The sequence below is a fragment of the Felis catus genome, chromosome B3 (genome assembly GCF_018350175.1).
Source record: "Felis catus isolate Fca126 chromosome B3, F.catus_Fca126_mat1.0, whole genome shotgun sequence".
Classification (NCBI taxonomy): domain Eukaryota; kingdom Metazoa; phylum Chordata; class Mammalia; order Carnivora; family Felidae; genus Felis; species Felis catus.
The window spans coordinates 75,775,610-75,837,978 of NC_058373.1; the positions used below are offsets into that span (position 1 = coordinate 75,775,610).

The window sequence follows — 62,369 nt, forward strand, 5'->3', positions numbered from 1 at the left end:
CTCCTGCCTCTTTACTTAAGACTACATCAAGGACAACTGCCCCTCCCCCCACCCTGCCAGTAGTCCTCGAACTTAGAGACAAGTGATTATCAAGGCTTTGCCATTCGTTGGTAAATCAACTGTTGAGTTTGCAGCATTGAGGGACCCTCGTTATTCCTCATGAATAATTATTGTCTGACCAAAAAGTCCAACAGAAACAAGAAGAAAATTTTGTTCTCCTGCACCATATGATCTGAACAATTTGATGTCTGCAACAATATGAGAGACAATTTTCAGTTGCCTTTTAGGCTTAAATTGCACGACACCAGAAAATAAAATGTTTCTTCTTAATCTTCCTATTTTGTAAGCCCTTAGTTGAAGTTTTTCTAAATATTGGACTCCAAGGCCTTAATTATTCAGAAAGAAAATTCAATTTCTTCAGGAAATTATCTCCCTCTTGCTTTTAGGAATCTGAGCTTTGCCAAACAGAAACAATAAATAGGAAATAGTGTGTCTTTTTGAAGCGATTGGAAAAACCAGAACGCCATCTTTCAACTTGCCGTGTACATTACCAAGTGGGGACTGTTTTCTACAAAACATTAAAGGATCTTTTCCATGTGTTAGTTGGCTTAATGCTTGGGGGGGAAATCATTGTATTTAGAGAAAAAGTGCATTAATTGAACTCCACAGCATGTCTAATTCAATCCTCAGGAAAATGCTCTATCTCTGCAACATGAGCTGGGGGTGCACCAGTTACATATAAGGTGAGTGCAAACAAATGAACATGCACCTTGAGAGACCATATATTGGTTGGTGCTGCGCCAATAACAAAATTCTCACATAAGCTTCAGGACAGATTCTCTAATAGGCAACTTCAAAAACTATTTTTTTGGTTAAAGCTGTTTTCAGAAAACTGGAGGCACAGAGTAAATGTTATTCCAAGGTTGATATGCTTGAGTTCTACTCCCAGTTTGGGTGCTGTTTCCTTTCTTTTAAAATTCTTTTCCTGAAATATGGTAATGTCTAGAGTGCAGTTGTCTCAAGACACAGACAAACCTGACACAACTACTCTGTTGCCTGAAGTCTGAACTGGGTAGCCCATGCTTATAGTGGGATTCCAGTCCAATATCCTCAAAAGATGTTTCATCCAAGCTGTCCGGATTCAAAGAAGTTATTTTATTACATATCCCTGAGTTTTGCCTAAAGCTGTCTACTCTAGTGGCTGTTACCTAAGCCTATTGTGTAACCATTGCCCTTGGTTTGTGGAAGGACATGTCTGTCTTTGCTCTTGATCCTACCATCTGCCACAGAAGGGAAATTTCCAGGCCAGTGATTACATTTTGCAACATCCACATTTTTACCATCCCCACTATGTAGCAGGCGGAGAGCTACTGTTATAGCACAGGGATTACTGTTTACAAATCTGTCCTGTCCATTGGGGATGGTTCTCTTGGCAGGTGGTGGCTATATCCAGAGGCTGACATTTGGGATTTCCCTATTTTCCCAGGCAGAAGCAGGTTCAGTAGGGCCAGGGGAGTTCCTGACTTAGAACCATGGTGACTGATCCTACCAGGGTGGACAACCCAGTAGTGCTACGCCAGCCACTGGTACAGAAATGCCCTTCTTATCTTTTACAACACTGCCCGCTGTGCTGAAGCACTGAACAGAGCTAAAGGCATTTCCAGATAGTGCTGCCTTAAAAGCAAAACTCCTTCAGAATGCCACCCCTGTGACTTAAAACCTAGCTCCAATAAATAGCTCCACTCCAATCAAGTCAGAGGAAGTCAGTCAACATCTCTCTCTCCACGACACGACACTGGGGGATTTTATAGTAAGTCATAATTCAATCCTTCATTAGAGGAAGAAAAAATGTAAATTAAAAATACCTCAGCCAAGCCATTCCCAGCAGCAATAACAGAAATCTCTGCTGGCTAAACAAGAGGCCACCAGACTGCTATCAGAACCTCTCTGTTTGCTATCATTTTAGACCACAATTAATTTAAAATTTTTACTTCCAAAGTAAAGGGAGGGAATACAATAATCCCAATTTACTTTTTAAATAAAAAAGCTTAAGTGGAAAGGGTCCATGGGGAAAGCTCAACCCAGGCCAAGGTAATTCTCATCATGAGGAGAGATACCTGTTTAAAATGCAGAGTCACAGGACAGCCTGGCCTCTCTTCCCATAATGCTTCCTGTGGGCTTAAGAGAATTCTTTTATTTTTTTTTTCCTTCCTTTTTGGTTTTTAAAAAAGTAAAGTTGGACTTGCAAACACTAGCAGTAACTGCCTTTAAAAAAGCAATTCTAAGGAACTGAGAGGCCCTGCTGAAGAAATGCTCTCCAAAAGCGATAGGGAGCAAAGGGATTAAGAAGCAGATCATAAAGCAAAATGTATCCAATATATAAAGCATCCAGAAAGGATCTGAGGCTTCCCTCCAGAAGCAATAGGCCAGATCATTCACAGAGGGGACAGGATTGGGGAATTCGCCGGACACAGAAATGGGGGAAGCATCTAAAGCATGTGGTCACAGTAGCGTTACTCAAGAGGGTGGTCTGGGTGAGAGAGAATCAACCCCAAGTCACAGGGGGTATCCCACAGGGAACTGGAACAGCACTTGGGGTTCTACTATCTGGAGTAACTCACGAGAGCAGAGCAGGGTCTTTCTCTGTAGTCCCAGAACCAGAACTAGAGTAGCAGGCAAATTAACAGGGTCATTCTTGGGCAGAGTGGGACAAAGGATGGGCAGAGCTAATAAAACTGGGTACAAGGTGAAGGCATTGTCAGAGGAACACATTCCCCGATTACATCTTAATGCCCAAATCAAATGAATAGAATACTTATTTGAATTTTTTGCGGATGATGACAATCACATCTCTTGTTTCTATGACAACATAGATTTCTGTTTCTCATCCCATCCGTCCACCACTTCTGTCTCTTTCACTCTATCTTTATGTATACCCTTGTCTCCGTGCTCCCCAGGGCTCCATCCATGGCCCCCTTCCCATCATACATGTTCCACTTCTATGTTTTTCAGCAATAAATAAATCCATATCAATCCCCCCACACTTTCGAAAACTCTACAGTTACATAACCAAGTGTCTGCCAGAAATCTTCACCTGCTCTTCCTAAGGCACTTGAAATTAAACACCATCCTATCTAAAATTAAGCTGATGCTCTTCCCCTTTCCCTTTACCCTACCCCTCCTAGACAAATTTGCCTTTCTTCTCTATTGCACTTCACAGTTATCACATTATCATCTGCTATGATATAAATTGTTTCCTCCAAAATCCACAGGGTGAAGCTCTAATCTCCAAAGTGATGGTATATGGAGGTGGGGACTTTGGGTGGTAATTAGGTTTAGGTGAGGTCATGAGGATGTGGCTCTTATGATGGGATTAGTGCCTTTAAAAGAAGAGACTTCTCAGGGCACCTGGGTGGCTCAGTCAGTTGGGCAACCAATTCTTGATCTCAGCTCAAGTCATGATCCCAGGGTTGTGGGATTGGGCCCTGCATCAGGCTCAACACTAAGAGTAGAGCCTGCTTGGGATTCTCTCTCTCTCTCTCTCTCTCTGCTCCTTTCCCCAGCTTGCTCGCATGCTATTTCTCTAAAAAGAACAAATACAAAAACAAAAACAAAAAAAGGAAGAGACTCCAGGAGCTTGCTCTTCTCACTCCCCCATATCCACAAAGAAGAGGTCATGTGAGCACATAGGAAGATGGTGACCACCTGCAAGTCAACAGAAGAAACCTCAGAATAAAACCTTCCTTGCTGACACCTTGATCTTGGACTTCTCAGCCTCTGAAGCTAGGCAAAATAAAGGTCTGTTTCTTCAGTCCCCCATCTCTGGTATTCTGTTGTGGCAGCCTGAGCTAGTCTTTACCCAGTCTTCTGAGATAGAAACCAGACATTAATTCCAGTCCCTTTCTTCTCACTTACCTTCCATATTTAATCACCTTTGATATTCTCATCTACTGTATTTCTCTCTGACTTTCAGATACATCCCTTCTCTAATCCTACTGCCTCTCCTCTAATGCAGGTCATACCATATCTTATCTGAACTACTTTAATAGCCTCCTTCATGATCTCTGTGCTTTTAGACTGTCTGCCCTCTTAATAGTCCCAACCCCATACCTCTCAGTTCTCAAGAGTGGTACCATAGCAATCCCTCCAAAATGCAAATTTGACCATGTTACTAACCCATATAAAACTCAAATGCTTACCAACAGCTTTAGGAGAAAATCTGAGTAATTCAGTACTGTTTTTCTCCTAAACCATACTGCTTGTCACGAATTATAGGTACTCTCATGGTATGAATATATATAATCCCTCTCTAGAATCAGGGATTTTCACTTGCTGTGGTTTAACTAGTTTGCCTCAACTAGTTTTGAGTTATGTTAAAAATTATATGCCTACAGCAAATGATATATCCCAAGTTTTCACATGATTTTCTTTTTCTATAAGAGCAAAGGGAGTAGATACAATATGTATCTCAGCAGAGATAAAACATGTATCTAAATGATCACTTTAGAATATGATATTTATTGTTGCCACTTTTCACTTGCTCCTTCTGCTTTTGTTTTTGTTTTTGTTTTTGTTTTTGTTTTGTTTTGTTTGAAGTATAGTTGACATACATATAGTTAATACATAACATTACATTGGCTTCAGTTGTACAACATAGTGATTGGACAACTCTATAGGTTATGCTGTGCTCACCACAAGGGTAGCTACCATCTGTCACCACACAGCACATTTTTTAAATATTTTTTTCCTTTTTTTTTTTTTTTTTTTTGTTTTCTTCAATGTTGGTTGTGATCTCTCCTCTTTCATTCCTGATTTTATTTATTTGGGTCCTTTCTTTTTTCTTTTTGATCAAACTGGCTAGGGGTTTATCAATTTTGTTAATTCTTTCAAAGAACCATCTCCTGGTTTCAATGACCTGTTCTACTGGATTTTTGTTTGTTTGTTTGTTTGTTTGTTTCAATATTCTGCTCTAATCTTTAATGTTTCCCATCTTCTGCTGTTCTGGGGTTTTATTTGCTGTTCTTTTTCCAGCTCTTTAAGGTGTAAGATTAGGTTATGTATCTGAGAACTTTCTTCCTTTGTTAGGAAGGCCTGGATTGCTAAATACTTCCCTCTTATGACTGACTTTGCTGCATCCCAGAGGTTTTGGGCTGTGGTGTTATCATTTCCATTGGCTTCCATGTACTTTTTAATTTTCTCATTCATTCTTTAGTAGGATGTTCTTTAATCTCCAAGTACTTGTTGTCTTTCCAAATTTTCTCTTGTGGTCGATTTCAAGTTTCATAGCATTGTGGTCTGAAAATATGCATGGTATGATCTCAATCTTTTTGAAATTGTTGAGGGCTGATTTGTGTCCCAGTATGTGGTCTATTCTGGAGAATGTTCCTTGTGCACTCGAGAAGAATGTGTTCTGCTGCTTTAGGATGAAATGTTCTGAATATATCTGTTAAGTCCCTCCAGTCCAGTGTGTCATTCAAAGCCATTGTTTCCTTGTTGATTTTCTGTTTATATGATCTTTCCATTGTTGTAAGTGGGGTGTTGAAGTCCCCTATTGTTATGGTATTATTGTCAATGAGTTTCTTTATGTTTGTAATTAATTGATTTGTATATTTGGGTGTTTCACCTAGGGGACATATATGTTTACAATTGTTAGATCTTCTTGGTGGATAGATCCCTTAATTATTATATAATGCCCCTCTTTAACCCTTCTTATAGTCTTTATTTTAAAATCTAGATTGTCTTATATAAGTATGGCTACTCTGGCTTTTTATACCCATTAGTATGATAGATAGTTTTCCATCCCCTTACTTTCAATCTGAAGGTGTCTTTAGGTCTAAAATGAGTCTCTTGTAAAGAGAATATAGACAGATCATGTTTTCTTATCCATTCTATTACCCTATATCTTTTTATTGGAGTAGTCTATTGACATTTAGACTGAGTACTGAAACTTATGAATTTATTGTCATTATGTTGCCTGTAGAGTTGGAGTTTCTGGTGATGTTCTCTAGTCCTTTCTAGTCTTTGTTGCTTTTGGCCTTTTTTGCTTTGTTCCTCTTTTCTCCCCTCAGAGAGTCCCCCTTAAAATTTCTTGCAGGGCTGGTTTAGTGGTCATGAATACCTTTAGTTTTTGTTTGTCTTAGAAAGTCTTTATCTGGAGCTTGTGGGCTGGTGTAAACGTGGAGATCTGGGGTGGCAGGAGCACCTGGAGAGACTCTGGAACGTCTGTGCCCTTTCCCCACATGGGTCCTGTGTATTTTCTCCATCTGGCTGTTCCTGATTTATCTCCTTCTGTAATAAGCCAGTGATCTAGTGAGAAACATGTTTCTCTGAGTTGTGTGAGTTGCTCTAGCCAACTGATGGAAACCAAGGAGGTGGGCATGGGATCCTCCCTCAGAAGCATAGTTTAAAGCCTTACATATTTGAGATTTCGATGGAAGATGGTGCTGTATGAGGACGCTGGGCTCACCTTGTCCTGATGATCACTTAGATTCCACCTACATCTGCCTAAATAACCCAGAAAACTGCCAGAAGAGTAGCATAATGGACTCTCCAGAGCCAAGTGTAGACAAGAGGCCTACGGAAGAGGGTAGGAAGGGCGGAGAGGTGGTGCATGCTACATGGACTGATGGGAGGGAGCCGGGGCAGTGAAGGGGCAGCCAGCCTGGCAAAGCAGAGCCCCTGAAGATGGGCTTGCAAAAGCAGAGGGGTCGGACTCTGGGAGTTCTGACAGCTAGTGAGACTTACCAACTGGAATGTTAAAATTCAACAGCTCTGCTCTTGGAGAGTGGGGAGGGTGAAAGGATGCCAGGAGGGAGAGCTGTTGAGCCCTGGAAGACAGAGCTCACCTTGACGGAGGAACAAAGGAGCTGGCAAGTACCATTTCCCTCTCCCATCCCCCAGCCGAAATTCCAAAGGGAACCAGTTCCCGTCACTGAACTTACTTGCACTGCACAAATTCCCAATGCTGTGCTTCTGTGGATCCATCCCTCTGATGGGCCTGCCTCTCTCCTGATGCTGCAGGGCCCCTCCTGCAGGGAACCACTGATGGCAAGGCAAACTAAGCCTTCCCACCCCCCACCCCCTGCCCAGACACCTTGTGGATGCACCCTGGCTTATATGCCCTTGGCCAGATCCCATGGAAGCAGCACCACTGGCCTGGCAGTGTGCAAGTAGCCCAGACAAGGGCCACACCACTCCACAGTGAGTCATTGGGTTTCACTGCTGCCCCGTCAACCAACACAAGTTACTCCGGACAGCACAGGGGAAGTGCGCTGCAGTTTGGAGCTACCGCAGGGACTACGCAAAAGGATGAGATGGAAGAATTCTCCTCAAAAGAAACTCCAGGAAGTAGCGACAGCGAACAAATTGATCAAAAACTAAGCAATATAACAGAACAAGAATTTAGAGTGATAGTCATACAATTAATCACTGGGCTTGAAAAAAGCATGGAGGACAGCAGAGAATCTATTGCTACAGAGATCAAGGGACTAATAAATAGTCATGAGGAGCTAAAAACTGCTATAAATGAGGTGCAAAATAAAATGGAGGTGGCCACGACATGGATTTAAGAGGCAGAGGAGAGAATAGGTGAATTAGAAGATAAAATTATGGAAAAAGAGAGAGCTGAGAAAAAGAGAGATAAAAAAATCCAGGACTATGAGGGGAGAAATAGAGAACTAAGTGATGCAATCAAACGGAACAATATCCGTATCATAGGAATTCCAGAAGAAGAAGAGAGAGAGAAAGGGGCTGAAGGTATACTTGAACAATCATAGCTGAGAACTTCACTGATCTGGGGAAGGAAAAAAGAATTGAAATCCAAGAGTCACAGAGAACGCCCTTCAGACGTAACTTGAATCGGTCTTCTGCATGACATAGCATAGTGAAACTGGCAAAATACAAGGATAATGAAAAAATTCTGCAAGCAGCTATGGATAAACAGGCCCTGACTTACAAAGGTAGACACATAAGGGTAGTAGTAGACCTATCTACTGAAACTTGGCAGGCCAGAAAGGAATGGCAGGAAATCTGCAATGTGATGAACAGAAAAAATATGCAGCCAAGAATCTTTTATCCAGAAAGTCTGTCATTCAGAATAGAAGGAGAAATAAAGGTTTTCCCAAACCAACAAAAACTGAAGGAATTCATTACCACTAAACCAGCCTTACAAGAGATCCTAAGACGAACTCTGTGACTGAAATGTTGCAGGGACCACAAAGTACCAGAGACATCACTACAAGCAGGAAACCTACAGACATCACAATGACTCTAAACCCATATCTGTCAATAATAACACTGAATGTAAATGGACTAAATGCTCCAACCAAAAGACATAGGGTATCAGAATGGATAAAAAAAAACCAAGCCCCATCTATTTGCTGTCTACAAGAGACTCATTTTAGACCTGAGGACATCTTCAGATTGAAAGGGGATTGAGAACTATCTCATGCTACTGGAAGTCAAAAGAAAGCTGGAGTAACCATACTTATATCAGATAAATTAGACTTTCAATTAAAGGCTGTAACAAGAGATGAAGAAGGGCATTATATAATAATTACAGGGTCTATCCATAAGGAAGTGCTAACAATTATAAATGTCTATGCGCCGAATACAGGAGCCCCCAAATATATAAAACAATCACAAACCTAAGCAACCTTATTGATAAGAATGTGGTAATTTCAGGGGACTTTAATACTCCACTTACAACAATGGATAGATCATCTTGACACAGAATCAATAAAGAAACAAGGGCCCTGAATGATACATTGGACCAGATGGACTTGACAGATATATTTAGAACTCTGCATCCCAAAGCAACAGAATATACTTTCTTCTCGAGTGCACATGGAACAGTCTCCAAGATAGACCACATATTGGGTCACAAAACAGCCCTCAATAAGTATAAAAGAATTGAGATCATACCATGCACACTTTCAGACCACAATGGTATGAAACTTGAAATAAACCACAGGAAAAAGTCTGGAAAACTTCCAAAAGCATGGAGGTTAAAGAACACCCTACTGAAGAATGAATGGGCCAACCAGACAATTAGAGAAGAAATTTAAAAATACATGGAAACAAATGGAAAATCAAAATACAATAATCCAAATGCTTTGGGATGCAGTGAAGGCAGTCCTGAAAGGAAAATACATTTCAATCCAAGCAAGTCTAAAGAAATAAGAAAAATCCCAAATACAAAATCTAACAGCACACCTAAAGGAAACAAAGCAGAACAGCAAAAAGACACCCCAAACCAAGCAGAAGAGAAATAATAAAAATCAGAGTGGAAACAAAAATCAGAGCAGAAATAATAAAAATCAGAGCAGTAGAGCATTTCTTTTTTTTTTAATTTTTTAAATGTTTTATTTATTTTTGAGACAAAGAGAAACGAGTGTGAGCAGGGGAGGGGCAGAGAGAGAGAGAGAGAGAGAGAGAGAGAGAGAAAGAATCTGAACCAGGCTCCAGGCTCTGAGCTGTCAGCACAGAGCCCGACGCAGAGCTTGAACCCACAAACCACGAGATCATGACCTGAGCTGAAGTCAGACGCTTAACTGACTGAGCCACCCAGGCACTCCATAGAAGTGTAGAGTATTTCGATGAAACCAAGAGTTGGCTTTTTGAAAAAATAAATAAAATTGATAAACCTCTCGCCAGGCTTCTCAAAAAGAAAAGAGATAGATAAAATCATGAATGAAACTGGAATTATTACAATCAATCCCTCAGAAATACAAGCAATTGTCAGGGAATACTATGAAAAACTATGTGCCAAAAAAATGGACAACCTGGAAGAAATGGACAAATTCCTAAGCATGCACACACTTCCAAAACTCAAACAGGAAGAAATAGAAAACTTGAAGTGACCCATAACCATCAAAGAAATTGAATCAGTTATCAAAAATCTCCCAACAAATAAGAGTCCTGGACCAGATGGCTTCCCTGGGGAATTCTACCAGACATTTAAAGCAGAGATAATACCTATCCTTCTCAAGCTGTTCCAAAAAATAGAAAGGGATGGAAAACTTCCAGACTCATTCTATGAAGTCAGTATTACTTTGATTCCCAAACTAGACAGACACCCAGCAAAAAAAAAAAAAAAAAAAAAAAAAAAAAAAAAAAAAGAGAGAGAGAACTAAAGGCCAATATCCCTGATGAATATAGATGCAAAAATTCTCAACAAGATACTGGCACATTGAATTCAACAACATATAAAAAGAATTATTCACCACGATCAAGTGGGATTCATTCCTGGGCTGCAGGGCTGGTTCAACATTTGCAAATCAATCAGTGTGATACATCACATTAATAAAAGTAAAGAAAAGAACCATATGATCCTGTCAATAGATGCAGAAAAAGTATTTGACAAAATTCAGCATCCTTTCCTAATAAAAACTCTCGAGAAAGTCGGGATAGAAGGAACATACTTAAGCCACTTCATAAAAGCCACTTATGGAAAGCCCACAGCTAATATCATCAATGGGGAAAAACTGAGAGCTTTCCTCCTGAGATCAGGAACACGACAGGGATGCCCACTCTCACTGCTGTTGTTTAACATAGTGTTGGAAGTTCTAGCATCAGCAATCAGAAAACAAAAGGAAATCAAAGGCATTAAAATTGGCAAAGATGAAGTCAAGCTTTCACTTTTTGCAGATGACATGATATTACACATGGAAAACCTGATAGATTCCACCAAAAGTCTGCTAGAACTGATGTGTGAATTCAGCAGGGTCGCAGGATACAAAATTAATGTACAGAAATAGGTTGCATTTTTATATACCAATAGTGAAGCAACAGAAAGAGAAATAAAGAAACTGATCCCATTCACAATTGCACCAAGAATCTTAAAATAGCTAGGAATAAACCAAACCAAAGATGTAAAAGATCTGTATGCTGAAAACTATAGAAAGCTTATGAAGGAAATTGAAGAAGATACAAAAACATGGAAAAACGTTCCATGCTCATGGATTGGAAGAATAAATATTGTTAAAGTGTCAATACTACCCAAACCTATCTACACAGTCAATGCAATCCCAGTCAAAATTGCACCAGCATTCTTCTCAAAGCCAGCGTGAGCAATCCTAAAATTTGTATGGAACCGCAAAAGACCCTGAATAGCCAAAGTAATAGTGTAGAAGAAAACCAAAGCAGGAGGCATCACAATCCCAGACTTTAGCCTCTACTACAAAGCTGTAATCATCAAGACAGCATGGTATTGGCACAAAAACAGACACATAGACCAATGGAATAGAATAGAAACCCCAGAATTGGACCCACAAATGTATGGCCAACTAATCTTTGACAAAGAAGCAAAGAGTATCCAATGGAAAAAAGACAGTCTCTTTTACAAATGGTGCTGGGAGAACTGGACAGCAACATGCAGAAGAATGAAACTAGACCACTTTCTTACACCATTCACAAAAACTCAAAAAGGATGAAGGGCCTGGATGTGAGACAGGAAACCATCAAAACCCTAGAGGAGAAATCAGGAAAAAACCCTCTGACCTCAGCCGTAGCATTTTCTTACTTGACACCTCTCCAAAGGCAAGGGAATTAAACGCAAAAATGAACTATTGGGACCTCATCAGGATAAAAAGCTTCTGCACTGCAAAGGAAACAACCAACAAAACTGAAAGGCAACCGACAGAATGGGAAAAGATATTTGTAAATGACATATTGGACAAAGGACTAGTATCCAAAATCTATAAAGAACTCACCAAACTCCACACCCAAAAAAACGAATAATCCAGTGAAGAAATGGGCAGAAGAAATGAATAGACACTTCTTTAAAGAAGACATCCGGATGGCCAACAGGCACATGAAAAGATGCTCAACGTCACTCCTCACCAGGGAAATACAAATCAAAACCACACTGAGATATCACCTCATGCCAGTCAGTGTGGCTAAAATGAACAAATCAGGAGACTATGGATGCTGGAGAGGATGTGGAGAAATGGGAACCCTCTTGCACTGTTGTGGTAATGCAAACTGGTGCAGCCACTCTGGAAAACAGTGTAGAGGTACCTCAAAAAATTAAAAATAGATCTACCCTATGACCCAGCAATAGCAGCTAGGAATTTACCCAGGGGATACAGGAGTTCTGATGCATAGGGGCACTTAAACCCCAATGTTTATAGCAGCACTTTCAACAATAGCCAAATTATGGAAAGAGCCTAAATGTCCATCAACTGATGAATGGATAAAGAAATTGTGGTTTATATATACAATGGAACACTACTTGGCATGAGAAAGAATGAAATATGGCCATTTGTAGCATTGTGGATGGAAATGGAGAGTGTTATGCTAAGTGAAATAAGTCATACAGAGAAAGACAGATACCATACGTTTTCACTCTTATGTGGATCCTGAGAAACTTAACAGAAGACCATGCAGAAGGGAAGGGAAGGGAAAAAAAAGTTAGAGAGGGAGGGAGGCAAGCCATAAGAAACTCTTAAAAACTGAGAATAAACTGAGGATTGATGGGGGGGTGGGAGGGAGGGGAAAGTGGGTGATGGGCACTGATGAGGGCATCCCTTTTGGGATGAGCATTGGGTGTTGTATGGAAACCAATTTGACAATAAATTTCATGTAAAAAATAAAAAAATAAAAAAATAAAGCGTTAAGAAATTCTTTATCTTACCTTCTATTTTGAATGACATTCTTGCTGGATAAAGAATTCTTGGTTGCATATTATTCTGATTCCTCACGTAGAATATATCCTGCCATTCCTTTCTGGCCTGCCCAGTTTCTGTAGATAGGTCTGCTGCAAACCTGATCCATTTTCCCTTATAGGTTAAGGATTTTTTTTTCCCTTGCTGCTTTCTTAATTCTTTCATTTTCAGTGTGTTTTGTGAATTTGACTATAACATGCCTTATTGATGGTCGGTTTTTGTTGAATCTAATGGGAGTTCTCTGTGCTTCCTGGATTTTGAGGTCTGTGTCTTTCCCCAGGTTAGGAAAGTTTTTTGCTAGGATTTGCATACCTAAACCTCCTACCCTTTTCTCTCTCTTAATCTTTTGGGACCCCTGTGATTCTGACATTATTCCTTTTTAATGAGTTACTGAGTTCTCTAATTCTTATATTATGCTCTTTTGCCTTAGTTTCCCTTTTTTTCTGCTTCATTATTCTCCATAATTTTGTCATCTTTATCACTGATTTGCTGCTTTGCTTCATCTATCCTTATTCCCATGGCATTCTTTTGAGATTTCATGTCATAACATTTTTAATTTTGTCCTGATTAGATTTTACTTCTTTTATTTCCACAGAAAGGGATTCTATGCTTTTCTCAACCCCAGCTAGTATTCTTATTATCGTGATTCTAAATTCTAGTTCAGACATCTTGTTTGTATTTGTGTTGATTAAGTTTCTGGCTGTCATTTCTTCCTGTTCTTTCTTTTGGGGTGAATTCCTTCTTTTTGTCATTTTGGAGGAAGAAAAATAATTAACAAAAACTAAAATTAAAAAATTAAAAACAAAAAAATCAAAAAAAGAAAGCTAGATACTAGATGTATTTTGGTCTTCTTGTTGAAAGAAGCTTGATAGATGGAATAAAGAAAAAGGGAAAGAAAAGAAAAAAAAGAAAGAAAAAAAGAAAAAAAGAAGAAAAAAGAAAATGTTTAAACATTAAAAAATATACAATAGAATAAAATTAAATAAATTAAAATAGAATAAAAAATTTACAAAAAAATAAAAATATAGTAAAAGAATTTTTTTAATTATGAAAATGGGAAATAGTATCCAAGAATAAGAAATGAAAAAGAGAAAAAAATGAATAGACCAGCCAACAGAATGAAATTTGAATGAAATTACATCCAATTTCCCCTAGAACTCAAACCAAGAAGCACTCTATTATTCATACACTAAGCAGGGGGAGAGACTTGTGATCGTCCTCTTGGGCTTGGTTGGCACAGTTGGACTACGTTTGGTGTAACAGCTCCATTCTCTACTAGGTGGTGCTGCTTAGCTTATTGGGGTGGATCTGTGTGGCATGCATGCAGGTGTATGCACAGGTGTGGGACAGGTGAAAATGGCATCACCCAGCTCCCCAGTCTCTAGCATGAGAACTCTGTGCTCTCACCGACTGGCCATCAGGTACCCCTCCTTTGTCTCCAGCTTCCGTCCACTCCCTGTTCCACAATGCCCATGACCAAGCTGTCAGACTTCCAGGTGGCACCTCTCTCCAGAATTTTAAATCAGATGGGGCTGTGTTTCCAAACCCCTCATTTCTCAGGGTCCTGTAACTTACACTGATCCTCTGGGGGAGGGTCTTGCCAAACAATGGTCAGGTGCTGGCTTGCCCCCAGGAATGCTTGTCAGACTGTGCCACTGCAAAGGCCCAGAGACTGTGTCTGGGTGCCAGCCTGTCACAGAAAAAGTTCACACAATCATGTAGCAGCAGCGGTTCAGGGGACTAGAGCAAATCACAGCATGCAATGGGCACCAGGCTTCAGCACACCCAAGGGTCCTTGTTCCAACAGCAGTAAATGTTGCTGTTCTCTGGGGTCCCTTGGGACCTTTTCCTGTGGGGAGGTTACACACCTCTACCAAATGTCCTTCCAGCAGGGGAACATCTTCTCCCTGTGTGACCCAATGACCCCTCAGACCTTAATGTCTGCTCCTGAGGATTAACCCATGTCACCAGAGCACCACCAGGTATCAAGCTGCGGAATTTCCAACTCTGTGCTCCCCTGCTTATAGAGCCCTAATTGTATTCAAACTCTCTCCTTTCTCCTTTCTCCCTTTCTTTTTCAAACCCTGTGGGTGCTTCCACTCTTTCTTCTTCTCTTCAGCTGCTTTCGGGGTGAGTACTTTTCCTGTACTCTCCCCCCATCTCTGTCCTCTCTCTGCAAACAAAAACAGTTCCCTATCCTCCACAGCTTTTCTATCCCCCAGTTCACCTCTCTGCTGTTGTGTACCTGCCAAGTTCTGTGGCTCAAGTTATGCAGATTGTTGTGTTAATCCTCAGATCAATTTTCTAGGTGTGCAAAATGGTTTGTTGCTGATCTAGTTATATTTCAGAGATGAGAGAAGCAGAAAATTTCCATGCTGCTCCACCATTCTGGCCTCTCCCTTCATTTTTTTAAATGTTTATTTATTTTGGAAGAGAGAGAGAGAGAGAGAGAGAGAGAGAGAGAGAGAGAGGAAGTGGGGGATGGGCAGAGAGAGAGGGAGACACAGAATCTGAAACAGGCTCCAGGCTCTGAGCTGTCAGCACAGAGCTTGATGCAGGGCTTGAACCCATAAACCATGAGACTGGACGCCTAACCAACTGAGCCACGCAGGTGCTACCTTTTTTCCCCCCATTTTTTATTGATTTGAGTGAGAGAGGGGGGGAGAGGGGAAGAGACGGAGACAGAGAGAATCCCAAGCAGGTTCTATGCTCAATGCATAGCCTGTTGTGTGTCTCGATCCCAAAATGGTGAGATCATGACCTGAGCTGAAACCAAGAATCAGATACTCAACTGACTGAGCCACCCAGGCACCCCACCATACAACACTATTACAATACTATTGGCTATATTTCCTATGCCACAACTTTCACCCTCATGACTTACTCATTCCATAACTATAGCCTGTACCTACCACTCCCCTAATTTAACATATTTTAAAAGGCTTACTTGTCTGATCACCACTTACTTTCCAATTTTATCTCTCACCGTATCACCTTGTAAGACTAGATTATTTGTGTTTCCCCAAACATATCACATTTCTTAATATTTTGCTGGCTACTTATGTTGCTCCCTTCACTTAAAATGATATCCTCCCCCAAATTATCCTGGCATTTTTCTATTTGTATTTCAAAATGCAGCTCAAACATTAACTTCTCTGTAAAGTATTTTTCTAATCCCTTTCTTTCGCTATACTTTTCCATGTTTATTAAACATCTTTTATTTTAAATCAGTATCCTACTACATTGTAATTATTTTGAATGAAGTTTTAATAGATGATGCCCATGACTTTTGATTTGTAGTTCTTTTATTGTTGTTAAATTTATTACAATTTCTTCTTGAATTCATTGCTTTTTAGAAGGGTACTACTTCTAATTTCTAAACATAAAAATGATCCCACTTCTTAGTTGTTGATTCCTAACTTAACTGCATTGTAATTAATATGTTTTGTATGTCATTGACTACTTGAAATATGCAAAGACTTCTTCTGATCTATCACTTGGTCCAATTTGTAAATATTTTATGTGAGCTTCAAAACATTGTATGTTCTCTATTAGCTTAAGAGTCCATAAATAACTACTAAACTCATTTATTTTTTTAAATGCTTTATCTGTAGGTTTCTGATAGAAATGTGTTCAAATCTCCTTTTAGTTTCCATGAGTTGGTTTTGTACGTTTTGACTGTGCTATTGGACACATACAAATTTGTGGTATTGATGTCCTGAGAGATACTGAGAATTGTTTCTTTTATTATGTAAAGTCCTATCTTTTCTACTAATGCATTTTACTTTGGTATATTTTGTAGTAAAATCTTGGATATTTTTTGGGAGATTTATATATACCTATGTCTTTTCCAAACTCTGTATGGGTGTGGTATGTCTTTTGGCTGTGTTTTTTTTTTCTGATCAGTATTTTAGAGTATATGTTATCTCTTAATTTTCAAATTATTTGTGTATTATGAAAAATTATTGGAAGAAAATACCTAGGTATATTTTCTGCCTTTGAATAGGTGAATTTTATCCATTTACAATTATTTTTGTTACGCTGTAATTTACTGTTGTATATTTAATGGTTGCAGGAACTTGCTTATACCAGTGCACAAGAAATGACTGTGCACATCTCTTCCTGACTGTTCTTTTAATGTCATCTCACAGTAGCAGCTTAAAATGGGTCATGGTAGGATTATTAACTCCACAGAAATAGGCAGATTATAAAAATTAGAACTTTTTTAGAAGAAAATAGTTGTTAAATATTTTCTATCACATTTTTGGATGTATTTGTTATGACTATCTTCATGTGCTGTATTCTTTATATACCAATCTTCTTTCCTGCTCCTTTTTACTCTCACCTTCTGTTCTCTTGAGAAAATTTTAATATTTCCTTTGAAGACATTTTGTTTTGTCTCTCTAAATTGAAGGTTTTTTTTAGTGTTCATTTTTAATAGAAGTTTTGGAGCATGCATGTGTGTTGTTATTGTTGATGCTGTGGTTTTGATATTTGGCTTTAGATTTCCTGCCTGCCTTTTTTTGTACCTGTTCACTTCCAGACATTCTGTGGTTGCCTTCAACCTGACCTGGCATGCCTACAGTTTATGCACAGGTCTCAAAGCAGTTTTTCAGAGTTCCTCACCTGCAGTGATATTTATGTTATCACAGGTGACATTATTTTCTCATTATTTCATTTCATAATCTTTTCCTATCCATAAATGAATACATGTGTATCACCCAAATTTAGGAACATATATAAGAAGAAAAAAAAACTGAAGTCCTACATATAGATGTAGCTATTTCTAACTATATTTTAATTAATATGTGATTATAGCCCACCATTTATAAAAGTTTGTATTTGATGTCTCAATTTATAAAAGTTTATAAAAATTTACAAAATTTGTATAATTTTAAAAATTTATAAAATTTTATATAAATTTATAAAAATAAGTTTAAGGCATGTATAACATTATAAGGTGGAAATACCATAATTTAAAGAGTCACTTTATTATTGGTAGATATTCAGGTCACTTCATTTTTTGTTTGGCTATTAAAAAGTATTGTCACAGTACATACTGTTTATCATATATCCTTAGAAATTATTTTTTAAGTGTAATAACTGTTTCAAAGATGTGAACTTTGTAAAAACTACTTTACCACATTGTCAAATTTCCCCATAGAAAGATTATATTAATATAGATTCCAATCAATACTATGGACATATGCCAGGGCCAATATATTTTATGATTTATCTCCAATACTATTATATTCAATATTGCTTATCCTCTTCTATTTTTCTTACTCTATGGTTTAGAAGAGGCACTGAAAAGAAATTAAATTATTTAGGAAATATTGAAATATTGGTATGATTACGTGGATATTCTTTGGATTTTATCTTAAAGAAAATTAATTCCTCTAACTCTGTCACTTTCTGTATTCTCTGATAAAATGGAAAGAAGCACATTAGTTGGCATTAGATGAGAGGCGAATTCATACTATTTCCTAAGAGCCAGGAACACTTGATACTACAGCTTGTTTATTGCTTCTCCCCTCCCTGACCAGGGGCTATATAGACCACTGTCTATTGAAACTAAGCATTTTCTAGACCTGTGGACATATCAATGTACCATGTCAAATATTGTAATAGGTATTTTTTATCTCTAAAGAATAATGGGAAGAATTGATAATACCAATAATAGTATTATCTGATTTTGATCAAGTATTTTAACAAACATAAGACATTCTTCCTTTTCCTTACAAATATTTGTTTTTCCTACTAATGAGGGGAAATCTTGAAAAATTGTCTAATGTAATCCCCCACACTATACAGGAAAGTTAGTCTTCCATTTTTTGTTCTCAGTATAAATAGTGATCTTATTTTATTTCATTGTTTTAAACCATTTTAAGATTATCTGTTTGTAGTTACTAGATGAACCATTTGTATTAACCCAATTCAATAACACAACTGATTTAGGGTCGCCTGGGTGGCTCAGTCGGTTAAGCATCTGACTCCAGCTCAGGTCACGATCTCACGGTTGGTGAGTCCAAACCTTGCATCAGGCTCTGTGCTGGCAGCTAAGAGCCTGGATCCTGATTCAGATTCTGTCTCCCTCTCTCTCTCTGCGCCTCCCCCACTCATATTCTGTCTCTCTCTCTCTCTGAAGAAAAAAGTAAACATTAAAAAAATAGGTAAATAACACAAGTGATTTAGATCAAGTGTATTCTATATAATGAACACATTTGGTCAGTTGTTTTAGAATAGTGAAAAGACAATTAAGTTCCCTTTACGTATTTATTTTCCAAATTAAAAGATGAATGTTACAGGGCTGAGTTGGAAAAGCAAGGGACCCTTGATTTTGGGGTTGTGAGTTTGAGCCCCATGTAGGGTGTAGAGATTACTAAAGAAAAAATAAATAAACATTAAAAACCCCTAAAAGATGCAGGTTATTCTATGTTTCTTTAAAATCTTATTAACATACTATATCTTCTGTTTATCTTTTAAATTATTTAAAAATCCTCACTGAAAATATTTAGCTATGAAAATTAAACTTGGCCACTATCTTCAAGGAGCCTTTGACTAGCTCTAAATATAAAGGAATTATCACTTTCTGTATCTACATGCAATTCGTGAAAGAAAAAATTAAAAATTTGCATTTCTCAGAAATTTGGATGGTCAGTAAAGAAAAAGTCATGCCATAGACCTCTGTAATCAATTTCCTACTATGTTAAAGATAAAAAACAAGATCAAGTTTAAAAAGTATGCTGCAATGATTCATTATGAAGAATGCAATGATATTAATATATATGTGCAGACTTTTACAATCTATTCAATATTTACAGCACACTCAGAATGAAGGTTATTCACGAGGCAGGGGCCTCACCACTGCCCTTTGGTGAGCAAAATGTGAAGAGATTGTTTTCCTTTTCTTCCAGGAAATTCCTCCTCTCTGCAACAAAACGAATAAACAGAAAGACAATTTGTTTCTTGATTATTTGTTTGGTTGTAAGAAGAGAAGGGCTCTAGGATGCTTAAGTATATCCTCAGTATACTGCTGTGGTATATACTGTGGTATATACTGCTTAAGTATATACTCAGGATACTGCTGTGGGATGAAAGGAGAGCCTATTTTATAAAAGTATTTGTAAAGGAAGATGATATAATTACTGAGAAGGAGGATTCACCTCCCCATAAAGACTTGTTTGTTTGCTTTTTATGACTCTTATTAGCATTGTGAGATATAACTCATGGTCTTATAAGACACCTCTTATTACTATGTTTCTATGAACATAGGACTTCCAGAGGCAATTTATTACTTCTTTCTTTGATTAACTTCAGACTTGTATCTGTTTTAAGATTTAGAGTACAATATGTTCGCTCATTTTCAAATTACAAAAAAGGTGAGAAAATAATATTTTATCTTTTTTTAAGGAAAGCCTACTTTTTATGTGCTAGTTTAGCACAAATGTTAACATTTTAAATATCACTTGTGACAAGACAGTCGTCTTTGGCAAAGCAGGAAGATGAACTTGGGTTTAGGGTTTAACTTCTTCGTGGGTTGTCAGAACCTCAGCAGGTACAGGACTCCTCTCTAACTTGGTCCAGGAAAAACGTGGCTGCGCCAAATGCCATCTGCTTTTCATCACCTTTTGTGTAAGACTCAGGAAAGGATATGGCTAAAGCATTGCTACTAACCAAAATCTTTACAGCCTCTTCCCATCTTGGGACCTATGCTGTGCATCAAGTTTTTGGGGTTCAGGAATAAAAGCAGACGAGAAAAATAAAGGGTGGTATATAGGCTTAATTGAATTCATTGTTTTCTACAAGGGTAAAGATTAGGATGAATGCATAGACCAAAGCATCATCATCTGGCAATTTTAGGTGGCTTCCATGGATACTCTCACATCTGCTGACATTCCAAAACGGGTGTGTAGAGTTAAGTGGAAACTTCCCACAACATTAGCCCTGTCCACATGCCAGGAAAGCAAATATTACCCTCTTTCCATGTCCCACACTCAGACTCTATTGTCAGCTCTCCTTTGTAATTCCATATTATCAGAAATCAGGAAAAAACAATGAATACACACACTTCTCCACTCAAACAGGTCAAAGGGTGCTTGTGCAGACAATGTAAACCATGCTCCATTTTATGTTAATGGCAACCTGTCAGACAGAGATGGCCTCAAATATAGCCCCCCCCCCCCGCCCCAGCTGACGGGCCTAATTAAAAGAAAGAGTTCAAATTTTACAATGTTCATGTTTATTTGCAGCAAGACTTTTTTTTTTTATTGTCATGAAATCCCTACTCAATTTGCAGTGCTTCTCTCAGCCTCTAGATTTCCTAAAAGGAACTCATTTTAATGTTCAAAATCACACTTAGACAGCAGGATTATTCTGCCTATAGCTCCAATTCCCCAAGGGAGACGAAATGGGTCTTCCGATTAATGTTTTGTTTGGGTGTATATCACTTACCCGAAGCAGAAAGGCTTGTTGCAGAATTGAAATGTCTTTGATGTAAGCTGTTTACTGTCATGTTCACACTTTCCCAGGAGACTCCACAGTGGTCTGCTGCTGATGGTTGCCTTGTTCACCAAAGAGAGACCTGTTAGTCAAGCGTCAGTATCAGCTGGATTGCTAACTTTCTGTTGGACCATAGTTTGGTAGGGCACTCGGCACTGACATGAATCAGTACAAATCTGTTGCCTGCTACCTCAAACCGAGTACTTTATTTGGTTAAGAAAAAAAAAGTGGACATTTTAAAGACACGGAGCACCAAGAAGCAGAGAACAGAAGCTCTCAAAATTAAACTTAGGAGAGAAGTTATTGCTGAAGGCGATAAAGATCAATTGAAATGATACAGGAAAACTAGCTGACAGAGAAGATGAATGTTTACTGAGAATCCCTGGTATTCAATGGAAATGTTCCATAATCAGCGAAAAACTGGAAACACACTAGTTTATGTAGCTCTGCTTCAATGGGACGGGATATGAGAAAGTTTGCAGCAGGAACGCTGAATGCCAACATTCCTTGCATTCAGAGACTTGATCTGAAATACTACATATGTTCTTATTTATTTCAAAAGGCTTTTCAAATGACTCAGTTTTGTTTTTTTTTTTAAATCATGAGCTGTGGGGATTTGTTTCTGACTTGGACTACATTGTATATGGGATAAGATGCAGCTCATGGTTAAAATATTTAGTAGTTTTAGGGTTTAATTTTAGTTTGGTTCAAAAAATCTTTCGGGTTGATCTGACTTGGAGTTCAAGGTTTTTCCAGTTGAAGTATTACTCCAATACACTGTGTTCAAGTTGGTGCATAGCAGAATCCAAGGGGATAGTTGAAAAGAGTATAAGCCTAACACATTATTTTTTTTTAATTTATTTTAATTTTTTTTATTTTTTTTATTTTTTTTAATTTTTTTTTCAACGTTTATTTATTTTTGGGACAGAGAGAGACAGAGCATGAATGGGGGAGGGGCAGAGAGAGAGGGAGACACAGAATCGGAAGTAGGCTCCAGGCTCTGAGCCATCAGCCCAGAGCCCGACGCGGGGCTCGAACTCACGGACCGCGAGATCGTGACCTGGCTGAAGTCCGACGCTTAACTGACTCTGCCACCCAGGCGCCCCCTAACACATTATTTTGAATGTGAAGAATTGAATCTTCTGGTTATATTCTATTAGATTAAGTTTGATAACTATTTAGTATCAAAATCAGGTAGAGTAATATTAAAATTAAAATGGGAATACGGGGCGCCTGGGTGGCTCAGTCAGTTAAGCGTCCAACTTTGCCTCAGGTCATGATCTCACAGTTCATGAGTCCATGCCCCGCATTGGGCTCTGTGCTGACAGCTCAGAGCCTGGAGCCTGCTTCACATTCTGAGTCGCCTTCTCTCTCTGCCCGTCCCCCACTCATGCTCTGTCTCTCTCCGTCTCTCAAAAATTAATAAACTTAAAAAAATTTTCTTAAATGGGAATGCTGTGTTCAAAGATACGTCACATTTATTAGGGTAGATACTACCACACACACACGCACACACACACACACACAGGAAATAACAAGTGTTGGAGAGGATGTGGAGAAACTGGAACCCTGGTGTGCTGATGATGGAATTATTGAAAGGTGCTGTTTTGGAAAACAATATGACGGTGCTTCAAAAAATTAGAATTTCCATATGAACCAGCAATTTCACTTCCGGGGGTATACCCAAAAGTATTGAAAGCAAGGACTCAAAGAAATATTTGTTCACCTATGGTAAATGGCAGTATTATTCATAATAGCCACAAGGTGGAAGCAACCCGGTGTCCACTGGCAGATGAATTGGATAGACATATGGTGTGGTATAGACATACCTTATTCATCCTTAAAATGAAGAAAATTCTGACTCGTGCTACAACATAGAGAAACCTTGAGGACATTATGCCAAGTTAAATAAGCCAGTCACAAGAAGACAAATATTGTATCATCCCACTTACATGCAGTGCCCTGTGTAATCAAATTCATAGAGGCAGAGAGTACAGCAGTGGTCACCAAGGGCTGGGGGAAGTAGGAAGAGAGAGCTTTTTAAAAAGACACAGGGATTCAGTTTTGTAAAATGAAAAAGTTCTTTGCACGGACTATGGTGATGATAGCATAATAATATGAATGCACTGGATGCCACTGAACTATACATGCAAAAAAGGTTAAGATGGAAAATTTTATGTTGGGTATATTTCACCACAATTAAAACTGAAAAAAATATTGCTATTCTGGTGAAATGATGGAAAGAATTTTAGTTCCACGTTTTATTCAGATGTATCATTACTTTACAATACTTCTAAGATAATGTGAACAAAAAATTTTTAAGAGAATATTAAGACTTTGCCTATCAGACTCAATGAACTTGCGTCACTTTATTTTTTAAAAAGTAATTCACTTTTAACATCACAGATGGTGATACCATGTAGAATAAATACCTGATTCATTGGCTTTACCCAGATATTTTTAATATTCAATCAACTATTTATTGTCAAAATAGGGGAAACATTATATCTGTTTTTTGTTCTTATGAGTTCACAGTTCCCGTTAGAGAGAAGGGAGTGAAAAAATAGATTTTTAACACGGCACCTCAAAGCAAAGCCTACCTAGGCCCTATACCTCTAGGGTGAATTAAAGTTGTATTTCAATTTTTTAAAATGTTTATTTATTTTTGAGAGAGAGAGAGAGAAAAAAAAACATGAGCGGGGGAGGGGCAGAGAGCGAGGGAAACAGAGACTGTGATGCAGGCTCCACACTGTCCATGCAGAGCCTGACATGGGGCTCGAACCCATGAACTGTGAGATCATGACCCTAGCCGAAGTCGGTCGCTTAGTGAACTGAGCCACTCAAGTGCCCCTAAAGTTGTATTGCAAATACTCTGAAGTTGAAGTGTTGCTCTGTTTTGAAAATGTCTTTGATTTTTAAAAACAGATTTATTGGGATATAATTTGTAGACCATAAATATGCAAGTATTGTCAGTGCATAATTTCATGTTTAGTACATGTAAACAGCTATGCAACCATCATTAGTATGCAGTTATAGAATATTTTCATCACATCATAATTTTCCTTTGTGCCTGTTTGCAGTTAATTTCTGCTCCTGCCCAGGCAACTACTGCCTTTTTCTATAGTTTTGCCTTTTCTGGAAATTTCATATAAACAGGATCGCACAATACATGGTCTTCTGTGTCTGGCTTCTTTTACTCAGCGTAATGATTTGAAGTTCATCCATGTTATAGCATGTGTCAGCAAATCATTCTTTTTTATTGCTGCATGGTATTCCATGATGTGAATATATCATAATATATTTATGAATTCACCACTTGATGGGTATTTTAAGTACTGGTAGTTTTTGGCTATTATGAAAAATGCAGTTGTAAATATTCACATTTAAGTCTTAGGTGGACAAAAGTTTCATTTTCGGTAGACACTGGAATCTAGAAGAGTGAAGTTTATGGGTCATATGACAAGTTTTTTTTAAGTTATTAAGAAACTGTCAAACTGTATTCTAAAATACCATTTTTACATTCCAATTGCAATATGTGGAACAATCCTAGAAGAGAGGACAGGCAGTTTCTCAGATATTGGGGATGTTGGCCACAGCAGCATCTTTCTAGATTATGTCTCCTGAGGCAAGGGAAATAAGAGAGAGAAAAAAAAAACAACTATTGGGACTACATCAAAACAAAAAGCTTCTGCACAGCAAAAGAAACAGCCAATAAAACCAAAAGATAATCTATGGGATGGGAGAAGATATTTGCAAACAATGTATCTGATAAAAGGTTAGTATCCAAAATATATAAAGAATTTATAATATTCAACACCCCAAAAATGAATAATCCAATTAAAAAATAGGCAGAAAACATGAACAGACATTTCTCAAAATGCATACAGATGAACAAAAGACACATGAAAAGATACTCAGCATCACACAGAGTCAGGGAAATGCAAACAAGAACCATAATGAGATATCACCTCATACCTCTCAGAATGGCTAAAATCAAAAGCACAAGAAACAACAAGGGTTGGTGAAGATGTGGAGAAAAAGGAACCCTTGTGCACTGTTGGTGGGAATGCAAATGGTGCAGCCACTCTGGAAAATGTATGAAGTTCCTAAAAAAAAAAAAAAAATAGAACTACCCTATGGATAGGGTACTACTGGGTATTCACTCAAAGAATACAAAAACACTAATTTAAAGAGACACATGTACCTCCTAGATTTATAGCAGCATTATTTACAATAGCCAAACTATGGCAGTAGCCCAAGTGTCCACTAATTGATGAATAAAGAAGAGGTAGTATATATGTAATGAAATATTATGCAGCCATAAACAAGAAGGAAATCTTGTCATTCGCTACTATATGGATGGATCTAGAGTATAATGCTAAGCAAACTAAGTCTGTAAGAGAAAGGCAAATACCATATGACTTCACTCATATGCACAATTTAAAAAAGAAAACAGCCAACAAAGGGTAAAAAGAGAGAGAGAGAAACCAAGAAACAGACTCTTAACTACAGAGAACAAACAGATGGTTACCCAAGGGGAGGAAGATGAGGGGGCGGGTGAAATAGGTGAAGGGGATTAAGAATACATTTATCTTGAGCACTGAGTAATATATGGAACTGTTAAATCACTACATTCGAAAAAAATAAGAATAAATAAAAGATCGATACCATTTTCCACTCCCATTGCAATGTGTGAGAGCAATTTCTCCACATCCTTATCAATACTTGGTATTGTCAGTCTTCTTGATTGTGGCCATTCTAATGGTTGTGTAGCAGCACCTCACTGAAATTTTAATTTGCATTTCCCTAATGACTAGTGGTGTTGAGCATATTTTCATTATTATTATTAGCTGTTGTATATTTGGTGAAATAGTTGGTCACTTTTTCAATTGAATTGCTTGTATTCTTATTAATGAGTTGTAAGCCTTGTATATGTACTTCAGATTAAGTCCTTCAGCAGGTATATTATTTGAAAATATTTTCTCCCAGTCTATGGCCATTTTATTTTTAACAGTGTCTTTTAAAGAGCAAAAAATTTCCATTTTTATGAAGTCTAATTTATGATGTGTTTTCTTTTATGAAATGTGCTTGTCATATCTAAGAAATCTTTGCCTAACCCAAGATCGCAAATAGTTTTCTTCTATTTTCCTCTGAAAGCTTTATAATTTTTGCTCTTAAATTTAGGTCTGTAATCCATTTTCTTTTGTTCTTGATTTGTATGTATGATAAGTGGTAAGGGTCTAAGTTCTCTTTTTTTGCATATGAATATTCAATTGTCTTTGTATCATTTATTGAAAATTCACCAATGAATTATTGCCTTGGCAACTTTGGTGAAAATCAACTAACCATAATTTAAGAATTTATTTCTGGACTTTCTGTTCTGTTTCATTAATCTATTTGCCTATCTTTATGCCAACCCACAGCTTTGATTGCTGAATCTTTACAGTAAGTTTTGAAACTGGATAGTATAAGTTCACCTATGTTGTTCTCCTTCTTAAAAAAATGTTCTGATGATTCTATACCTTTTTTGTGTTGAATTCTTTGAGAAATTTGGAAAGAATTACTATCCTAAGAATATTGAGTCTTCTGGAGTGCCTGGGTGGTTTAATGAGTTAAATGCCTGCCTTCTGATTTTGGCTCAGGTCATGATTTCATGGATTGTGAGTTCAAGCCCCACATTGGGCTTGCAATGATGGTGTGGAACTTGCCTGGGACTCTATCTCTCTCCCTCATTCTCTCTCTCTCTCTCAAAATAAATAAATAAACTTAAAAAAAAAAGCAAAACACCTGTAGTTAAAAAAAAATACTGAGTTTTTCAATCCATGAATCTGGAATGTCTCTCCATGGATCTTTAATTTCCCTTAGCAATGTTTTGTAGTTCAGAGTGCAGAGGTCTTACATTTCTTTTGCTAAATTGATTCTTAACTATTTTGTTTTTATATTATGAATAAATTATTTTCTTGATTTAATATTCAGATTGCTCATTGCAATATAAAGAAATAGAATTTACTTTTTATATTGATCTTAGAGCTTGCAATTTTTTTAAGAAAGAGAGAGAGAGAGAGAGAGAGAGAGAGAGAGAGAGAGAGAGAGAGAGAATCCCAAGCAGCCTCCATGCTCAGCAGAGAGCCAACACAGGGCTTGATCCCATGACCTTGGGATCATGACCTGAGCTGAAATTAAGAGTTGGATGCCCAGATACCCAACTGACTGAGCCACCCAGGCACCCCATAGCTTGTAACTTTTTAAAACTAATTTATTAGTTCAAGGGTTTGGGTTTTTAAGTACTTTTTGAAAGAATTTTCTACTTATCAGATTATGTTGGTCTTTGAATAAAGGCTGTTTACTATTTCTTTTGACTTTGCATCCTTCACGTTCCTTCCCTCAACTCCTTCAATTTGCCTTTTGCTCCAAGTATTCTTGGATTCCTCTCCTATTTCCTTCTTAGAGCTTTCTTTCTAAAAATTCTAAGCACCTTTCTATGGACTCGCAATTTTTCTTCGCGCTGTCATAAGAAAATGGAGAGAAATGTTGTCCTTTATACCCTATATATCCAAACATTTAGTCACTTCATTGGATTATCCAGTTCAGGCTGATATATTATCACTGGGGGACTTAGACAACAAACATTCATTTCTCACAGTTCAGGAGTACAGGAAGGCCAAGATCAAGATGCCACCACATTGGTTATCTAATGAGGGCCTTCTTCCTGGTCTGAAGATGGCCATTTCCTTGCCATCTTCAAATTACATGGCAGAGAGTGAACAAGTTTTGGTCTATTTTCTTATAAGGACACTAATATCATCATGGGGGGGGGGTACCACCTCATGACCTCATCCAAACCTAATTACCAGCCAAAGTCTCACATCCTAATACTATCCCACTGAGGGTTAGAGTTTCAGCGTATGAATTTTAGGGAGACATTCAGTCCAAAATAGTTATGTTGATGAGTTTATCTCTAACACCTTATCTTTTTAATCTCTGTTTCCACTACCCTGGCTGGATTCATATTCCCTTATGCTTGTATTATTATAGTAGGCTTTAATGCTCACCTGAGGTTGGTCGGAACATCTGGTATGATTTTAGATTCAAGGATAAGCAAGAATGAGCAGTTTAAGTTATTGATTTTGATTTACTCTTGAAGAAGCTATAAAACAAGGCAAAGTGTATAAAAAAGATGATGCAAATTAGGTGGTTGCAGTTACCAGCTTTCTTTTCCGTCTTTGGGAGGCATGTTCAAATGCAGTCAGAGTAAGCCTGTTAAAACTTAAAAAAATATCACATATGACTCTGTTTCAAACCCTTTAAGCAATCTGCATTTCATGTAAAGTGTAAATCAAAGTTCTTAGGGTTTTCTACAGGCCCTGTATGATATGGCCCCTTTACCTCTATGATCCTATGTCTTACTAGTGTTCCTGGCTCAGTCCGTCCCAGAGTACCTGGCTTTCTTGCTGTTCTCCTACAAGCTAGTGCACTTCTCTCATTGTAGGGGCATTAGGCTGATTGTTCTGCCTGAAACATTCATCTCCCAGACATTTGCAAATCTTTGTTCACACGCCATTTTACTAACGAGGTCTATCCTCCTTAACCATTTGACACTTACAACGCATTCTTTCCCTCATCCTCAGTCCTCCTTATTGAGCTCTAATATTTTCTTCATAGCTTTTGATACTTCTAAACTACTGTGTTGACTACTCATGTATTTACATGTTATATTTACTGACCATGACGCTATATTTCTCCCAGTTGGGAAATAAGTTCCAGAAGGTCAGACATCTTTGCCTAGTACTGTGCCTGTTACACAGTATGTGTAGGGTAAGTAATTATTGAATTAATGAATGTCTCAACCCTGGGGCATACTTCTTTTTATCCCTGCCTGTGCTTCGGGGCCCAAAAGTTTTCCCTTTAGGTTTACTGGGGCCTTTCAGGCTCTTAGAGACGTTCTCATCCAAGCTTACACAACCCAATTCATCTTCCACGTTATTTTTCTTCCCTGTGCTCAGGAGCCTTAATGCTCTTTGGGTAATACTTCTGTCTTCCATAAAAACCTTGGCCAAATGAAAATCTTTCCCATTTCTACCAAACTGCATTCTAACACCATGTGAAATATCCTATTATTCTGTTGTGTTATTTGTGCTATCTTTATATATTGTCTTTCCAATAAGTTTATAAGCTTGTTTGATGAGAACCATACAATGCTATTTTTTTTGTGATCTCCAAAGGTCATATAGAGAACGTTCAAAAGAGGTTTGTTGTTAAGTTACACTTAATTTGATTAACTTAAATTTAACTTGGAATGTCTTTCCTTAACAATGATTAATAAACCTTGGATCCATTCAGCCATATTCAAAATATTTTCTTCAAATATAAGATCAAATTTTGCCAAATGTATATGGTCTGTTAATATGAAACTGATAATGTGCTTTTCTAAGAAACGATTTCTCACAGTTTTACTCTCATTTTTTTTTAAATCAGCCAGACATTTTTTGAGGTTTGTACAGATTGTATACATTTCATTCAAATTCTGAAGGTTAAAGCCCTCAGAAAATATGTTGTGTGAATACTCTGGGTTCAATCTTATCATGGCAAACTACATAAAAATGCAGTATAATATCTAATAACTCTTGTCTTGAATAAATTACACGCTTATTAACATTCCAAAAATAATTTCACATATGTGTCTCGGGAAATGGAGTCACTTTTCCAATTTGTGTTTATTACCTAAAAGCGTTAATGTATTAATTCCACATGGGATTTGGGAAGTCTGGGATTTCATTGTAACGTGTAGTTTGCTTTAACAGATAATGTATCTTTCTTTAATGATAAAACATCAATTAATAATATTATTACATATATGAGTCTGATAGGCCATGGCAAGAGTCATCCAGATAAGTTAGCTCCAAGTTATTACATAATGTCCAAGAAATTAAGTTCTTCACCAGCTTTGTTTCTAAAGAAGAAAGAAATAGAAAGCACTGGGAGAGATGGAGGGACAGAATTACATTGGGTTATGTGGACCAGTGCTTCAGAGTGTATGTTTCCTTCTTATAATTACATTTATTGCTTTCAGTTGACATTTGTCCATCATTTCATTACCCCAGAACTGGTCACTTGGTTTTGCTGATTTCTTTCAGTTCTCATTTTAATGCTTAAGAACATTAGAGTGCCTTGATATCCTAAGAAAAATTAATGTGGTTGTATTAATTTTTAATAGTTTAATATTCATTCTAACCATCTGATAGCCAAGCAAAGATTTCCTATCTGTGTTGTTTTAAAACCAATTTTAAACTACGTTATTAATATCCATGTGATTTTCTTTACACTCCTTCCTCTGAGCGATATGTTCAGAATGATTTCTTCCCTCAGTGGCAAGTGCCCAGAGTCTCACTAAGGAAGACTCCTTCCTGGTCTCCAGCACCGCGCATGTCTTATCCCTGCCTTCCAAGCCCAGCCCCACCCACCACTTCTTGCCCCTTACTCTCCATCTCTACTCTTCCTCTGCCTCTCTTCCAGACCCTCTGTCCTTCTCCTTCCAGACTTCCTTCAGCTTCACATAAAAGAGGCACGCGGCTGAGGGAAGAACGTGTAAGTTCTCTCATACAAGACGAGGTAGAAATGCCAAAGGTATCTCTCTCGAGTTTAATTAGCAGCATAGCATAGCAATTAAAAGCACAGACTCCAAAGCTTGGGTTCATATACTGGATTTACTTCTTTCTAGTGTGTGATCCTGTTTCTTAATTTCTAAAATGCTCAGTTTTCCTCATTGTAAAATGGAGATGATAAAAGCCCCTCCTTCATGGGGCTGTATAAGGATTAAAGGTGTTAATATTCAAGTTAATATATAAAATCTTTGTTGTGATATATAATGTACCCAGAATAATCCCTGGCACATAACGCGTGCTAGTTATGCTCTTACTATGTAATTATTAGCATGCTATTATACTATCACTGCAGCTAAGCTATTGCTATATACATTGTAGCCAATGCTATTATTCAACTTGTTCACAAATAATGAAGAGAAGGGGATTTCATGGCAAATCATGCTAGAATGTCTTGTTCTCTGGTAAAGAAAGATTAAAAAAAAACATAAAGAGTGTCTCCTTGATCATTAAGCACATGTATAGATTCTACTAAGACAAAACAAACTATAATGTTAACTAGTAATTATAACCATTGCTTAAATTCACAACCTTTGCTTTTATCTTTGAGAAACATGCCAAAATCTCCAAATCTTTAATTTCAGCATTATCTATAGTTGTTAACTATGCAAACTCTGAAAAAAAAAAGTCAGATGCTTTGATGGAAGTATATTGAGATTACAGGAAATTCAGCCCTTCTGGAATGTTTACGTTTCCTCACATTTTGTTTTAGACCTACTAGAAAACCGGTGTCTTCCTTTCCCACCACATCCTCACTAGGCCCTTTTCATTACTTCATACCATTTTGCAAAATTAGGAATCCTTTGTCTCAATAAAATTAAACAAAGAAATAAAAACAGAAACCTGTATAAACTGCATACTTCACATTGGCATTTAAGAATTGAGATTCCAATAGCAATACTAGAGGCACAAGAATGGATAATTGTGATAATTTTACCATCTAAGAATTAACTGCCGTTTACTGTGTGCTGATAAAGGGTAGAGTCTGTGCTAGTGAATTCTCTGGTGGATAAAACACAAGGAATTGCTCATTTCATCATGATCTTAGGTGTTGTCCTAAGTGCTGGCAAGAACGATGAATGAGACGCAGCCTCAGTCCTCACGGCCCAGTGAGAAGCCCAGCTACCGCTGTCGAGGATCTTGAACTTGATTTTCAGAAAAATCCGTGGCTTGCAACAATCTCACAAGTTGAGTGACAGAAACCAGGCTCCAACTTTGCATTTGAACAAGGTTCAGAAAGAGGCGTTACCAATCTGTGGTATTAAAATTGAGGAAAGCGACCCCCCCAGGGGTGGGTAATTGGAAGGGAATACAAGCAGCCTTTTTGATATAGGGGTTGATTATATGGGTTGCTCACTTTGTGAAAATACACCTGTGATTTGTATGCTTTTTGGTATGAGTATCATACTTCACTTAAAAAAAGTCCCATGACTTATTAGAATTCCAAATGTATTGTCCTGATATTCTTCCAAATTTCTAAGGAGAGGTGTGATACCATTTTCTTCGTTTTCTCTTTCTCCAGGCCTCGCACCTTTCCTGAGTGCAGCCTTCATGCTCCCTCTGGACTGACTTAAACGCAACATTAGCCACTTCCTTGGGTTCTGCCAAATATCTATTAGCCTGCAGATTTCATTGGCTTCACAGTTTAATAGAGATTTTGGAAGGACACATTGAAGTGGGTTATACTACAGCAGTATATATGACTTTAAATGTAATAGGTATTGTTCATGACCATGTCCTCTGTTGACCCACCAATATGGAGCTCCAATGCATCTAGTTCTAGATTCACCCCTTATCTCTCATTTGGCATTTTCTCCTGTTTATTCTTCCTGCTCCCTCTGTATCAGCTATCCCTTGTGCACCACCTCCATCTTCTCCAATTTACCCGACTCTGGCTGAGGACGGAAGTTCTGCGTATGCTTTTGACTCACTTTATTCTGGCAGCATCTCCACTCAGTCTTGCACCAAGGGCTGCATCAGGCTCTTCCAGTGCTGTGGCATGGGGTGCAGGGGAAGCCCATGTGCGTGCAAACCCTGAAAGTGCAGGAAAGTTAATGCCTTCTGGCACTCTCCTCAACCCAATAGAGAGCTGATGGATAAATGCTACTCAATGGCACTTTTCAAGTGGCCAATTCTGCAAGGTATTCTCTATGCTCCCCAGAGAAGTTTCTGGAGTGCTGTGGTAGAGGCAGTGCCTAATTTAACAACACACATCCTTTTCTCCTTGCTCATTTTACTCCTGTTTGCTAACTCCTGCCCACTGTGACTACCTTCCAAATAAACTACCTGTGCAGAAGTCTCTGAAAACTTCTATGGGGGATGATGGCTAAACAGTTGGTACCTAGCAAGCATCCAGATCGCCGTAACTAAGTCTCTTACCTGCCATGGAATAGGCCAATTGGAAGGCTGGTGGAAGACCAAGTACTGGATAATCCAGGGGCTCTAACACATCAGTGGTAGGAGGGCAATGGTAATTTGAAGGATTATGAGATGGACTGGCTGCTGTTTATACCTTGGAAGACTTGAGCAAAGAAAATGACAGAGTTAGCTTAGCCAACTATCAAGTCAGGGCATGCTGTGAAGGAAGGATTTCCAGGACAGCATCTAGAAAGACCCTCATTTCCTGCAGATTTTACTCAAAACCAGACGCAGGAATTCCAAAGGAAAATAAGAGTCTAGCCTTCAAAGCTTTCCTAGGCTTTGCCTTGTGGATCCACCGCCTTTCTATCACTGTCGTGCTTACATGGGCCGTGAAAAGTAAGGCCAGTGTGGCAGAGTGTAGAACATGCATGGTTCCAGAAACATTAACTCTCTTCCCAAGGCTGACCTAGCTACTATACTTCTGAATATCTGCCCTGTCATCATCAAAAGTCAATGATGATTTCTCTATATGGTATCACCATCTACTCCAGATTTGCTCTTATCTTCCCTGACAGAAGTTCCTCTACCCTCACCATCACGTAAGAGCTTACACAATGCCTTATTCGTTGGCATGAGTTTTTCCATAGTATTATCTCCAAATAAGGGACCCATTTTGTAGCAATGGGTGTGCGACCATGGAATGGACTGGTCCCAGCACAAATACATGCACTTCATGGGAGCAGTCCATCTAATAGAATGAGAATAGCCTATTCAAATATCACCTGGATGCTAGCCTGGAAATAAAACTCTGTAGTGTTGGAATGATGAACCAACAGCCAATATATGGTACTGTGTCCTCAAAATCTAGAATATCTGAGTTGAAAAATACACATTAGATGTAAGGTTGGCCCCTCTCACCACCATTTCCAGTGTTCCACTTGCAGAATTGGGGTTTTCAACCTTAAGGTATGTCGATCTAGAGGTCCTTGTTCCCATAATCAGGGAACAAGAGAACTGACAAGGAGTAACATTTATCCACAGTTCCCTATTGATTGCAGATTGCCCAAGAAGTAGTTAACTTTGCTGAATTTACAGTCTTTGCATATGTGCAGGCCAAGCAGGCTTCCCCTGGAATCTCGTGCCACAGTTCCAGTTTTCTACTGGATTCAAGGTTTTCTACTGACCTTGAAACTATGACTATTTCCAGGTCACTTTTGGATCTTTATCCTAGTGGACTAGCAGACAAATAAAAGAGTTCCTTACTACCACTAGGAGCTAGGACTACCATTACATATGGGGACAGGAAGGGATTAACTAGAACATTTCTCAGTGTTTCTATACCTCGTAATAAAGGCAAATGGGCAGATTCAGTAATGGCCATTCAATAATGGCAGAGCTATTGAGGGCTCAGACACCTCAGGGGTAAAAGTTTATAACACCCTACAGGCAAGCAGTCAGATTAGCTGAATTTACGGTTTAGCCTGAGAAAATTCAAAATAGGTGATGAAGACAAAAGATGATGACTACCGGTTAAGGTCCTATGACCAATATAGCAGGAAAGGGGGACATTGGTGTCTTGTTTCACAAACGCTTCCCCTACTAAGTCTTTTTGAGGCCCAAACTCGAAGACCTATGGATCGGACTTCATGAAAGACAGGAACGCTGCAATGGGTAAACTGTGTCAGATGCCTCTTGTTCACTAACTCATATTTTCTTGGCCTCATCTCTGATTCCAGGCATGGCTACAGCAAATTAATTGTGCGTAGGCTTCAATTTCCCCGGAACTGACAGCGTCTTGTCTCAAGCATGCACCAAAATCTTTCACGTTTTCTTTGACATTGTGTTATCAGATGCTTGGTCAGAGCCCAGTCAGGCAGGGGAGATGTACACACAGCCTGAAATGTAAGGGAGTTGAGTTCACGCCCCGTGGGAAAACCTGCACCGATGGGGGATGCAAGATGATCAAGAAATGCTTTTTTTTTTTCCTTTCAATCCTCAGGTAGAAATTTAAGACACTGAAATATATTGTTTTTTTTTTTTTTCTCTTTCACAGTTTCCATTTCTGTGGTCATTTACCCTTGCTCCCTGAGACCACCTTTCAAAAAAACTACTTGTATCCAAGTCTTGGATGCAGATTCTGCATTCATTATTAAAAGCACACTTTCTTCCCCTTGTTTCATTCAAAGCAGCTTCCTCCCTCTTGTGATATGTTGACACCAGCTAAAATTACTGCCCAGAATATACTCATCTTCTGAAAGTATATTCTCCAAAGGGAGACACTCCTTTCCTCAAGCACAATCCAGATACCTCCTTTTCTTTCTTCACTAGCTGATTCTCTTTAGCCTATAGATGGCTAAATTTACTCCTATTGAAAACATCCATCTACACAAACACAACCATTCACCTAGATTCCAAGACAAAACAAAGTCGCCAAGGACACAAAAACTATGCACTTGATTTTTTGCCTTTCTTCTTCTCAAAATAATAGCTGACAGTTATCGAGTGCTTACCATATGCCGGGTGCCATTCTAGAAAATCACATGCAATATCTCGTTTTATTTTCACAAAACTCTGGGTGGTACTGTCATTGCCCCTAAACACACAGGGTACAAGGCTATATAGTTCTTTAATGTTGAATGGCTTGTTCAAGGCTGTATTTTCAATGTCCAAGAAGGGATTAAAACCCAGGCATCTCTGCCTCAGTGCCTCTGCCTCTGGTTACTGTTTTCAACTCCTTACCTCTTCTTCTTCTCAATTCATCACAACGGCTTCCCATCAAAACAGCACTTGCTAGGGCACCAGTTTTGTCCTAGCATGCTAAATCCAATGGCTAGTATTCATCCTTGTGTTACTCAGAAGAATGCAGGGCTTAGTAAAGTTGATTAGCCCCCTGTCTTCTGCGTCTCTCCTGACTGGTGACTCTTACCGTTAGTTCATCGTCTTTTACATAAGTTTTCTCTTTTTCCCCAAATGGAAGAACCATGATTGAGAGTTTTAGGCTCAACTTTTTTCAATTTTTAAAATTTCTTTCAGTAGCTGCAACCACTACTCATAAACAACACAATTCAACGGAGTATTGAAGATCTAATTGGCTTTATTAAACAATTCATGAAGCAGGAAGCATCCCATCTAGCAAATGGAAAGGAGCTTTGTCAAGGCATAGAAATGGAAAAGTTTTAAAGGTAGAGAGGGAATGGAAAAAAAAAGACAGTGTTAGCAAGGAACGTGTTATTTTAGGTGAGGTGGCCCTTCCACGGGGAATGGAAAGGGTCTAGCAGTAAGTTTCCTAGTGCCGGCCAGGAAATTCCAGGTCGCCTGGTGCAAGGTTACATTCCTGGGACAGGGGCTGAGACTACAGTCAGGTTAGGCATCAAGTCTTGGTTTGGTGACGTGGGGCTCTTAATATAAGCGGCTGACTTCATTTTTGGCCTGTGAGTTTCTTTCCAGCACTGCCTTACACTGACCTCCCGACCAGCGTTTACAAGAGACAAAATTTTCTGAATTTCCGACAAGGTGTATTCAAAATGTAATTAATCAGCGTCCCCTGAAGTCATTATTATCATGAATTTTTTAACTCGGTCACCTGCCTACCCAAAGGAGAAACTGGAAATCTTTACTAAAGTGTGTAGAGAGGTTCATTTCAGACTGTCCATTCTCCTAAATATGGTCAACATTAGGCATAAGGTATAGACTCCTCAGAGAAACCTCGGCTCAGGGTTTTAATTGCAAGAGTTGGAATGTTAAGTAAAGACTTTATGCTCAGTAAAAATAGGGATGGCTTCAAGGGGTATGACTAGATGTCTTAGACTTATTTGCAGGTGATTCTGAAAACAGTTGTTCTGGAGATTAAGGAAAAATCCATTTAGGGAGAAGAGGCTTTCTACTAGACAGTTTTTGATTGCTTGCTGCTATTATCATTCTTACTGAATAGGGGTGTTGTTTATTAAAATGTTTTCTCATGATCCATTTCCACCTAAAAGCTCTGAACTGTGGGTATTTATGAAATATCTGTTCTGACTTGCCTCAGCCCTGGGACTTGCCTTAATAGAATATGCAGCAGTATTTATTTGCAAGCTGATTATGAAACTTGTTTTCATTTTAACTCTTCTTGATTTATTAACCTCATTTAGAATTTTAGTTTTAGATCCTTCACAACTGATTAAAACAAAGTACTGTTGTCCTTCTAAGAATAGAAACTGTTCCTGCCTTCTGTTCCATGTGGAAGTCAGTTTTCTAAGATCAGGTTTGTTTTTGTTTTTGACACGCGTGTCTTGCGAACAGAGATGCTTTGCCAACTGCTAAAGTAATCGTCAGAAATAAAGACAATGGAGAAAGTCACAAGAGCTCTTGGGAGTTATCAAATGCATGTCCCTTTCTGTACTGTCTTTGTCAGCCATGTCTACTACTAATGGCACAGTTTTCAAAAAAAAAAAAACCCATCCTATTTAAGGAGAAAAACATATCTCTAGGTTCTTATGAGTCGAGTCAGATGAAGACAGTTATTTGGATGGCAGAATTGCTTTCCATATGCTGCAACTGACCTCTTCAGGGGGCACCTCAGATTATGGAGAGACACATGAACCCTATAATTAGGTCCTCTTTTGGGCCTGGGTGTTTGGGTCCCAGTATAGACCTTGTATAGATCTACACGTCTTTCATTTTAGGTCTACCTTAAAAGGAATTACACTTACCTGATTATTAATATTACCAGTATATAGTATTATTTTTCAAAGAATAAAACTGGGAATTTCGTTGACTAATGATATGCTAGCACTTGTTCATTCCATTGTTGTTTCTTTAAAAACAAATCAGATTATCAGACTGAGGGGATCTGAAATTGTTTTCAGATTTATAGGCTTAGTGTACCACTACTAAAAACTTTGGTAGTTTTATTTTCTGTACTCACTCCATATCACATTGCTGTTTTCAAATGTCTCTCTCCTAGACTAGTTACTGGCTTTTAAATATTTTCTTTGCTCGGAAAAGTAAAAAAAAAAAAAACAACAAAAAACAAATAGTTTAGATGGCCAATATATATATATATATATATATATATATATATATATATATATATATATATATATTTAGAAATAGAGACGAGAAATATCTTTAAGCAAAGATTATTTCATCTGACAAATTTTTTAAAAAGGATTTTAGTGATGAAATTTTCCTTTGGACTACCGGATCAACATGTTGTGCTTTAGTTGAGGGAGAAAAAAAAACTCACTTTATCTCTGTTTGGTAAATATTTTAAAATGCAGTGCCCATACACACAGTTTGGTTCTTCAATTACTTTTCCTCCACACTGACAAACCATCTAACGCTATTTAATGGCCTCTCCTAGAGCGCTTCATGATTCAGAGTCTTCCAGCTGTGACAAATCAAAAGGCACCTATGTATTCTTTGGGGTTTTTATTTTCAAAAATGTCAAAAATTCAATTTAGTTTTGATTTTGATGTACATTAATCTTCACAACCTTTTATGCATCAATTAACGGGTAAAAGTTATAAGGGTATCTCTTCACTGAATGTGTCATGAAGGCCTTTTAGTCTTTTTTTAGTACAGGGAGCTACACTTTTAAAGGGCCCTTTCTTGGGTTTTTCTTTTTGGAGGCCTGCTTTACATAACAGAAGTTTTGTTCACATTCCCTAAAAGTGCATAGTCTCTATCCAGAATAGTTCCGGTGAGCAGGGTGGGAGCCACGACCCCGACAGCTGAAATTAAAGGTACATATTTACATTTTACTATTTCTAATTTCAAAACATTTATTATCCGTATATTATAGAACTAGAGCAACTTTAGAAAACACTTAACCCAACTCTTTCATTTGACAGATGAGAAAGAAGGGGCGGGTTAAGCTGGATAGCTTGTGTAAACCAGCCAATTAATAACATATTCAAGACAAAACCTCAGCTCTTTTTAGCTTCTCTAAAATATCACACAGCTCTTGTCACTTTGAAACAGATTTTGTGGTTGGAGGTTGTAACTGTTTCTTGACTTCCCTAAAGAGTGGTGAGTTCCTTAGAAATAAAGGCCGCTCATAGGCCCTAGAATGTCTCCAGAACATTCAATAAGACGTTTTACCTTCAGCCTAACTAGCAAGAATGAGATAGTTCCAAATTATGAGCAAAATGTGGAGCTGCTCCTGGAATGAACACCCTTTTAATTTTATACCACTCCCTTGGCCGCAAACCTTTAACACAGAAGAAGCGTGGTGTGGTTACTTGGCTCTCCTCCCTCAAATTCATCAGGAAGACATAAATCACTTCTGAGTACTTCTTATTTCTTCCCATTCTTTAACTTTGAAGCCAACTTTCCACTTAATCTATTATTCCTGGACCCAAGACATGGTAATTAACCTCAGAGATGGAGTTTAGTCAAAAATGCACTCTGCAAACAGTATTACATTAGAAAAATTTTAATTGTGTTCAGCAACATTTCTTAATTTAATCTGAAAGGTTACAGTATCTTCCTTATCAATCAATAACCATTTAATTTCTGGATGAAGGCTGAAATTATTTTCTCTGGTTTACTAGCTTGGCATAAGTCTATATGCTTGGTGCCGTTAATTCACCTTGCAAAGTCTTCGCTTGAATTCTTCTGGGCTCTGAGGGAGTGAGGCGTCTTTTCAGAAATGGGTCATTTTAGTATGACGAGCGACAAGACAAACTCATCTACAGTGTCTCTCTTTGAGGAGCACTAAGTCCAAGCTAGTGGGACTTTTTTTTTATTATGTACAATAATTGGAACGCGAGGGGCAAAGCTGTGGGATTAATCATCTCTCTCCCTCATTGCAGAGTCAATATGTTGAGTGATATTACAGACAGAGTGATATCTACATACAATATATAACACTACATTACAGTTTTGTGGTAAGGCTTTACACTGTTGTTGTAAGAATTCAATGTTCAAATGTTATCTCCTATCTGGAACATGGGCTTTTCAAACAAAGAAGGCATTTTTACGTGATGTAGCACTTCTGCTCACAAACACCACTAATGATGACCATTATATTAATACATTGCAGTGATGATTGGGGAAAATTTCCACCTAGTCCTGATAATTTTTCTCAGATCCCCAGTGTGTTGCATCATCTTTCTAGCCTATAGAATTTGTTCTCAGTAGAAGCAGAAAGAAAAAGAAATGCCCAGGCCTAATTACTGATGACTTTGAGGTGCAAAAGCCTGAAAGTTCTGCAGTCACGAAGTTAGAATTACCATTACAATGTTTCTTCCCACCACTAATATTTGGGAAGCATCTGGCACAATAGCCTATGATATGCTTCAATTAAAATCCTCTAATTCAAAGAAACCCGTAAGAATCACTGCATTTGAAAGCAAAAAGGAGAGACCTTGGAGATCTAGTTTTACGGATGAGGATGACAAGTCTAAGTTAGATTAAGTGACATGCCAAAGGCCACATAATTAATTAGTGGCAAATTTGGCACTAGAAGCTAACTACGTCAGAGGTCTTTCCATTAAAACCTTACATTTCTTGAATATTTAGGGCATTTATTTGAAGAAAAAAAAATGGCTCAAAGTCTGAGCGAAGACATGCCAAGAGTTCCATTATACTTAAGCTGTTAAATGTTGCTCTTCTTCTGGCCACTGCCTCTTGGCTAGCTTTCATCTCCCTGCATACAATTCCTCCTGCAGGAGCTCATATAAATACTGATGGCCACCACAGGGAGGCTTTGCCCTGATTTCCTGTCCTGTTAACAATCATCCCAATCCACCTGTTGCACAAAATAAAGACCTAAACATTCTCAAATAATGCATTCATTTGCACTCCAGACATACCATTACCCACCAACTTCTGGTAATTCCATTGCAAGAAGGAACTGCAAAATCTGTACCTTGCCCTCGGTGGCCTTATCATGGTTCTCCTGGATCACTGCAAAGGGACTCCCCTTCTTGGGTCTTCCTTCCCTATGTTTGCCTCTCCCGGTCTACTTTCCATTCTCCCCTATGTTAGTTCTTTCTGAACACAAATCCGATCACGAGTATTTCTGTATTTATAAAATTGCATGACTCTGCATTGCCTTCCCATTCTGGCTCGGCCCGCCTTCCCAGGGTGGACCTGTTCCCTGGCAGATCTGTGCTGTGGTTGGGCAGCCCAGCTTTTCAACCTTCTTTGCACAAGCCAAAACCTTTTATAAAGCCAGGCTTGGCAGAGGATTTCCTTCCCCCGAACAACTTCCTTTCCAATCATTGCTTCCAAAACTCATCCTAGCTCAAACAAGCTAAAAAAATTACTTTGCTATATAACATTGCCTGAGCCCTTTGGCACTAGTGACTCCCCGTTCCTTGCCCCTACCTCACTCTATTCCTGCATTTCTTATGACATGTATGGAATTATTTATTACAATTCAATACCTATCTTATTATTCGATTCAAAAGTTCTTAAGGCCTAGTGAATAAAAGGCAGGCAACAAAGGCAAACGCACATGGGATTGATCCCTACTCACCAGTTGCTAATCATGTGACCTGGACACAGTCTTGATGATGATCCTGTTTGTTGATCTGTGTCAGTCAGTCACTGGAGACACTCATCCCTGTCTTCTCCACCTTGACTTAGGTACCAAGTGTATTTGCTGAAATAAAAATAACACATGCACTTACACCTTTACAAACTTGGCTATGGAAAAAAAAATATCTCCCCTTGTTTCTTTGTACCTGGCTAAGCTCTCAAGTTCCAATTTGGTGACAGTGACTGCCAATCTGAGGTACCTCAGTCACTTGCCTTGTTAGAAGCACTATTTTGGAAACTATTCTTTCAGTTCAGGATTCCCTCCCTGCTCCACTCCACTCCCCCCATGGACAGAGCAGAAGGATTGAGGGACTTCCGGAGCACCTGAGAGATACTGAATTTGTACGCCAGGCTTGCTCCTGTCTGCCTTTAGCCGAGGTGTAGTGCTTTCCACCTGGCCTTGGGCTTTAATCTCTGGCCCATACTATTCACCAGTTGTGTCTTTAGATGACAGAAGGACCAGTGGAAACCCTGAGTAAATTTGAGAGGATGTGAGAACACAGAGAATCATGGTGTGACTGCAGGGCTGTTTTTCCTCTGGAAAACTGCAAACTCTCTAAGTCCCATTTCCACAGGATGCTTGAGGCTAGAAGTCTGAAACCAAGGTATCGGTGGCTCTGGTTCTTCCTGAGGGCTGTAGGGAAGGATCTGTTCCAGGCCCCTGGCCTTGGTTCGTAGATGGCCATCTTCTCTCTGTGTCTCTTCATGTTGTTTTCCCTCAGGCAAGTCTGTCTGTACATCCAAATCCCCACCCCCCCTTTTCTGAGGAAACCTATCATAAGGGACTAGCGCCCACTCTCATTTTAACTTGATTACCTTTGTAATGATCCTATCTACAAGTGAGGTCTACCTACAAGTCTTAATAATGGGTTAAGACTCCAGAAGATCTTTTTTGGGAGGGAGGACACAATTCAACCAATAACACTTGGTTACTCTACTTGCATTTTACTGACTGCTCACTCTCTGGGGCATGACTATACCTTCTGAAGACAACCCCTGGGGTCCACAGGATTTGTGAGGTTTCACCAAGGCACATCCCTAGATGCCTCCTCTCGCTGGTGCCCTTCTATTATTCTGGAGTGAGGGGATACTGGGGCACAGTACGAGGTTTGCAGTCTCCTGGAGGAGAGAAAATCTGGAAGTTAGACCGTGCTTTGGTCCTATCTGCTTTGCAGCTTTCCCAAAGGTACTGAGGTTTCTAAGGGGTGTTTCTGTGATCCCACCGCCTCCCCTGGGTTGGTGGAAATGGAGTTCTGCACCCTTCTCAGGGACCCTCCATCGTCTACACCAGTCATGCCCCCCAATTCTCTCATTCTTTCCTGCTTACCACACATGTATCTCTATTTGAAGAGGAAAACAATAACTTTTATTGTGTCTTCTCTATAACATAGCCTAAGAGGAGCTACTCAAAATTTATCATGGACAAGGAGAATTAAGCTGCTTGTTAAAATTCACATTCTTGCCCTTGTCCTTGAAGGCTCGGGATAGGACTTCACTACCTGAAATTTTATGACATACTCTAGATGCTTCTGAAACACATGGTCTGCAGACCATGCTTTGAGAAACATTGGTTTTACTTACAAACTCATGCTCTGAATTTTCAATTGTTTCTTAATATACAACACTGAGTGTTTGAAAGAGGAAGATAAAAACAGAAAACTTTTTTTTCCTCAAGTGCTTGGCTCTTGAGAATAAAAGCCATGACTTTCAACATCATTACCTCTGCTAGAGATTTTCAAAAGCTATCTAAATTTTAAAAATCCAATAAATTGACTGTTTGTATGTGTGTGTGTGTGTGTGTATGTGTGTGTGTGTGTGTGTGTGTGTGTGTGCGCACGCGTGTGTTTGCATTATCTTTGGTCTCAGTTGACTGTATAAGCTCTTCTTTCTTGAATGGTGAGGATAAAAGTAGGAGAATGAATTTTTAAAAAACACATAGTTTATTATTAAACACTGTCATGCTACATGCATGTTCGTGTGTGTGTGTGTGTGTGTGTGTGCATGTGCGTGTGTAAGAGGAACAAAGTGGAATTTGGGAATGAATGTGAGGTGCAGGACAGAAATAATATGTAGAACCAGTCACAACTTATTTGGGATGCTGGCTGTGCTATTTCTCATTTGGTTCAACTGAGAAAATCATTTGATTTATCTCAGTTTCAGTTTCTTTCCACTTAACCACAAGATTCTTTCAAAATACAACTAATTTATATTCCTTTAATCTGGCACTTCGTAGAGAAATTGTCATTATTTGTTGAATGAGTAAATGGGTGATGTCATTTCTTTCAACAAAAGGAAATAAGAAGTTTCATTTTATTCCCAATTAAGTTCTGTTCAGTCCAAAATACTGTGTTTAAGGAGTGAACTTCAATTTGGTCTTACATTCTTTTCATAAGCCTCATATACCAGTCTTTATGAATATGCTGACTTCCTGTCGACTCCAACAAACATTAAATATCCCTCATCTGAATTTCAGTAGAACTTACTTCTTGCACTCATGATTTAAGATGTGACATAGGTTATCTTATTGATCAGGTCACATTTTCTGGATATCTTTTCTCTCTACTAAGTGCTCACTCCTTCCTGGCAGAGACTAGAGTATATGCCTCTTTTTCACATTACCTAGGAAAAGACCCTTTACTTAGCAGGTCTTGAGTTTGTTATTGTATTAGGTGAAAGTAGTTAGGGTGGTACATTTAAAGTAGTAAATTTATTTAACAAATTACTCTGCTATAATTCTCTCAGATCAAGAAATCCAGACTCACAGAAGTTCAATACCTTGAAATAGGCCCATAGCTTGGCAGTGGCCATGGCTCAAGTCTTCAGAATCTGATTTCAAGGCTGTCTCTATTGCATCATGATGAATACGGTATCTGTTTTGTATTTGAAAAAATACCAGCTGGGGCGCCTGGATGGCTCAGTGGGTTGGGCGTCCAACTTTGGCTCAGGTCATGATCTCGCCGTTTATGGTTTGAGCCCCACATCGGGCTAGGTGCTGACAGCTCAGAGCCTGGAGCCTGCTTCGGATTCTGTGTCTCCCTCTCTCTCTCCCCCTCCCCTGCTCATGCTCTGTCTCTGTCTCTCAATGATAAACATTAAAAAATAAATAAATAAATACTAGGTTGTTTGATAGGAAAATTGTTAGGTGTGACACAAATTTTGTATAAGACTCAGGATTTCTATAGGATGGAGATATTCTCTTTTTTAATGTTTATTTATTTATTTTTGAGAGAGAGAGAGAGAGAGCACAAGAGAGGGCGAGGCAGAGAGCAAGGTTGAGAGAGAATCCCAAGCAGCCTCTGCTGTCAGTGCAGAGCCTGACATGGGGCTTGATCTCATGAACTGTGAGATCATGACGTGAACTGAAATCAAGAGCCGGACGCTCACCCAGCTGAGCCACCCAGGCATCCTGAGAGGACTGAGATAGTCTAAAACAAGTCACCAAAGTATGATGTGTAATTTACCTTCCTTTTTTATGGTTTCTAAAAGGAAGACTGACTGCTGACTTTCAGGCATGGTCTAGGCATTGCGGTACCACAAGTAGAGAAATTAAATGTGTCTGACAGTTCCTTTGGGATTCCTGTACTCTTCTCACTTAAAGCTTTATATTAACAAAAAAAAAAAAAGCTAAACTCTGAATCCTACCATTTCCTGGGAATTTTGTAAATACTATGCAAGTCATAAGGTGAAATTAGCACCAATGAACCAAAGTTAGGAGGTCAGGGAAGGCAGAAATCAAGTTACTAGCCAGAAGCACTCAGTGTACATGTGCAGCCATTAATGGCATGAAAAGAAATAAAAATATGCAATGTTCATCTTCATGCCATGCTTGAGCATCGGATTTTAAAATCACCCCGGCATAGACCAGATTTAAATTTTTTTAAGTTTCATTTATTTTTGACACAAAGAGAGACAGAGAGCAAGTGGGGGGGGGCAGAGGGGGGGGCATAGAACCTGAAGTAGAATGCTGAAAGCTCAGAGCCTGACATGGGGGTCAAACTTGTGAACCGCGAGATCATGACCTGAGCCAAGGTCAGAGGTTTAAGCAACTGAGCCACCCAGATGCCCCTAGACCAGATTTTAAACCCCAATAAGTAGGAGTCTGTGAAGATCTCTGAGAACCTGAAAGAGTCTTGGTCATTTGCCTTGGTCGATCTCCGGACCAAGTTGTCTTTTCCCCACCCTGTATATAGCTTTATTTTTAATTCTATACCCCCTTTGCAACTCCTTTTATTCATATGGTTTTAATATGCAGATTACAATGGCCAGTGTTCAGAAATGGGATCAGCTGAACATTTATAATTCTGTGAAGCAACTTGAGGAGTTTTGAAAAATAAAGCATGTGGAACCCCATTAACGGAGAACACAAGGACTCAAGAACCAAAGGACAAATCCTTTGTTTCAGTACATCTTGTATAAGCAACATATTACCAGAGACAATAGGTATAAAATACTAGATCAGTATCAGAAGTGCTAAATGATATTCATTTGCCATCTTCACCAAAATAATAATAATAGTAATAATAATAACATTGCATGGGAATATTTTTTTATTTTGAATGTCAGAGATAATTTGAATAATGTGATTTTTTTTTGACCCACACTCTAAGTCAAAGCCTTATCCCGACAGATAATAGAGATGAGATGAATTAGAGGACTATAACCAGACACAGAGAAGAAGCAGAACCTTTTAAATACTAATAGATGAAACAGGCAGTTCAATGCAGATAAATGCAGAATAATGATGCTTTTGATGGGTCTTTATCACAGAAGGCCATGTTCTTCATGAATTATGAACTGTAAAAAAAAGGAATTTCACTCAAAAGACAAATCTGTTTGTATCATCAGTGAATGATGAGTAATAGACAAAAACCAAATAGGAAGGCATACAATGGCTACAGCTTGATAACTCTATCAGCCAAGTCTCTATTAAAAAAAAATATGGAGGAACAAAAGATTATTCAGAATAAAAGTGTTCAGACTGCCCAAAATGGCACAAGTGCTTCCACTTTTACAAAAATGAAAGAGTGATTTTCATGGGAAATAAAATATTGGATGGTCTGACATTTACTGAAGTCAATTTCAAATGCAGATATTTTTTGGTGTTTTCTTATCTCAAGGGGCATCTGAAGTCTATTCGAAGTAATATTCTTTGTTTGTTTGTTTGTTTTTAGTTGTCAAGTCTCTTTAATCTAGAATAGTTAACTTTTGTTTTAGATCTTTCAGGATATTAATCTTCTTAAAGTGCAGTTGCTCTGCAGAATGTCCCTCATTTGGAATTTGTCTGATGGTTTCTTCATAATTAGATTCAGGTTAAATATTTCTGGCAGGATCACCATGTGGGTGATATGTCCTTCTCAGTTTGTCACATCAGCAAGCTTGTCAGCCTGTTACATTACTGAGAATGTTAAATTTGACTATTTGGTTAAAGTGGTATCTTCCAGATTTCATCACTGAAAAATACTTTTCATTTTTTTGCAATTAACAGGCTACCTTTTAGCTGATAGTTTGATACTGTATAACTATCATGTTCCTCAACAACCTTTCACTGATTGGTTATAGCTCATGGACCATCCTTGTCAGAATCAATTATTATGGTGGTAGGTATAATACGGTGATTGAAATATATACATATATATTAAGTATATATATATTTATTATTATATATTACATATATTATTTTATGTATGTATATATGTACATATGTATACATATATGCATATATACACACATATATATACATATATACATATGTATATATACATATACACCACATATACACATATATATACATATATACATATATGTGTACTTATATATTAGTTGCAATTTTTCTTCCAAAAAGGACTTTCCTTTCCCGTTTTTTTTTTTCTGTTAGAGTGGACTCATGAATTCATTTTATTCACTTATTCTAATACATTTCTGTCATTATTCATTTGGATATTCAAATTGTCTCAAATTTCACAAGCAGGGGTGCTTTCAAGTTGACTCTAACTCCTTGTGACACATCTCTCTTGGGTTTTGAACACATCTTTGTTTTGTGGCACAAGAAGATATGTGTTACAACAAAAATACAAAAAATGCCAAGTTTTCCCATTTTGTTGTTGTCTTCAAGGTATAGTTTAACCTAGAAGAGTAGCTCCTCTTTGGTTTAAAATCATATTGAAGAGAGTGGTCTAGTAGCTATAATGTTCTACCTTCTAGATTTGTCCAGTTGTTTCTTCCTGATACCATTTCACTTTATCACTTGTAGCTCCTTTTCCTCACTTTCTCACCTCACTGGCTTTGCATTTGCAATCCTCTTCCTGAAACGCATTTTGCCAACATCTCCTTGCATCTTAAATCAGAACGTTAATTCCGCATGTGCACAGAATAACTCCGGGTGATGGTGGAATGAAGAAACTGGTGACAGCGACAGTGCCTGGTACAGGTAGTTTTAGCAGAACACATGCTTCTCCTCTCCTTCGTTTAGCCCCGGACAGAAGATTTCATTGTCAGCCGAAGGTAGAAGCAGGTCTAGATTGGTAGGAACTGTGAGCCTTCCCTAATTTCTTAACCCAGAAAGGTAACAGTAGTTCAGCTATAAAGAACCTCACAGCTTGACTTCTCCACACAATTTGTAGAGCACTATTTCCAAGTTATAACTGCAGAATGAAACTGGGTTTTTAACTTAAATGTACCCTGGGCAAAAACATATCATATGCCTGAAGTGATATTCTTGAATGTGGATTGGCGTTCATTCTTTATATTAAAACCGTACCTCAATTTATGCACAGATGTGTTGCTGAATGTTTTGTCAGTAATTGTCACATACAGAGAAGTTTGCTGGTGATTTTTTTTTTGGCAAAAAAACAGAAACAAAAACAAAAACAATAGACATAAAGGAATGTGAGCCTCTGATTTTGTTCTAAAACTTAGTATTTCATGCCCTGGTGATTTTTATTTGTAAAAAAGACCTAAAATGAAGTTGAGTTTCTGCTGTCTATGGATGATGGATATTTGACAAGTAAGTAGCCGGTCATATTTTAACATTAAGAACTAGAACTATTCATAATATTATTTGGAGAAAAATTACAGTAGGAATGTAGGGTGTCTGAGTGGAAGGGGCCATGCCTTGGGGACCATGAGTCCTAAGTCCTGCCTTAACAGACTGGCTCTAGCACCCTGAGAAAGTTCTATTTGTGCCTCAGTGTCTTCAGCCTTAAAATAATGAGGCTGAACAAACTTATCACTAAATTGTTTTTGGCTGTGATGCCCCTATATTGTATTGCTGGTATATTTTTGTGGCTTTTTAAAAAAACAGTACTTAATCCTGCTTTTCCAATTTATTCCAACTTGTCTATTAACATCAAAAGCACCGTTGTCTTTTAAAGCTGACAGGTGTTGGGGAGAAAAGTATTCAAATTACCCAAAGGGCTTTTCCAGCCCCCTCACCCTTTCTGATCGGCCTCCAGAACTCAGAATCCCTGCTGCCAGGGGACATGACTGCTGAGGAGCTCATCTCTCATCCTTCTGGTGGGGTGGGAAAACAAAATTGAGGACCATTGGTCTAAGGCCTTCACAGAGAGCATTCTCTGAGGACAGAAGTGGTTGTCAGACGTATGTATTAAGGGAAGCATCCCTTAGGGGGGATACTGTCTCCTCGGCATCACTTTTAGCTCCTACAACTCCCTCGTGAGTCCGAGGACCGACAACTAGCAGCTTTCCTGTTTTTAATGGTCTGATTTAAAATTTTCTGTTATTGACACTGAGCCTTTCTTTTTCACTCCGCATTTTACGTCCTCCCCATTTCTAAGCTGCCTTAAAGATTCCATATGTCATAATTCTTGTGTTGAAAGCCACAGAAATGGACTGTGGCTAACTTTAACAAAAAGAAATTTACTGGACAGATATAGTGAGCTCAGAAAAATAAATAGGAGCCTGAAGAGCTAGGACAGAACCAAGGCAGGGCCAGAAATAACAGAGCAGGAACCACGATACTGGTCTCCAGTATGGCGAGTCTGACCTAAAGGCTGGCTCTCAGATAGAATAGAAGTCCAAACGTTTTCTGTGTCTTTATCATGTTGCTCTCATGAGATTCCAAGGCATAAACATTCTTCTGGCCTAGCTTGGGTCATATACCTACCTTTTGGGCAGGTAAATGAGGTTCTCACAATTTTCATTGGGAAAGAGATAACTCCAATAAAAGATCCTAAGGTTTTGTTAGAAAAGGCATGAGGGTACCAGGCAGTATTTAAAAGAAACAAAACAAAACAAAACCCAGATATTTATTATGTTCATGTTAGCATCTTTTTTTCTAGTTAGAGCAAAGCTGTTTCTGAGGATGGACAGTTAGTCTACATCTTCTGTTGAGAAACTGAGTTAATTTCTCTATTTGCCACTTCTTTTCTAAAAGTATGAGTTATCTTCATTTATGATCCCTACTTCATCCTGATAGTTGTTTTTCTTAGAAAAGTACAGGTAAACCGCCATCAGAAAACCACTATGTAAGTGTGTTTAAAATCTGTTCTCCATTTATGGTTGAAAGAAGTTTAAATGTTCAAAAGATAAACAGAGCAGTCTTTCTTTCAAAATAGGAATTATTTTGGGCACCTGGGAGGCTCCGTCAGTTGAGCATCTGACTCTCGGTTTCAGCTCAGGTCATGATCTCACAGCTCGTGAGTTCGAGCCCCACATCGGGCTCCATGCTGCCAGTGTGGAGCCTACTTGGGATTCTCTCTCTCTCTCTCTCTCTCTCTCTCTCTCTCTCTCTCTCTCTCCCCCTCTCTGCCCCTCCCCTGCTCTTTCTCTTCCTCTCTGTCCCTCCCCTGCTTGCTCATGCTCTCTCACTCTCAAAACGAATAAAGTTCAAAAAAACTTAAGAAAATAAAAATAAATAAAAACAGAAATTATTTGGTAAAATAGTTCATCTTATAACTCCCACAGATATTGCTGCATAAACATAAGGTAGTCTCTGGGGTGCCTGGGTGGCTCAGCCAGTTAAGCGTCTGACTTTGGTGCAGGTCATGATCTCATAGTCCATTAGTTCGAGCCCTGCATCAGGATCTGTACTGACCGCTCAGAGCCTGGAGTCTGCTTTGGATCCTGTGTCTCCCTCTCCCTATGCCCCTAACCCACTCACACTCTGTCTCTCTAAAAAATAAAATAAAAATATAAAAAAATTTAAAAAAAACATAAGGCAGTCTCAAGTTTTAAGTATTACAAGGGAATATGACATGTGAGTAAGACCGACTGGAATTGCTCTGTTAAATTTATAGATGGACTCATACGTTACCCCATGTCTCATACTTGTACAAAGTAATGGTGTTTTTTCACCTGCTTTCCGATCTCCCTTTGGTAGAAATAATTTAGCATCTCTTTCCTACCTCATCTTTGTTAATCTATTAAACTTTAATGCCATTTTTCCCCCTCCCACTACTGCAAACAATCTTCGTTGGATCTTGCTACGTTTTAAGAAACTTCTGTGCTTCTTACAGCACTGTATAACTTTCTTGGATCATCTAGTCCTTTTTCATACCTTAGAGATATCTTCTTTTGTAAAGACTTTTCCAGACTGTACTCAGTCACATTGTACAAATTCAGTCACATGGAAAACGCTATACAAATGAAATCTGACTACCAACTAATTTCTGTTAGGATTCTGAATAGCCCTAAGATTGGAATTCGCTAACTGTTGATATGAGTCTGATGAAAATGAGAAGTCATATACATTCACCCAATACTGTATTCTTCAAGGTTTGATTAGTCAGCTGGTGGGGTTTCTAGTTCTTTTGCTTCCCATCCTTTGGCCATTTCCATTCATCAGATATTCCTTTAGGGATGGAAAGAAACGGTGAGATGAAATTCAAGCTGGTTCACTTTGTCGTTTAGCTGCAGCTCAGGTGAGAATGAAAAAAAGAGGGTTTGTTGAAAAGAGGAGACAAAAAGTAGAAATTAGTAGCTACATTTAAACTAAGGGATTAGCTTTTGGAGTTTTTGATTGATGCAACCCATGCTCTGATTTGCATAGATAATTGAGTTCGCTTTATAGAGTTTAGAGTTGCCTCACTCGTAGATATTTTATTCATGGGTTATTGCCCTTAAAAATACTTAACCGTAAAGGAAGTCCTCTAAAGGAAATGCAACCTCTGAGATGAGGCTTATGACTACTACGTTGAAGATATGAGAGGCACATTTGCCTTCTCAGTTTAATGATGATGTTGTCCCCTTGGTCACCATCTCTCTTTTGTTCATTTAAATGGCATAAGAACATAAACCCAAACCATAGTGGCTTGTGCATTAATAGGCACAACATAAAACCAAATTATAAAGCCATGCCCTTCCTCCAGCTGTTAGCTTCCTGTAATGTTTTGCAGTGGCAGTGACAGATGTTCTGATACCTATATAACCACCAGAATAAGAGTTTAATAAATGTAGTGTTCGTACAACTTTGGAAGCCTGGAAATCAGTGAAATTCATTTCTGCGATTCCTCAGAGTGAGAAATTAGCATTTCCGCAAAGACAATAATTTCCTAACATTTTACCTCCTCTCTTATAGAGAATCTCAGGAGAGCCCGACTCTCTGGTATTAAAAAAAAAAAAAGCAATATAAAGAAGAAAAAGAACAAAATAAAAAACACTTTCAGTGAACCACAGTACTGCACTCTCTGAGGAATGGGGAAGAGTTTCAGCCCTCTGGATGCGTTCAGTCCCCCACCCTGTCACTGCCCTGTTCCTCAAAGAGAGCACCTGTTGAGGCAGAAGCCCTGCTGTGAGTTTCCACAAAGTTCGGTGATCCACATGATGGAACATCCTGAGCCGCAACTGCACTGGCAGAACATTATCATAAGAGCCCGACCTCCTGAGCATTTCCTGATTACCTGGATCTTGCCTCCCAAAGGGAAAATGACTTCAAAGACTGCACCTCTTGCCTGAGGTTTTCGAAGATTCAGCAACTTCAAGCTATAGGCTCTCCCAGCTAGTTTTCAACAAGCACAACAATGCCAGAAAATGAGCTGAGTCCCCCTGAGAGCCCAGGAGGGCAGGGGAGCAGCACCCTTGACCGGTCCGGTCTGTTCACACAGAGCTGCCCTGCTGTATCTGTCGTCTAGGTACCAGGAAGAGGGAGGCTGGGGATTCCTTCCCCCACTTGCCACTGCCCATCCCCCTAGTTGTTTCTACTTGAACATTTTAAAAACAGAGTTTTAGTTTCCAAAGTCCATTTGGAAAGTCAAACAGATTAGAGTTTCAAAACAGTACTAGCCCAAATCCGGCTGAAACTTTTAATTAGTCTGATGTTATTTTTAGACTTGCTCACAGCTTCATAATTGAGCCCTTTGCAGTTGTACAAACAAATAGAAACCTTGTAAGATCTTGAAATTCATGATAGTTTACTAATGAAGTCAGCTTGGAAAACTCTTCATTGAATATTGTAATTTGATTGCCATCTTATTCTGATTGGACCCTGGTTTTGCATTTAAATGAGTATGTATTATTTGAAATGCAAAACAGCATGTTATCTGGGGTATTTTGCAAGAACAGACAAGATTAAAAACATCTAATGTTCCATTTTATAAAAACATTACAAAATGGAAGTGCAGAGCTGACTTTTAAAATTTATTAGTAACAGCTTACAATAATTGGACATTAATTAATCCTAAATTACAAGACATTTCTGTGGAAATGCATATTACGTTCTTCCCATCAGTACTCAGCAGATTCGTTAGTATTATTATTTTTGTTTGGGATACTGAAGGCACTAACGACAGTTTCTTACCAAAGCAGTCATGGTTACAGAACGGACTGTTACTCATTTGTGTTTAACACCGTAGATTCACCAATTACTGATTCTGCAACTACTGACCTTGAGTATCCAATTAAAAAAAAAAAAAAAGCTGCTGCAGTAGCTAAGGCAGGCTGAATTCAGGAATCAGGGTCTGTGTCAGTCTGTTCCAAGCTTTGATTTCTGGCAGGCTTTCTGTTTTTAGATGGAATGGAAGGAATTTTCTGATTCTGTAACCCCTTATTTTTATTTCTCGACTGTGATTTTTGTGTCTTACACAGAAAATTGTTTTCAATCACATCACCCAAAAGAGAGGATTTCGGTTTGAGAGCAGTGGGGAGGTCTCTGGCAGCCGTCTCTGTATTTGATTGTTTGGCTGCCTGAACTTTCCATTACATCTATTCTCAGACACATAGAGTTACTCATAATATATTAGTCTGAATTTTTTTCTCCCTTCAGGATTTTGCTGACAAAGGATTGTCAAAACAGGATCTTAGACTTATGAGTGTATTATCCAAGTCTTTGGAATAATTCGTAATTATTTAGATGTTACATACGGTGAGCTGTATTCTAGGAATGAATACTTCATGGGGGATTTAGACTGAGAGACAAAGATACTCTTTCACCTATTTCACAGTCCTGACCTCAAATCCAGAAAAAAAGTCTTAGCGGAGGGAGGACCAGGAGTTTCTGGTGGTCTCTAGGAGTAAGAATGTTGGAAGAAGGTGTCAAGGCCAATGTCTACGACACTGATAGAGATAGCAGAATGATGGCATTCTGATTTTACACCTGCACTCTTCTGCAGGCCTGAAGAGCTCCTGACCTCCATGTTAATGGAGCATCAGTGGAGCCCTGATGGGAGATCCTGAGAGTTTCATGAAAGTGTTCTATCACCTGTGCACCGCACACAATGCCATTGTCATATAATCCATTTGGTGAATTATACCAAAGTAATTTTGATTTCTGAGGTTCTGAGGCTAGTGAAGGGCTGTACTTAATCCTTCTCTCCCAACCCAGTGGCGACGAATGCAGGAAGTATCATTGTTTTAAACTAGAAAAATTCAAATTTGTGAACTCCACTAGAAGCTAAAATCAAACTGTTCTGGCTAAAAGAAAATACACTTAAAATGTGAGAGCAAATCTTAGTCTGAACGGCCATTCTACTAAAATAGGGATCACATACTGGGACTGGACTGATTTTGGCTTGAGGGATATCTTATGAATCCATGCGAATGAGAGCTGCCAGCTTCCCATATGACCCTCTATACCCAACCAACCTGACTGTTGTGAGAATTAGTGTATCACCCAAATTCATCCAGCAAAGCCTTTCCTATTTTTTTAAATTGGAGCAGAGGAAAAACTCATCCTCTCCCTGTTGGATACAATAAAAATATGTGAAGCCAGACCTCCAGTTGCCATGATTCAAATGTCATGGATAAAGGTGACCAAAGAGAACATAACTGAAGTGAAAGAGAAGTATTACCAAGGGATAAAGAACAGTGCTATGTGATTCAATTGTTCTGGTTGTCCTAAGGTCACTGCCTCCCTTCCCAAGTTTAATTATTCTTGCCAATAAATCCCCCTACTTTAGCCTAAGCCTGTTTGGGTTTTATTTCTGTCACTTGCTACTAAGAATCATTCCCATAGTTACATAGAAATCATTTCTCCCTTCTCTCCTCTCAGTAGGAAGGGAATGAAGGGGAAGCTGGCCATAAGGAATGAGTTTCCTCTGAACTAAATCCCTTTCGGGAAGTAGAGGCAAAAGATAAGCCTGCGTCAGATACCATCTCACCTGTTATACGTCAAGTGCTGAACTCTTTTTGTGATTTTACAGCTTCAGCTGCGTTCTTGATTTTAATCCCTTACTTACTGGAGGTTTTCCCGAGTATACTTCTAGAATATCTGAGGTCCCTGAAAGAGATTGAAATGTCCCAAGTGAGAACTAGATCACAACATGGCTAGTTAAATGTGTGTCTTATCCCCTGAGGAACACTTCATGACTGGGGGACTATTTGACAAGGAGTGCAAAGGAAAAGGAAGAATCAAAATTGACCATGGGTCTGTGTAAAGGGGAGCGTGGGGCAAGAAAAAGCCGAAAATGGGAGGGAGTAAGACGAAATTGAGAAAGTAACAGAACCAAAACATGATGGAATCATGGAAGTTATTGTGACAAAGAATTTAAAAAGAAAGTGATAAAAATAGTGCTGATAATGCAACTTTTTGGGGAGGAATTGGATTCAGAAAGAGTTTGGCTTCGGCAGTTGTGACATCACTGTTAACCTTAAAAGACGCAGCTTTAGACGTGAGCGGTCGGTGAAAGCAGCATAACAAACAAGGAACTAAAGCAGAAGAGAAAAAGAGAGACAAGGAGACAGAGGCGGAGAAACAGAGAGAGAGAGAGAAGGATCCAGAAAAAGAGGCTAAGGATTATAGGATAGGAAGGAATCGATGAATAAGTAAATCAATTAGATGACAAGAAGGACACACGGAAAAACAAAGAGAAGTCATAATGCAATGATACTTAGAAAAGAGAAACAGGGAATTAAGGGAGCTTGGTTTGGGTTGGCTAAATTTCAAAGGTGGATAAGGACACCTAATAAGACTGAGGAGGTTGAAGGGAGTGGTGGGGAAACTGAAGATTCTAGGGCACTCTGGAGACACACACTGTCAACAAGGTCAACACAAATTGACTGAATGGGCTCATTACAATAACCTGTGAAGGATCAGTTACTATTTTATAGCATGTATTCACTTTTAGAACTAGTGAATATGTCTTCACAACTTTTCCTGGTAACCACTGGCAGTCTGGGAAGTTGGCAAAGAGAGACGGAAGAAAATGAAATGCAAGAACTCACTAAAATGGCTGACCACCGGGTTCAGGTTTGGTGGTGAAGTAAATGAAATGTCTTCGAATTAGAGAAGGGGCTTAAGGTGCGAGAAGTCCCAGTTGTTTACGGAACTACAAATAGGTTTTGAGTTTCTGTAGTACCAAGTAGCTTGCTGCGGAATTAGGGGAACAGCAATGAATAAGATGTATTTCCACCAGGGCAGTCGCCATTTGGTGAAAGAGACAGTCACAGGAAAGCAGGGAGATTGCGGGGAAGTGAGGAACTAGGAGAAAAGAAAGAAGAAAGAAAATGGTGGTCAGAGAGAAGCAGCCCAGGGTCAGCTACTTGGAAAAAAGAAATGGAAATGGTAAGCAGATTTTAAATCTCTTTTTTCAATTTTATATGCAGTATCTGTGTAATTGGTACGTGTGCTAAAATAAGAGTAGGGGCAGGGGTGAAGGGAGGAGGGGCTTTGACTTAGAAGCTAACGCTCTCTCTTTACTGTTGTTGTGACCACAATGGGATTGGCTCCAAGGCATCTTTGGCATTCTCGTTTCTTCTCTTCTAAACTGAATTATGATCTAATGTCAATTTCTTAATCCATAAATCTGGCTTGACATTTCATGTGCTTCTAATAGATGGTACTGGAAAAGCTGTTTCTGACTTAAGCTCCATCAAGGAAATGAGGAAATGCAGAGAAGGCTTGAGGCTAATCTATAAAGCAATTTGAGACCCATGCCAGAAAACTCTTCCTCAATTCATCTCAGGAGGTAATCTGAAAAACTGTCATTTCTTTGTGACACGCAGAGGTCTCAGTCCCTATCAGAAGTTCATAACGCAGTCAACTACATTTCTGGGTCTGTAGCACACCATCTGAAATTTTTGGAAACCAACACATTAAACCAGTTGCGTGGCACCATATAGCCAACGCTCCTCACCCCTGCTTGGGGTAAAATCTTCATTCAGTTTTCAAAAAGTAAAATTCGGGCATATCGGCATGGAAATCTACAAACTTTTGGCCAAGCTGGGGTTGCAAACTCAGATACCCACAAGGGTCAATGACCGGTAGAAGCGAGTGAAGCAGGCCCAGTATGAGAAGATAAGAGCAGGAGCTGGATGCCGAACCTGCTGGTGTTAGTGAGGGTGAGGACCACAGCAATCTGGGAAAACTTCAGGGCAGCTGCAAGTCTGTATTAGCCCATTGTTGCCCCAGGAATGCCAGCCCTATGTTGCCAGATGTTCCCATTTTTTTCCAGAGAGATCAGAAACCTGGACTTTCATATGGAAACTACTGCTTTTAAACATGGGCTTCTGGGGGCGCCTGGCTGACTCAGTCAGCAGAGCGTGTGACTCTTGAGCTCAGGGTTGTGAGTTTGAGCCCCATGCCGGGTTTGGAGATCACATGAAAATACAATCTTTAAAAGAATGCAAATAAAATAAAGATAAAGATTGGCTTCTAATTTATGAGTAAACTGTAGCCTGAACAAAACCTACCCATCAGCCACGTGAAACCTCTAAGGTGTCAGTTTGTGTTCTCTGCTTTACAATTTACTTATCACGTGTATGTTTGGATATCGCATGGCCGTGGCCCAAAACACTTGTGTGCACATTAAGATTTCCTCACACCAGTCTTGGACGAGCTGCAGCGGAGGAAACCAGATGCAAGGGACGGTCGCTGCTTTTTAAAATGTCACTTTTGAGTCTCTTCTATTTAAGAAAATATTTCGGTGTTGTATATAAAGGCACTCGAGACGCACAGATCAATTGTAGAATGGCTTTGCTCCAAACCTGTAACAAAGACAGGTAATTTCTGTATTCATCAGCCCTCTAGAATCAGCACATCTTTCGTATTGTTTTCTCTTGTTGCCTTGGTTTCCATTCTGAAAATTAGCAGCATTGAACACCTCCTTCCTATTCATCCTCAGGGAGGGGGCAGGGAAACGAACTCCTTTCCCAGGTAAGTGAAGCTTGTGTGCAGTGCACTACAAAGTCCGGTCTGGTAATTTTCTCATCCTAAGAGTGAACTTACCCTTGTGCCTCCAGGAGTTGATAAAAACACGGACTCCTTACGCTTGATCACCCTTTTAAGTTCTTTTAGACTACTTCTCATTTATTAAATAAACAGAATTAAGCAGTGAAGAGTCTTAGCTGGTGGGTTACCAGATGTAAATAGCACAGACCCTCATATGTTATACAATTAGTGCTGCAAAGCCTTCCGAAATCATATGTTCCTTAGAGTAGGTAGCACTTGGACTAGAACTCAGTTCTTCTGAGTCACAGTCTACTGGTCTTCCTGTAGTTATAGAAATACAGCAGATGTGAGAAACTCCCAGGTTTCTCAGCCTTGTCATCTAAGCACTGGTTGCATACTAGTTATAAATAATAGAAAAACCAAGCTCAAAAAGACTTAACAAGGTGTTCGCTCGTTCTTCAGTATGAACATTTCAGAGGTACGGTAGGCTTCTGACATGATTGGACCAGACTTAGCTCCATTTCGTCCATCACGATGCTTGTGATCAAGATCAACTTTATCACCATCATAACAAATACTGAAACTGTGTTCATATGTGCCCAGCCCTGTTCTAAGCACTTTACCAATATTTACTTCTGTAATTTTCACCGTGTTTCCCCAAGATAGTTACTGTTATTAACCTCATGTCTGTCCTTGAAAACACTGAGGTGCTGCAAGTTTAAATACCGGGCCGGGGTTTGCAGTGTAGGACCAGGACTCGGGCTGCAGGCTCCAGACTTCTAGGCTCTTAACTTCTGTGCTAAGATGTGGATAGAACTGGCCTAAGGACCAATGACTTAGAAAATATTTCCCAGGCCAACTGTGGTGTGCATCCAGGGTTGAAAACCAGTGCTGTCGCACAGTGGGTTAAGGGGTAGAATTGGTGGTGAGGAGGCGATCCTGAAGTCTGCTGCAAGGAATACCATGCTGGAATTCAGGTTCAACTTCTGCTCTGCCATGCTTCCATCCCAGTGGAGAAGAGGAATAAATATCATCCACTGATGGAAGAAACTTCCGGATGGAAGTGCTGAGCACCGCTGAACACAAAGACTGGCCCTGCAGGGCAGCTTTGCCTGAAGAACCCAAATATTACAGTCACAGTGGGTTTCAGGGAGTCCATTACCTGGGTATTGCAAGTTTGCATGATGGCAGTCAGAGACTGATTATAATTAGGAGAGAGAGAAGACACTCCCGGGGTCATGGTGCTTCATTGTAGATCCCCTGCCTCTAATTCTCAATGCAGAAATCTTCGCAAGAGTACTTTCATGGGTCTCAATGACAACAATTAAGCTTGAAGAGCATGAGAAGACATTTTAATCAGAAGCTAATTAAGAACAATGGAGGCATATGTATCATTGATTGTGTCTCGAGCACTCTGACTGATCTGGGAGATTATTCCATTAATATATGGATGTAAACAGACACCAACATTTTCTCAGGATGAAGCAACTGCACTTTGAAGGTTCCACCTCCAAATCTGGCTTTTGCTTATTAGATGACAAATAAAAATGAGCAACATTTACGTACCCCTGGGGAGGACATCAGGTGCTGGTTCCACGTTTTGGGGTAGGACAGCATCAGGCGTAACAAATGAGGCAACGGGAGTCAAGAAACGGAGTGTTATTCATTTTTAAACGACTGTTAAGTGTAGCTCCATTTTAAAATGAGACTAGGGGCGCCTGGGTGATTCAGTTGGTTAAGCATCTGACTTCAGCTCAGGTTCATGATCTCGTGGTTCGGGCTCTGTGCTGACAGCTCAGAGCCTGGAGCCTGCTTTGGATTCTGTGTCTCCTTGTCTCTCTGCCCCTCTCCCGCTCACACTTTGTCTCTCTCTGGCAAAGAAATAAACAATTTTTTTTTAAATGAGACTAAAAATATACCTGGCCCTAAACACAAAGGGATAGATGCTGGGAGTAATAGCAATATCAAAAGCACAAAAAACAAAACACCAAAGTAGCAATCATAATACTGTGTGTAGTTTTCAACCTTCTGTCAGTATTGGGCACAACGCCAGTACAGTGTGGTGTTTTCAGGGTGGAGGAAATTCTCTTATCTTTGCCACCTCGCAGTATCCCCTTAAATCAAACAATCAGCTCACTGCATCTTCCTTTACCAACATAACCGGGGTCTGTTTTTCTCTACACTGGTTTGGGACTTTTTAACCCATGGTGTCTCAAAAATCACGCTTGCTGACCAACGAGGCTTGCTCTGTGGACTCACCATCCCTGATCATAGTGCCCCAAGAGGCCCTCTATGGAATTTCATCCCGGTCTTACTTTACTGCTGGTCACAGGGAAGAGAGATACTCACTATTTGAAGAGTGAATTTTGCATATGGAGAACTCTACCATGTGATTTCAGACTGACTTCCCAGCCGTTTCTTCCAGTCCCTTCCCAAGTGAGCACTGCAGTATGCGTCGGGCAATCTGGGTTGTAATCTCAGCAATGCCAATGTCTACCACTGTAAGTTATTTAAACTCCTCTGGGCTTCAGTGTTTTCTTGCTTCACAAAGTGAAATATAGATGAGATGATCTTAGCATCTTCCAAAATCAAAGGTGTTGGGATGCTATTTCTTTCTCCTTCTGGCTCGTCTGTCTCCTCTGTAGTCCCTGACTGTCATACTCATTCTGGTTTCCATATTTTGCCAGGTCTTTTTTGCTCAGGTAGTAACTCTTATGCTCCTTGACATATGAATATTCTACCCACACTTTAAAGTTCTGCCCAAATCCCAGTATCTTCAAAGACCTTTCTCAATGTGTGTGCATAGAACATTGGGGGTAGGGAGGTAGGTGGATATCTGAGGGGCCATGTGCCAGGGACATAAAGATGAAATGAAATAGACTTGATTCTGTCTTGCACAGAATTTAAAGACTAGCTGAATAATAGCTGACATTTTCTGAGATAGTTTTTTACTTTCCAGTTGAGAAAACTGAGACTCAGAGAAGTTAAATAATTTGCCCAGGGCACGGAGCTAGCAAACAACAGAATTCAGGTCTATTAGACTACAAACACTTCTCTTAACTGCCATGCCACACCGCCAGCACACCATGGCAAAGGTGTGGCAAAGGGTCCACACTTCCCATTCCTGTGACATGACCAACAGTAGTTTCCAAACTATCCCCTTCTGAGCCTGGCAAAGTCACATAATTGCTGGCTAGACAGTTTGCCAGGCATTCACTTCCAGTTGATAGGAAGTGGCACTTGAAATGAAAGTCACAGTGTTTACCATCTTGGCTGATGTCTTTTCCAGAACACCAAGAATCATTGAATAATTCATTGGGATTTAACCACATATTTCATTCCATTGTTAAACTATTTCTATAACAAGACACGTTATCTTTCAACTATCTTTAACTTCTACATGGTCAGGGACACAATTTCTTTTATCAACACCGTTTCATCTAACATGATTGACACGGATGATGAGGTGCTCAGTAAGCACTCTGTGGGAAGGCACGGTGAAGACAGGTAATTGAATGAAGGAAGGAAGGAATGCACTCATGCTGTTTTCATAGCGACAGTCAGCAATGTTTAAAAGAAAGTTTTCTGTATGTGACTCAGGTCTCTAACTTCTGAGTTGGAGAATCATTCTATTTTTTCCAGTCCTCTGAGCATCGCCGATGAGTGGAGGGATACGTTTTCAGGATTTATAGGGGGAAGAGAGAGAAGGCTTCGACTTCTAACCACTTAGATGACAAATAACAAATGAAAACTGATGCTTGTCATTAAACAAGCCTAGGAAAGTCTACAATGATATAGGGAGAGAAGACTTTCCTGCTAGCACCCCCTCCCCTACAGCACACTGGATTATAGTCCCCTTCTGGTATTACCGTGCTCCCCAGTGAATACTGAGTATCTACATTGTTTTGTTTGTCTTTGCACCACACTGTCCAGGAGTATCTGATACAGAACTCTTTAATAAAGACTTATTGCACAAATGTCTGCATACGGCTCTAACGTCAGTGGTTTTCGTATAGACTGCGTAATAGGCTTCCCACTTGATTATTAATGTTTTGGATTCCCTAATAGTAATAAAAAAAAAAAGCTCTTTTCTTT

At 39.0% G+C, this 62,369-nt stretch overlaps 1 long non-coding RNA gene across 1 annotated transcript; it reads right to left on the reverse strand.

Moving 5' to 3' along the window:
* Positions 1–38,396: 38,396 nt before the first annotated feature.
* On the reverse strand, positions 38,397–60,038 carry LOC123386024. The gene is made up of 5 exons (XR_006599431.1): positions 59,841–60,038; positions 55,267–55,385; positions 51,429–51,524; positions 42,697–42,835; positions 38,397–41,780 (listed from the first exon to the last, which is right to left on the reverse strand). It is a non-coding gene; the product is annotated as an uncharacterized LOC123386024 (long non-coding RNA).
* Positions 60,039–62,369: the final 2,331 nt, after the last annotated feature.